The following is a 71496-nucleotide window of genomic DNA, read 5'->3' on the forward strand; positions in this document are numbered from 1 at the left end:
CTTGTGTAAACAATGTGGCTCACACTGAACCTGCTATCCTTCTGGAAATCTAGAACTTGGTGTGTGCTTTTGCACATACATATTCTCTCTCCAAAAGACCAAGGGTCTCTGATGAACTTCCCTAGAATTTTTAAAAATGTGTTTATTTACTTATTTTGAGAGAGCGAGCAAGTTGGGGTAGGACAGAGAGGGAGAGAATCCCAAGCAGTCTGTGCTGTCAGTGCAGAGCCCAATGTGGGGCTTGAACTCAGGAATCGGGAAATCATGACCTGACCGAAATCAAGGGTCAGACGCTTAACCAACGGACCACCCAGGCGTCCCCTAGTAAACTTTTAAAATCATGGTCTTAACTCCTTAACGGAGCTTAAGTTAAATGTGTCCCGTGTGCCTTCCCAGAAACAGGACTCTTGAAGCTTGTCTCTGATGGCCTCTGGCTTTCTCCATTCCTGGTGCCTCTCCTCGACTGCGTTTGCTGTGATAAATCACAGCCTGCCCCGAGTATGACAAAATGTGGAGTCCTGTGAGTCTTGCTAGCAAAACACTAAACAGGATGGTCCTGACGCCCTTAACCACCTGGCCATACAGGCCTGTGCAGTTTCTCTTCAAGAGCCACATGCCACACGCTGTGTCCCCCGCATAAACAGCTCTGTGTGAGCACTCTGGGAGGGACCCGAACTAGAAGACGCACGTATACTGAGGATCTGTAAGGGGGAGAGAAAGGAGAAATGAACAAAGTGGCTGCAAGGTGTCTGACGTGGGCAAGAAGGCAGACGACAGTGACCTTCAGGGAGATGTGGGGCACCTCACGCACACAACCCCAGACCCCAACCCCTGCCCTAGCCGTTGTCTACCTCTGCGCCACCTCAAACCCCTCGTCTGTACTCTCCGCGCAGTTGCAACAGGTTATACGGCCGTTGAAAAGTGAGTGTGGTTTGTCTCCTGTACCGTCACACGAGAAGGTAACTTGCAGACAAACGGCAATGGCCCGCTCTATGGCGCAGTGGTGCACAGACCGGCCTATGGGAGGTGGCGAGGTGCTCAGGGCATGGCTTCTGCAGCAGCCCACCTGGCTCCAATCCCCAGTCCCGTACTTCCTAATCAACTGTGAAGCCTTGGGCAGATGTTTTAACCCTTCTGTGCCTCAGTTTTCTGATCTGTAAAATGGGGAGAACATCACCTACCACGGACCTGTTGCAAAGGCTAAGAGTTGCTGTGTGTCAAACACCGCAAACGATGACTGATACACGGGAACACGCCATGTCTGCTTGCCGTCAGGATCATTATGGGTGCATCCTCGTGGGGACGGTCACGGCCGCCTGACACACGCACACAGGCTCAGTAGGTAGGAATACCGACAAGGTGTGGAACGATGACCAGAAACGTTCAACCTGGAGACAAGGACGTGGGGGAACTCTGTGATCACTGAGAGAAAATGCCTCGGGGGCGGGGGGTTAACTCACTCAGGGATCCCCTCACAAGTGAGAAAGCAATGGCGACGCACGGATCCTGAGAAGCACAACTGTTTAATAGACGGAAGGAGACAAAGGGCCTCTGAAGAAGGGCAGGAAGTCACAGAAACCAGGAAAAGTGCCTTCAGGTCAAAGAGGTGGGCAGCGGTAAAAGGCCCAATAACAGACTGGGGGCGGGGGGGAAGCGTGGGAGCACAAGAGGGAACTCTGTGAGACCTGCTTCAGTCAGGTGCCAGTGGTGGAGGCCAGACAGCGGACAGAACTGTTGCACAGGGTGTGTCTGGGAGAGAGGAGAAGGGCGGAGCTCACCGGGCACGTGGGGCAGGAAGTGTGTGTGTGTGGGGGGGGGGGGGGGGTAAGACCAGAGACTGGAACACAGGCATGGATTAAGAGGACAGAAAGGGATTAAGAGGGAGAAGTTAAAGACCAAGCGGTGAGGGTCTAAATTCGAACAGGTCCTAGACAAGCTGGGGATTGGCGGATGTGTCCAACCACGAAGAGGAAGGGTGACCCTTGGAGAGGAGGGACCCCTTCTCCTCTGGGGCTCTATCTAACAAGGCTTACAGAGCTGGGAAATTTTACACATGAATCTTGGAGACTATAACCCTGAATAATCTGCAGATCTTCAGTTTTAAGATCCATTTTTAGAAATATCTGTGGATAACAGGACTTCCATTTCTCTAGATACTTTAGGCTTTTTATTCCAATACCAAGATAAGCCACCAGAGTACCAGGACTTTGGACTACATAGTTTTGCCTGTTTTATTTCTAAGAGTCATTCTTTGGTATTATAACTAGGCAAGGAATTAGAAAACGTAAAAAAGGAGCCAGTAGAAATTAAACTGGAAAAACACAAAACAACCCCAAAACCCCAACACCACAAAAGCCAAAGCGATAACTCACTGAGTAAGCTCAACAGGAGATGAGATGAGAGACAAAACAATCAGTGAGCTCAAAGATCAACAGAAATTGATAAATCTGAGTAACAGAGAGAATACAGACTAGATAAAAAAAATCTGAGGAACTCATTTAATTCGAGTCCCTGAATGAGATGAGAAAGAGTAGGACTGAAAAACTATGAGAACATAATTACTGAATCCCCAGATTTGGCAAAAGACGTAGGTCTTTAAAAAGTTAAACAAATACCAAACAGGAAAACTCCAAAAATTCTGCGCCAGGACACATTGTAATCAAACTTACAAATACTATAGATAAAAACACCCTTCACGGAAAGGAAAAACTACACACAGGGCAACAATGGGTTGAACGGCAGTAAGTAGGTTTCTCATCTGAAACCATGGAGGACACAAAGAGGTATATGTTTTTCTTGTACTAAAAGAACCGTAAACCTCAAGTCTTTTATCCCATGAGAACATCCTTCAGGAATGAAGGGGACAGAGAAACACTTTTAGATGATGGAAACCAAAATCATTTGTCAACAGCACACCTACCCCAGAAGAAAGACTACAGGAACTTTGCCAAACAGAAGGCAAATGTTAACATAAGGTCTGGAACTTCAAGAAGGGACAAAGAACAATGGAGATGGAATGAGTAAAAGTAGAGATAAACAGACCACTCTTTTCATGAGTTTTGTTTAAAAAAATGTTTGACAGCTGAGGCACAAATTACAACATCCAACATAGTGCTCGGTGTAAGAAGGGAAATACTTAATTAGATTTAAAATGGAAAATGCAAAGGAACCTAATGGAATTAAGGTTTCTATACATCAAAGTGCTTAAAATGCTGATAATATCAGACTGATAAGTTATGTATATACAATGCCTACAGTACAAAAATTAAGACGACACTCAAAACATCATACGTATATCAAATGGAATTCTAAAAATTGTTGGGAGTAACCCACAGGAATGCAAAACAACACAAAACAGAACAGGAAAATAACAAAAACAACCAGAAAACGAGAAACAATGTGAAGGGAATACAGCAAAAAAAAAAAAAAAAAATGGAACACTTAAGCCCTAACACACCAATAATTACTTTCAATTTAAGTGATGTGACTCTACCAATTAAAAGACAGAAAGTAGAAGGGATAAAAAAGCATGACCCAACTATATGCTGTTATAAGAAACCTCTTTCAAATGTAGTGACACAGATAAGGTTCAAAATAAAACTATGGAAAAATATAAACCATGCAAACATTAATCAAAACATGCAATAGGGAGGAACGCCTGGTGGGCTCAGTTGTCTGACTTCGGCTCAGGTCATGATCTCAAGGTTCATGAGTTCCCTGTGTTGGGCTCTCCGCTGTCAGTGCAGAGCCTGCCTGGGATCCTCTGTCTTCTTTCTGCCCCTTCCCCACTCTCTCTTAAAAATAAACATTAAAAAAAAAAATACAGTAGGGACTATATTAATATTACTGAAGTATGCTTCAAAGTCAAGAAAATGAACATGGGCAAAAAGGGACATTAAATAATGAAAGGGTCAATAACCAAGATAACATATCAATACTAAATGTGAATGCACCAAACAACAGAGCTTTAAAATACCTGAAGCAGAAAATAATAGAATTTAAAGATGAACAGACAATAATGCTTCAGGACTTCACCATCCTCCCTGTGCAACTGACAGAAACACTAAACAGAAGGTCAGTAAGGATACAGAAAATTTGACTACTACTACCAACCAAGAGGATTGTGCAGGCATTCACAGAAATTCCACCCAATGACAGAACACATTCAAGTGGCATTTTAGAACATTCAAGAAGACAGACTGGGTCATAAACACACAACAAATTTAAACAGGCCAAATGTGAAACAAACCAGAAATCCAATAACAAAAGATAAAGAAAATACTCTACTAGAAAACTAAACAATAATCCATGAACCCAGTAGTCTCTTAAGGAGCTGAATAAACTGGAATTAAAATTAGCTGTGGTGGGGGATGCCTGAGCAGCTCAGTCAGTTAAGCATCCAACTCTTGATTTCAGCTCAGGTCATAATCTCATGGTTGGTGAGTTCAAGCCCCACATCGGGCTCTGCACTGACAGAATTGGAATGTTCTCTCTCTCTCCCTCTCTCTCTGCCCCTCTCCTGGGCACACATATGTGCGTTCTCTCCCTCACACAAAATAAATAAATAAACTAAAAAATAAACTAAAAAAAAAACACTTGTGGGATGAAGCGGTCACAATGCTATAAGGGAACTTTATAGTACTAAGTGCTTAAATCAGAAAATAAATGAGGAGCAAAAGACAACCAAAGCAAGTAGAAGAAAGGATATAATAAAGATCAGAACAGATGTTAGTGAAATTATATAAACAATACAAACAAATGAAATTAAGTGATGGTTCTTCAAAATGATCATTAAAACTGATAAATACCTAAGAAGATGGACAAAGATAAAGAGAGAGTGGACCTATTTCCAAAATCAGGTATCAAATGGGACAGAAGTATAGATCTTGCTGCCATTAAAATGGTAATAAGGAAATACTACAAGTCTACAAGTTAGAAAATTTAGATAAAACGGAACAATTCCTTGAAAATGCCAATCTTAAAACTATCCAGTGTATCCAATATAAAAACTATTCTGAATTCAAGAAATAAGAGGAAAATTTCCTCAACAAAATATAATCAAATGGAATGTTTTAATACATAATATGTAAAAAAAAAATTATACTCCACAACCAAGTGGGATTTATTCCAAGGATGCAAGACTGGTTCAATATTCAAACCTAATCAGTTAATACACTATATATCCATAAACTATAAAGGAAAAATCAGATAATCACATCAATTGATGGAGACAAAGCATTTGGCAAAATCCAACGCTTATTCATAATTAAAAAAAAAAACAAACAACTCAGTAAATTAGGAATAGATGGAAATTTTCTAAACTTGATAAGAAAACTCCAAAAAGAACTTTTAACATTGTATTTGATGAAAAACTGAAAGTTTCCCGCCTCATTTGAGGAATCAGTCAAGGGCATCCTTTCTTACTACTCCTATCTGATATCACACTGGAAGTACACCTAGAGCAGTAAGAAAATAAAGTCATAGATAAACAGATGGGAAGGAAGAAATAAAACTCTATCTGCAGCTGATGTACCTTTGCAGAAAATCCTAAGGATTCTACCCAGAGAAATGGCTAGAAATAATGTGAGTTTAGCAAGGGTGCAGGTTACCAAAATATCATCCCCCAAACCAATGATCATTCTGCATACTACTGAAGATCATATGGAAAATCAAAGTGTAAAAATCAATGCCATTTACACTCAAAAAACAAAACACCTAGTTACAAATCTTAACAAAAATATACAGAGCCTGTATTGAAAATTATAAAACGGTAATGAAATACCAAGAATTAAATAAGTGAAGTATCATAGCATGTACGATGTTCATGATGCTGCTTTTCAACAAACAGATCTACAAACCAATTCCTATAAAATGCAAACACGATTTTCTGCACCCTAAGATTTATATGAAAAGTCAAAGGAACTAGGAAAACTAAATCAATTTAAGTAATAGAGAGAAATCACTTTTACCTAATTTTGAGGTTTACCGTATAGCGACGGAAACTAAGTAAATAGATGGGATCAAGAAAAAGTCTGGGTGTTTGGGGTTTAAAACCAAATAAAAAAGTTTGTTTTCTAAAACTGTGAAGTCTTAACGTCTTAACTGGTGCGAGACAATGTGCCCATTCTTATGTGTGTATTTACCGCTTTGAATACCTGCCCTCTCGTCTGTCTAACTCTCCTGCCACTGAACAGTAATGAACGTATATACAAGACACACAAAGGGTCAAGGCCCGTGGCCTCTGAAACACCCCCCCTGCCCCAAGTAAACAAAGGAATCCATGACAAAGTGCTTGACAAAGCTTGACAGAGAAGTCTCACAAACTTTTCATTTCATTTGCCCTTCTAATCTCCACCTTCTTTTTATAAAAATTCCTGAGATAACGCTGCAGTGCAAACTAAGAAAAAAGTAGCTGAACATTTTACTTCCTGCATAATCAACACCGGTCTCTCCCGGATGAACTCTCAGATGCACAGTAAGGCTCTGGGCCGGGCCAATCTCTAACTGCATCTCTACGCGACTCCTGACGGCCTGGGGTGGATGATTTTCTCACAGCGAAGATACCTGGGGGGTCTCTCTTTGGTATGTTCGATCAGATGCCATGGTAGAGGTTTTCTCCGGCAAAAGGTTTTCCTCGGTGGTTACATTCAAGAAGTCTTTCCCCAGAAGGAGTTCTCGCAGGGTGACCGAGGACTGCCCGCTCGCGAAGGGTCTCCCCACTTCTGCTGCGCTGCCCCTGACGGGGTGTCTCCCGGTATGAATCCTCTGATGCTGAGTGAGGGAGGAGCTGCGACTGAAGGCCTTGCCACACTCGCTGCACTTATAGGGCTTCTCCCCGGTGTGGATGATGGCGTGCCGGATGAGGTTTGTGCTCCAGCAGAAGCATTTCCCACACTCCATGCACTCATAGGGCTTCTCTCCACTGTGAATCCGCTGGTGCCTCGTGAGCCCCGAGCGGCGGTTGAAGGCCTTCCCGCACTCAGAGCACTCGAAGGGCTTCTCCCCGGTGTGGATGCTGAAGTGTCGGATGAGGTCCTTCCTAGTGCTAAAGGCTTTCCCACATTCTTTGCACTCAAAAGGTTTTTCTCCGGTGTGGGCCCTTTTGTGCAAGATGAAAGTGGAACAGTGGGTGAAGGCCCTTCCACACTCGGTGCACACGAAAGGCTTCTCCCCGGTGTGGATCCTCTGGTGCCTCTTGAGGTAGGACCTGTGGTTGAAGGCCTTCCCGCACTCCAGGCACTCGAAGGGCTTCTCCCCCGTGTGGATGACGTAGTGGTGAATGAGGGCCGCGCTCTCACAGAAGGCCTTCCCGCACTCACTGCACTCGTAGGGCTTCTCCCCAGTGTGAGTCTGCTGGTGCCACATGAGGTAGGACCTGTGTTTGAAGACCTTGCCACACTTGAAGCATTCGTAGGGATTCTCGCCAGTGTGGATGATGTGATGTCGAAGGAAACCCGGCCTGTGTCGAAAGACCTGCCCACACTCTTTGCACACAAAGGATTTCTCACCAGTGTGTCTCCTCTTATGCAGGACAAAATTGGAGCGGTGGGTGAAGGCCTTTCCACACTCGTTGCACTTATAAGGCTTCTCCCCGCTGTGAATCCGCTGGTGCTGTGTAAGGTAGGACTTGCGGTTGAAGGCCTTCCCGCACTCCATGCACTCGTAGGGCCTCTCCCCCGTGTGGATCATGTGGTGCTGGAGGAGGTGTGTGCTCTTAATGAAGGTTTTCCCGCACTCAGTGCATTCATAGGGCTTCACTCCAGAGTGAATCTTTTCGTGTCCAGCAAGAAGGTGCTTCTTATTAAAAGTTTTCCCGCATTCATTGCACTTAAAGGCATTTTCCTCTTCTTGAATCACGGGATCTTTACCCGATCCACATGAGTCACGGTCACGGATGGCACCACCTAGGGGGACCAGGTCCTGTGCAATCCGCGAACACACTCCATCAGCTGTTCCTAAACCACCACGTTCAGGGGTCATTTTCTCCCTCTGGGCTTCGAACCCTGGTCTCGAGTGTCCTTCCTGCATTTCTGACGGTCCACGCTGATCCTTGGTTTGGCCCAGCTGGTAGTTCCCTGGGTCACCACGTCTTAGTTCCTGGAACGAGGCCCCCTCAGGCAGGGCTGGATCACAAGTGGTGGGTTCCATGGTCTTGGGTTTGTCCTTGTCACCTGAAAGAAACCCAATACACAAAAAGCCCTGTGAGTAATGACGACATGGGAAAAATAAAACTAGCGTTTCAGCGAAAGAAACGAAGATGAAAACAGGGCCCATCTCTGTTATGTTTTACTACCTCTGAATCTCAGGATTTTTACCCTTGGATCTTGGACTGTTGACTTCTTGAAAGGGAGACCCAGGAGAAGCCAGGCGAGGGGACAGGAGATCTGAGGGGAAATACTACCACCACAATCCCATTGTGCATGCGTCTGCAGTCTAATTATGGTGCTGTGTGCTTCAAGATACCTCTATGCGTGGACATCCCGCATGGGCACCTAGGAATGTATCCCTTAGTTTGGGAAGGCAGGTAACTCATTAGAGGCCTCCAGTTTGTACTAAAGAGATAACTCGAGGCAAGGTCCAGCCACGTAAGAAAAACCTACCATGAAATTAGAAAGTTGGGACTTTGAGCCACAAGATACCAGCTGGACCTCTGGAAAAGGAAAAAGAGCTAGACACTGAGTCCCACGGAGAGTAACTCAATTGCGCGTATGTAATGAAGGCTCAATAAAAACAGAAATAGTGATGCTCTGGCCAATCTCCCGAGTTGGCCATATCTGTGCACGTTATTGTCATACACGGATGCCAGGAGGGAACAAGTCACTGAAGACATGGAAGTTTTGTGTCTGAACACCTCTGGCCCTGCTTCTAAGCTGTATCCTTAATCTGTAACAAACACTGAAGGCAGGGGCGCCTGGGTGGCTGTCGGTTAAGCTCCCGACTTTGGCTCAGGTCATGATCTCGGTTTGTGAGTTCAAGCCCCGCGTAGGGCTCTGTGCTGACAGCTCAGAGCCAGGAGCCTGCTTTGGATTCTGTCCCCCTCCCTCTCTGCCCCTCCCCTGCTCAAACTCTCTCTCTCTCTCTCTCTCAAAAATAAACTTTAAAAAAATTAAAAAAAAAAACAACAGGCAACAACAGATATTGGCGAGGATGCAGAGAGAGAGAGGATCTCTTTTGCACTGCTGGTGCCAATGCAAACTGGTGCAGCCACTCTGGAAAACAGTATGGTGGTTCCTCAAATAACTAAAAATAGAACTATCCTATGACCCAGCAATTGCACTACTAGGCATTTATCTACGGGATACAGGTGTGCTGTTTCAAAGGGACACATGTAATCCCATGTTTGTAGCAGCACTATCAACAATAGCCAAAGTATGGAAAGAGCCCAAATGTCCATCGATGGATGAATGGATAAAGAAGATGTGGTGAATGTATATGTTATGTGTATGTTTATATATGTGTATATATATATATATATGTATATACATGTGTGTATATGTACACATACACACATATATATAACGGAGTATTACATGGCAATCAAAAAGAATGAAATCTTGCCATGTGCAACTACGTGGATGGAACTCAAGGGTATTATGCTAAGCAAAATTAGTCAGAGAAAGACAAATATCATATGACTTCACTCCTATGAGGACTTTAAGAGACAAAACAGATGAACATAAGGGAAGGGAAACAAAAATATAAGAACAGGGAGGGGGACAAAACAAAGGAGACTCTTAAATGTGGAATATAAACAGAGGGTTGCTGGAGAGGTTGTGGGAGGGAGGATGGGCTAAATGGGTAAGAGGCATTAAGGAATCTACTCCTGAAATCGTTGTTGCACTATATGGTAGCTTAGATGTAAATTAAAACAACAACAAAAACCTAAACAAACAAACAAACAAACAAAAAAACACTGAGGGCAGAGTAAGAACAGATTTTAGGAAGTTTTTCTAGTCTTTCTAACAATGTGTCAAATCTAAGGATAGTTGTGGGAAATCTCTGAACTCCCACTGGTTTCGGATGACCTGGGAAGACTTGGCATTCTCGGGAGTTCTGTGTTCTTCGCCTTGAGCTTGGCTGTGTTCAGAAAGACATCAAGAGAGTTTTCCAGTAGGAGGTGCCCACGATGGGGGTCCCACTGGCAGCACAGGAGTCGCCCCAGAGAGGAAGTACCGAGGGTACAGTAGCCTCAGGGGACAGAATGTACAGGGGACCAAGAGTTTGAGGATGGTGCTGATGAGAATGCAGGGACAGAAAGGAGACAAGGGAACAGGATTCCCAAGGTTCTTGGGGGGGGGGGGGCGGGAGGGGGGCGGGCGGGAAGCGGACAGTGAAGACTCCCAGGACACGGCAGAAAGTGAGCAGGACTGGGCTGCATGTACTGAGTCTGGGGAAGAGACCAGCAAAATACACGTGGATCTAGAGGAGAAAATGATAATACTTTACTTGAAGATATGAAGGAAGAGCTGGGTCAATGAAGAGTACGATGTGGGGGTCAGAAGAGTCAGAGGAAGGTGTGTTGAAAGGGACAAACTTCCAGTTCCAAGGTTAAGGGCTAGGAACGGGACGTACCACACGAGGGCCCTAGCTACTCCTGCCTGCCGTGACAAGGCGCAGAGATGAGAGAGTAAATTGCAACAGTTCTCACCACAAGAAGAAACCTTTTTTCCTTTTTAATTTTCCTCCTTCCTTTACTTATTACACTGACATCAGGACCTGTTTCCACTAACTGAAAGAAATTCAAAGATTTTCACTCGTACGAAAACCACAAAAAGCAAAAATGGTGTTCAGCGTCTGTCGCGTCGAGCCGTCACAGAGGCAGTGGGCCCCCTGGGTGGCAGAGGTGGCCCACCGAGCTCCTTCACCAGAACAGTCCCTGACATTGAGCCGCCACAGCTCTGAACTGTGTCTGTGAGCACCTGTGCTTTCTCTCCACTTATTTTGAGCATCTGTCAGCAAGATGTGTCCTAGGGCATCAGAAAACCCTGAGAGAGATGATTTTTAAGTATAGAAATAGTAAAAAAAAAAAAAAAAAAAAAAAAAAAAAAAAAAAAAAAATTCCATATAAATAAATGCTGTTTTGGCTAATGAAAAGTTTCACAGGAACACTCTACTTTCACATGGTGGGGAAACCCGTACGGTGATGTGGGTCCATTATTACTTGACAAAACCAGGGGAATAAAACTTAATCACATAAAACTGACAATTCTACCCAAATGAGTAAAAAAAAAATTCAATACAATTCCCTATAAAATGCCAACTGGGCCATCAAGGAACTTCACAGTCTGATGGTAGGACTTGTATGAAGGGTCAAACAGGCAACAATAAAGAGAAGGACACCTACCATCTCAGATGACAGTACTGCCACGGAATCACAGGCTCACACACTGTGGTACCAGCACACAGAGAAGACAAACGAGCAATGGAAAAAGAAGAGACTTTGGGAAACACACGCAGGGAGCTTTGGTGGACGGCAGAGAGGGCAGAGAAGCTGGGGGGTTGAAGAAGAGGAAACATAGTAAATGGAGCCAGAAAGACTGGTGTCGCACTGGAAATGCAAAACTGTACTCGTATCTCACAACAGACTCCAGTTCCACCTTGGATCGAAAGGTTAAATGTCAAATGTCTCTCTCTCAAAATAATCAACAAACATTAAAAACATTTTTTCAGGGGCGCCTGGGTGGCTCAGTCGGTTAAGTGTCCGACTTCGGCTCAGGTCATGATCTTGCGGTCCGTGAGTTCGAGCCCCGCGTCGGGCTCTGTGCTGACTGCTCAGAGCCTGGTGCCTGTTTCAGATTCTCCTTCTCTCTGACCCTTCCCCGTTCATGCTCCGTCTCTGTCTCAAAAATAAATAAACGTTAAAAAAAAAAAAATTTTTTTTTTTATAAAAACAAACAAAAAAAAATTTTTAAGTAAAAAAAAGAACACAGTGGCAACTATCCAGTAAAAAACTTGAAAGTTTGCGTAGCCTGGAATCCATCTACCTCACTCCAAGAAAACATCAAAGACGCTGTAACCACATGCAGGATGACCTTCGGGGCGGCTCCGGGCAGCGCCTGCCTGAGCAGTGAGTACGTGAGTGCACGGGGAGCGGATGGGGGCTACCTGAGCCGGGAACTTACTGACCTTCTTTAACCATAAGGAGCTAGATATATGTATTTTTTATGTTTATTTTTGAGAAAGAGACAGAATATGAGCGTGAGCAGGGGAGGGGCAGAGAGAGAGACAGGGAGACACAGAATCTGAAACAGGCTCCAGGCTCCGAGCTGTCAGCACAGAGCCTGATGCGGGGCTTGAACTCATGACCTGTGAGATCATGACCTGAACTGAAGTTGGATACTCAACTGACTGAGCCACCCAAGCGCCCCTTGAGCATATTTTTATGTTGAGTACAAAAAGGATGAAGTTACGCTACACAACAAACAAAACGAAGGAGGAAATAATTCCCCTGAAAAGGTGCTCTGGACTCCGGTTCAGGAAGCGGCCCCGGGGCCAAGGGCAAGACCCCCTCTGCTGGATGGAAGGCGCAGCTGCAGACTCGAGAGCCCGAGTGAGTGTGGAAGGGTGGAGGCTCAAGCAGGGGAGGAGGCGCACTGCACTGTCAACGCCGGGGTCGCACGGAGACACGTCCGTGGCTGGGGAAGTGCCAGCCGTCTGGAACAGAGTCTGAGCACGTGGGGAGGCGCAGGCAGGACCTGGAGCCGAGCCGACCAGAGGCACCACGCAGACGTGGAGAGAGGTGGGGAGGCCAGCGGCTCCCCCAGGGAAGATGATGGGAGTGAGCAGGGAGCATGGGGGCGGGGCTGATGGAGGTGGCGGCATAAGGAACCGAGGCGGGAGATGCACCGGGCGGGACACGGCTGCACAGGACCTGGGGACGCCGGCCAGAGAGAGGCACTGAGGGCGGGGGGAGGCTTGAGCGGCTCTCCGAGGCCGTGTCCGGTCCCCAACTTGCCACCGAAACTTGGCAGGTGGACGGAGGGAGAGACATTACGGGTCCCTGGCCGGGCACGCGGACTCTGGGTCAAAGGGTTCCCGGCTTCCGAACCACCGGAGAGGCCAGAACGAGAAGCTTCCCGGGGAACCAGGGCCCGCGGTCCCCTCCTGGTCTGCAGCCTGCAGGGTCTCCCGCGCGCCCGCATCCTGGCTCCTACCTGGATAGGTGTTCTGGGAGAGGCCTCTCTTCGCCGTCCACGGCTCCTGCCCGCGCTCCAGCTGGCAGATGAGCTCCGGTCTGGGGACGGGACACCCTGGTCACGGAGAAAGAAAGAAGGCACTGGGATTTTTGGGAAAACAAATTAAACCTCTCAATCTAGTGTGGGACTTCTGGATATGGATATGACTTCAGAACGAAGCTGCTCCCATCCACATGAACACTGACTTGTCACCTGGAAACTGGCACAAACACCACTGCTGGGATCCAAAGACTTGAGACAGTAGTTCTGGCTGTGTAGACAGCACCTGTTTCCTTTGACTTCCAGCTCACAGAATCCCAGGGAAGAGGATCCCCTCCTTCCAGAGAGTGTTTTCTCGTTATTCCGAGCACGTGAGTCTCACCCACGTGTGCATCCACACCTCCCGGCACGTCCGCCTCACATCCAACGAACGCAAACCTCTGTAGGCGAGGCCTGGGTATCGGGAGATTTAAAAACCTTCCCAGCAGATTCTGGCATCAAAGGAAGGTCGAAAAACCACTCTCTACCAACCTGCAAGTGGCTATGCCCCATCACCAATCGTTAGAGGAACATAAGTACACAACCTGGTAGGAGCCAGGACGGCTGAGTGGGTGGCATCCTGGGACTTTTATGAGGGAACCTGCCTCAAAGCCCTAGACCAGAGAGGGGGTAAAGAAACACACAGCTGGGCTGTCACTCGCCAAGTGGGGAGCCGGGATCACCTCTGAACTTACGAGACGAGAGAATGAACGTCCCTCAGGGTGAAGACTGAGCTGCTCTGTCATGTAGCTACTCACAGACACAGGGAAAAGACACAGGACTGCAGAGAAGTCAATGGCAGAGGCACCAGGACCCACGGAAGGCTGTGCTGACAGACACAGAGCCACAGCCGGAGAGTATCAGTTGTCACTACGCAAACCTCACTTGCCATCTGCTGCAGGCTCAGCTCGGGTGTCAAAACGGGAGTAAGACTTCCCTTCAGCTCTCAAGAGCCATGCCTCCTGTGACCCCAGGGCCTTTGCATGTGTTGGCCCTACTACCTAGCAGGCTGTTCTCTTCCCACCTTGTGCCTCTAGAGAACTCTAACTCTTCCGGTCTCAGCTCCCATGTTACCCCCCGACAGGACTTCGCTGAAGCATGGCTTCATTAATCTGCCACGTTGTTGTGGAGTTTCTCATCCTAACAATAAATGAAAAACTAGCATTTATAGGGTATAACCATATCCCAGGGACTGCGGCAAGCAATTCAAATACGTTATGGTTTTTTTTTTTTAATTTTTTTTAATGTTTATTTATTTTTGAGACAGAGAGAGACAGAGCATGAGCAGGGAAGGGGCAGAGAGAGAGAGGGAGACTCAGAATCTGAAGAAGGCTCCAGGCTCTGAGCGGTCAGCACAGAGCTCGACACGGGGCTCGAACTCATCAACCGCGAGATCATGACCTGAGCCGAAGTCAGACGCTCAACAGACTCAGCCACCCAGGCGCCCCTCAAATATGTTATGTTTAAAGTGGAAATAAATTTATGGGATAATTTAAAGAAATGACATATTTAAAACACTGACTCTCTCCATTCAAAACAAAGTTTGCATCTTTACTGATCTGAGTCTTTTTTTTTAGATCCTAAGCAGAATCCTTCTGTAGTTTACAGGTGTGATAACCTAGGTCTGCAAGGGCTAATTCCCTAGTTGCCCCTGTATCGGCAAAAACCCATCTCATCCATCTGTTTTTCCATGGTCAAGTCTCTGGGTGGGTGCCCCAGGGACAACTAGGGTTAGTGGCTGTCGTGCAAGGCCAAGGTCCCCCCAGACTACCGTGCTGGGGTGCAGGTATGCCCAGTGAGCCAGCAACACTCAGTGCTGGGCTGCTCAGCTAGGTTCCCCAAGGGACTGATCGCACAGTCCCTTTTTCAAGGCGCATCTGGTGGAGTCCCAGCACTGGTCCCCTGTGTGATATGAGGGATCTACTGGCCACACAGTGTGGGGCGCCCTCCTCAGATGATGTGGCACAAGAGGCTTCAACTGCTTCGAGGGCAAATCCTGCCATTGTTGCCGGCCTTACTGTCGTAGTCTGTCCCCCAACCCAGCAGGGATGGGACACCCCATTCTTGGAGACCCATGGTTCAATGTATAAGGGAGAAAAAAAAGCGTATGGGGTATCTTGTTCCTGCGAGGACACCTCAGGACGCATCTCCCCTTACGCCAGATTGCACAACCAATGTCAGGGCACCGGCCAGTGCATCCGGGCACCCCCGACCGCAGCTGCCCAGCAGCATGCCAGAGTCTCCTCCTTAAAATCACACTGACCCAATCAGAATGCCGATGCCGCCACCATGCTGCCCTAGACGTAAGCCCCGGCCCTCTGCGGCTGTCAGGGCACCCTACAGACGAGACTGCCACTCAACAGGAGCCACCTGGGACTGCCGGGAGCTCATCAGGTAAATACCCAAAGAAAAGGAAAGTGACCAGGGACAGAGAGGTGACAACAAACAATTATGCTGGGGACCAGGGCCATCCCAGGGAGGTGCTGCCCAGAGACCCCATGCCCTCCCCACCCCTCTCACCAGCAGGAGACAAATTCAATATGGGGCTGCAGGCAGCTAAAAGCCCAAGAAAATGAAGCGGGAGTAGGAGGGGTGCTTTAAAACTTATGTACCAAGCGAATACCAGGTTTAGAAAACAACATTCATCCTAAACTAGTGACTGATTTAAAAACAGTAACAAAAAGAAACCCCTAGATACACAGGAAGAAAATAAAAAATAACTAAATGCACAGTGTACAACTAAAACACTGTCTACAGTTTGGTGCGATTAGAAATGCAAAATTTATATGCTAAAAGTTAAGATAACAAATTATAATAATTCTGTATAGCATAATTATTCTGTATAATAATTCTGTATAGCATAACAAAATTTATATTCCAAAAAGATTATATTACCAAAACAAAACCGGGCACGGATTGGTTTTTCTGACTCTACAATATAGGTTCTGAATTAACTTCAGGATTTGCTAAAACGCACCAACTGACAAAACTTCTTAAATTTAACCAATACCGGGGCTCAAATCCTAGTTATACCTGGAGATTCTTCTAAATTTAAACACAGCGCTGCCCAAACTTCAGTAGCTAATACGGGGAAGAACAGGTATGTCTCACTTTAACTGCAGATTTGCCTACAACTCCCTGCGTCCCAGCGCCCACTGTCCTAAATTATGCCCTATGGGCACAGGTGCCCTGACACATCACAGAATTAAAATACATTGCTGGCGCTTACAAACTGGCTCGGGAAAATGGGGCCCGCAGACCCCAATTAAAATAGTTAATACAGCCCAGTGGAGGCTGAAAAGGAGCCTTTTATCACATAAAAGCTGGTCAATAAAGGAATGACCGTCCCACTGCTGCTGCACCTGACAGCCCAGTTGTGTCTGTGCTTGAACCCGGGACAAACGAAGGGCACCTCATGGCGGTGACTACAATCTTACTACTCTGGTCCACCCCTGAGGGTCCCTGCTAGGAACGCAGCGTGTCCTCCCCTCAGTGTCATTATGCCCAAATTCCCAATGTGATCGTATCTGGAAGACAGGATCTTTAAGGAGGGAATTAAGGTTAAATGAGGTCAGGGGATGGGCCCCAATCTGGTAGGACTGGTGTCCTTGAAAGAAGAGGAAGAGACAGCCTTTCTGAGCCAGAGGAAAGGAGCCGTGAGGACACAGCATGAAGTGGCAGCTGGGAAGAGATCGCCATCAGACACCTCTCTGCCGGCACCTCGGGTCTGGAACGTCCAGCCTCCAGAATGATGTGGAAACAAAGCTGTTGTTTCAGCCACACAGTGTGGCAGCCAGAGCGGACTCACACGATCCACACACCCAACATCCGACAGAGATCAAGGACATCATTCAATCCACACCCCGCTGATTCTGGGCTGAGAGCTCTGGCTAACCGTGCTGCCCGGTGCCTGCTCCGCCCCTCCTCTGCCAGCCTGCCTTTCCCCCGCAGGGAAACCCTTCTCTCCTGGGCTGCCGGGGAGGGTGGCTCAACAACTCCGACCCACACCCATCTCTGCAGACGAGATTTTAAGTGCCCCCACTTTCTCCCGGAGCACACGTGTGACGGTACATCGAGGACGACCTTGACCACAGAAGGTCATCTGACACACTCGGTTATGGATACATAAACACAACCCAACATCTTTTAGTCCCTTTGTGGGATTAGTTATCTTATATTATAGTTTATTTATGTAACTATGAAGAGAGAGAGCACGCACACACGTGCACACAAGCACAGGTAAGTGGGAGAGGGGTAGAGAGAAAATCCCAAGCAGGTTCTGAGCTGTCAGCTCGGAGCCCAACGTGGTGCTCAAACCCACACAAACTGTGAGATCATGACCCGAGCTGAAATCAAGAGTCTGACACTCAAACGACTGAGCCATCCAGGCGCCCCTGGGGGATTAGTTTTAGATAATAACACTACTTAGCATTATCTGGGGTCTGGTTACTACATTCTTCATTTACACATTTTATTTAACCTCACCGGTGTTGACAGTTACAGGTCAGCCCACCTTAAATGAGGCTTCCTCCAACCAAGACTCCAAGACCTGTTCACAATACTGTTAACAGACGCTCCGGTGGGTGCCCTCAGAGACCCCTTCACTACAGAGGCTTTGGACAACCTCTTTCTCCTCAAGCCTCCTGGAGTCTCTGAATGACCAACGATGGCCACAAGGGCTTCTGATGGGACAACCGTCCCCAGTTCCAGCCTTGAGCAATACACTGTTAAAACCACAGTGACTGACCACACACTAGGCCCTCCCGAAAACAGCCGCTCTCACAGACAGGAGCCTGCAACCTCCACGCCCAGCTGCCCACCGTGCCCTGGGTCACAGAAACAGCATGGCACAAGCTTGGCACCGCCACCGACGACTCCCTGAGACAGTCTGGAGCCCAGCCTGGGCCCCGTGGCACCCTCCCCTCGTGGGAGGTGGCGGCTTCTCCTGTCTGCAGTTCCCAGCCACATGTTCTGCTGCTGAAGGAGGTCACCTGTCCCCAGGCCCCCAGAAAACCCCTGGGAGTAACGGAGGGAATAGTTAGGGGAGTTTGGGGATTGTAAACGAGAGACTGTTTTCCATCACACCCGAGGGGGCTCAATGGAGTGTTGCTGCTTTCTAGCCCTTAGCCAGAACGTTCTAAATAAAACTGGACCTAAGAAACATCGCTTGGCCAAACTTCAGGGGGTTATTTTCACACCAGATGCCCTGATCAACAAACGGTCCCATCTCCACATTCATTATAAACTGCTGGGCCACTGCCCAAAAATGGACTCCTTCAGGGGAAAGAACTCGAAGACCCTCCCGTCTCACAGACACCCCCAAAATAAGTCAAAACCACGCATCTCTACACATACAAGGGCCACGATACAAGGCATGGCCAGGCATTCCTCGTTCCCTTCAGAGCTGCAGGCGATACTACTAATGGACACACACCTCACTTCTCCAATTACACAATGCTGGGCTCTGGGAAGAGAGAGACATTCAAGAGCTTTCGCGGCCCAAACATGCCCAAAATTGCTGGCTTAAGTAGAAGACATAACTCCTTTTCAAATCCCAGCGTGACAAAGAAACCCGAGGGGGTCTCTAGCTTGCCTTACAAAAGGCCTCTTGGCCTAACACCCCACACTAACACCACTGTTTCAACCAAACGTGGCAAACACAGGAGGCGCCCAGCAACTTGAGCGGCCATTCACTCGCAAAGGATACCCCAGTCCCACACGTGGACAACACCGACCCAGACCAACACTCCAACGATGACAACTCCACGCCAACACTAAAACCTTCACCCCAGCACGTGTCCAGACTGCCTCTCCTAAGACCGAAATTAGACACAGAACCTTTTTGCTTTCTTCCATTAGGAATTCTATTATGTTCTTGAGGTGACTTTTTGGAACACTCTAAGGAGGGGCCAGGGGAACCAAACACATGCTTATAGCACTGGAATGTTCAGTTCCATCCCCCAACCTCTGGGCAGGCAACAGGGGCTGGAGATGGAGTTCAATCACCAACGGCCAGTGATTTCCTCCATGATGCCGATGTCATGAAGCTTTCGTCAGCAGCCCTAACTAACGTGGTTCAGTGAGTTTCCAGGCTGGTGAACACATCGAGGTGCAGGAAGGGTGGCAAGCCGAGACAGGGGGCATGGGAGCTCAGTGGCCTGTCCTGCACACCTCGTCCTCTGCGTCTCTTCCATCTGGCTGTTCCTGAATTCGATCCTTTACAATAACTGGGTAATATTAAATAAGGTGCTTTCCTAAGTTCTGTGAGCCACCCTAGCAAATGATCAAACCTGAGGAGGGGGTCATACCTGATTTATAGCCAGGTGACCCAGACAGGTGACGACCTGGACTCGTGACTGGCATCTGAAGTGGATGTGTGGGAGGGGGAGGGGCTGTCCTAAGAGACCGAGCCCGTTTTAACCTGCGGGATCTGTGCGAACTCCAGTTAGTGTGTGGCAGAATTGCGTGGGGTCGAAAACAAGATTTTCATGTCAGAAGTGTTACTGAGTAGAGGAAAAAGAGATTCTTTTCGTTTACACACAACTAGCACACACATGGGCATGTATGTACAGACGTGCACAGGTGTGTACATATGTATGTAAATGCACACATAGAAACATGTAAAATACATGACAGCATTAACCTCTCTACATCATCTGTCACTAAGTCACCTCTATGAATGCAAATCTTGCAGGTGCAAATTCATACGGGGGGGGATGCTGTGACAATTTACATGAGTGGAGCATGAATAAGCTGAACAGTCCACACAGTCAGTGCTCAGGGGATCTGTGATTGTTAACTGCTTTTGAACATGACCCATTTTTTTTTAATGTTTTATTTATTTTTGAGACAGAGAGACAGAGCATGACCAGGGGAGGGGCAGAGAGAGAGGGAGACACAGAATCCGAAGCAGGCTCTGGGCTCTGAGATATCAGCACAGAGCCCGACGTGGGACTCGAACTCACGGACCGTGAGATCATGATCTGAGCCGAAGTCAGACGCTCAACCGATGGAGCCACCCAGGCGCCCCAAACATGACCCATTTTGAATTTTTCTTATTTTCTTCAAAGAAAGAATCCTGCATCATTCTGGTAAATGAGAAACCTAGAGTCTAGCCTTAGTGGAAGATCACCACAAAAACTCAGCAATGCCATCAAAATGCTGTTAAGTCCCAGTAAGCTCATGCTGCCTATTCATGGCTGTGGGCTCAAGGCTCCTTCTGTTTTAAAGGGAAAAGTGCCAGGGGCACCTGGGTGGCGCAGTAGGTTAAGCGTCCGACTTCAGCCAGGTCACGATCTCACGGTCCGTGAGTTCGAGCCCCGCGTCAGGGCTCTGGGCTGATGGCTCGGAGCCTGGAGCCTGTTTCCGATTCTGTGTCTCCCTCTCTCTCTGTCCCTCCCCCGTTCATGCTCTGTCTCTCTCTGTCCCAAAAATAAAATAAACGTTGAAAAAAAAAAAATTAAAAAAAAAAAAAATAAATAAAAAATAAAGGGAAAAGTGCCAACAACTGCAGAGTGGGGGTAGTAAAGAAGATGTATTAAGGTTCAGCACTAGGGGCACCTGGGTGGCTCAGTGGGTCAAGCATCCGACTCTTGGTTTCAGCTCAAGCCATCATCCTGGGGTTCATGGGGTTGAGCCCAGGATGGGCTCTGTGCTGACAGGGGGAAGCCTGCTTGGGATTCTCTCTCCCTCTTTCTTTGCCCCTCCCCTGCTTGTATTCTTTCTCTCTCCTCCTCTATTTCTACCCCGCCCTCTCAAGATAAATGAATAAACACTTGAGAAGAAAAAAAAAAAAAGATTCAGCACTAAATCCAGACTTGCCATCAAAAGCAATCAGAGGCAGGAAAAGAGAAGAAATAACGCAATCATCATATCAGGGTGTCTCTCAGTGCCAGTTCATGTTCCTACACTCTCTGAAATAAGGTTTCTCAACCTGACATAATTATGTGGGTTACGGGCATGATTATTTAGGTCAAGACACTTCTTTGCAGGGAAGACAGGGAGGAAACTGTCCTGTGCGTTACAAGAATGTTTGGCAGCACTCCAGGTCTCCACCCACCAGGTGCCTGTCTCAGCCCCATCCCAGGGCGACAACCAAAATGTCTACAAACACTGCCCAGTGTCCCTCGGGGACGACATCGTCCCTGCTTGAGACCGCTAACCTGGAAGGCCGCAACGGGGATGATGAGAGAAAGCGACAGGGATCGGGGAGGGCCCTGCATAAGATCTGGTGGTCAGGACACTGCTGGCGAGGAGGCGGGGACCGCGCACAGAAGGGTCACCGTCTGAGAGGCTGAAATGTCCACGAACACTCACCAGGCAGACACAACAGCAAGCTGAGGCCCGAGCCAGGTGTGTGCGCAGGAAACCACCAGACGCCCCGCACAGCCAGAGCAGGGGGAGCTCAGGGAGAGCACGGAAGGGGAGAGAAGAGCTCAGCAGGGCCAAAATGCACTTTCTATTTGTAAACGTTTTGTTACAAAATATTTAATCCGTCAAACTTCTCTAATTTTGTTTTTGCCTCTTCTCACTGAGACCTAACTCCAGTTCTCCAAAAATCGGCACGTCTTCCCCTAAGCTCTGGGGTCTCAGATCCAATGGCCTCGTGGTGACTAACCTCAAGCAGAGAAACATCTAAGCTGGCGTTTCTCAACTGGGCGCCCTGGATTCTGCAGGCGGGATAATTCTTGTTGAGGGGCCCGTCGTGTCCATCGAAGGAGGTCTCCAGCATCTCCGGACTCTAACCACCAGATGCCAGTTCCACCCACACCCAAGGCGCGACAACCCAGAGTGCCCGCAGACGTTGCCAAATGGCTCCTGGGGGCAAAACTGCCACCCGCCGAGAAGCGCTACTCTAACCGCCTCTCTCCTCCCGGCAGACGATCCCGGCCCTGGAAACAAGTGACAACCATGAGGGCACGTGAGCACAGAGAAGCCCCGTCACTGGGATCACCTCGTTTACAACAGTACCTGTCAGTGCTGAAGGCAAAGGCCTCCGGGGGGCCTGACTCCCTCCCTTCCCGGAGAACTTCCCATCACTCCCTGCCCTGCTGGCCCTGCTGGCCCTGCTGAGGACACTTGAGCCAACCAGGCTCAGCCTGTCAGCTCCCCCTCTGGAATGTGAAATGAGGACCTCAGATGGGAGACCAGTCTGTCCCGGGCACTGGGGTGAGAGGTCCAGAGGAGCTCGGGCTCAGGTGGCCATTTCCGCCTCAAGGACGCCCCACACAGCCCCGCAGCAGAGTAAGGAAGAGAAACAACAGAAACAGGCAAAGACGCAGAGGTGCGGAATCTGGGGGCCACGCCTGGAGACAGAAGGTCCTCTGACAACGAGGTGGCAGGTCCCCCCCTAGGGTGGAGTGGGGAGCACTTACCCAGAGACACCAGAAGTCCACAGTTTTCCAGCATCACCTCCTGGTACAGGGTCTTCTGGGCCGGGTCCAGCTGCCCCCACTCCTCCTGGGTAAAAGTCACGGCCACATCGTCGAAGGTCACAGATACCTGGATGTCAAACAGAGGTAGCAGCGTGTTGGTGTTGGGGTGCTGGATGGGATCGGGCCTCATCCCTACATCCCTGATAAAGGTACACAGTGATCAAGGCTCGAATCGCCAAGAACCTCGTGAGCGCCAAGCTCCGTGCTGGGCTCAAGGTGGGGGTGGACACAGCAGTGTAAGGGAGAAGCCTCCTCCACGGGAGCCACCGGAAGGTCACACAAGACAATGGAAGTGACGGGTGGACTGGGAGATGCGGACACCATGGGCCCCAGGACGTCAGAGGAATGAGTGAATAATGACAATAACAGCATTGGTGACAACGGCAGTACCTGAGCCTCACTGGTCCTGCTCGCTGCCTGCCCCATGCTGAGGGGCACATCCTGGTTAAAGCGACTACAAGTCCCCAGTCCGTAAGTCAGTCTCCTGTGGCTGGAATCCAAACTCTTGAAAGCCGACACTTGCCAGCTGTGTTAACCTTGAAGACATCACTTCATTTCTCTGAGCGTCTGTTTCTGGATCAATACAATAATAGTTCCCGCTTCACTGGTCGCAGCCGTGAGACTTACATAGAGATGACTCAGCTCAGCTTCTTTGGGTTCTCCTTTCTCCCACAGCAACCCCCCCCCCGGCGGGGGGGAGGGGGGAGACATCTCATCACCTCCAACCAGTCCCCGAAAGGCTAAGGGAGTTCCCCCAATTCACCCGAAGCCTTGCCTCTCACAAACCAGAGCCAACATGTCAACCGCTGCTTACTCTTGCACAGGGAGGAAGAGAGGGCATCGGGAATTCCTCCGTAATCACAGTGATTACGATGTACTGACATTGGGAAGCATGTGCCCCAACTTTTGTCGTTAAATACATTTCCATCAATCCTGAAACTATTTTCGTGAACGTGGGCAGAGGAGCAGAACCCTCAGCACTGACCTCACAAGAACGGCACCTGGAGGGTTGGCGCCTCCCTGGGTAACCGGCAGGGACCGGACCTGCGCCGCCCGCTCCCCACCTCACTCCCGGGGAGACTCCACCAGGAACCATGAGCCTCCTTCCTGAGCTCTGACAGCACTTGCCCCGAGGCCAGGACACTTCGGGACCAGGGAGCACAAATGGCTACGGAGAACACAGGCTTCGGCCACGGGAAGAAGGGCCTCTGACTGGCCGCCAAGTCGGTGCTGGCGGAGGAGGGGTGGAGCATCCCGCCCCCCGCCCCAGCAGCTGGGACCACCGCAACCTCACTGCCCCTCCCGGGCCCCCTGAACTTGTCTCTGCCCGGAAAGCGGGCCCCCTCCGCCCGACGCCCAAGGTCATCTGTTAGAAGAGGGCAGGTGGGGCAGCGTGGGTCCTCCCAGGTCCCGTTGGGGGCGGGATTTACCCTAAGACTGACGGGAGTCCCAGGCGGAAGCATCATTCGTTCTGTCCACAACTTACAGGCGAGCCCGAGACCAAGCACTCCACGGAACCGGGGGTCAGTTAAGCCGCAAGCCGGCCCCACCCTCCACACCCCGCGAGTGCGGAGATCGGTCCAGCGGACGTCGGGGCTCCCGGCCCACGGGGGGCCCGTCTCCGCCCTCGCACAGACGCAGCAACTCCGACGCCAACGTCCACTGACCTGGGTCGGGCCGGTCGGCGGCGCCGCCATCGTGGGCCCCGCGGGTCGAGCAAGGCGAAAAGAGGCGAGAGCCCGGGCGGCCTCGGCGTAAAAGACACCACGACTCGGGGCGCCGCCCTCGGCGACCGAGGGGATGAGGGCGGCCGAGAGGCCGCGGCCGGGCGAGCGGCCAGGGGGGCACACCCGCTGCAGGGAGTCGCGGCCCCTGCGAAGCGCGAAGGTGAAGCCTAGCCTCCTTCCCTGTTTGGTCCCCACGAAAGGCCTAAGGAGCGGCGCTGGCACCGCCCGCGGCAGGTCAAGGCCGTCCCAGGGCAAACGGCTGAGGCAAATGGCGGCGGCAGTGAAAACCCCGGAAGCCCCGCCCACGTACGTGAGCCGCAGGAAGCGCCCCTGTTCTTGGCAGGCATTGGCCTCCGATGCCTTCTGGGTAATGTGGTTTCCCTCCTCTGAATCCAACCGGGCAGGATGGACTTAACCAGGCGTCTTCCTCCGAGGGGAAGGAGCACAAGCAAGCGAGCAACCGATCTGCCTTTTTATTTTATTTTATTTATTATTATTATTTTAACGTTTTATTTATTTTTGAGACAGAGAGAGAGCATGAACAGGGGAGGAGCAGAGAGAGAGGGAGACACAGAATCGGAAGCAGGCTCCAGGCTCTGAGCTGTCAGCACAGAGCCCGACGCGGGGCTTGAACTCACAGTCCGTGAGATCATGACCTGATCCGAAGTCGGACGCTTAACCGACCAAGCCACCCAGGCGCCCCTCGATCTGCCTTTTTAAGTGGCCACAACTCGGAGGACCAAGGGGCAGGGGTGAAGCCTCCATTCTGTGCCTGGGAAGTTGAGGCTCCGGAGACAGACATTTGTCAGGGTGGAGGCATATGAAAAGGCAAAGAACTGGCCTTCTGCCCCAGCTGGCCTGGTGACTTCCTTTTTTCAGTACCACCTTCCTCGATCCTCTTCTAGGGAAAGAGACCAAAAAGTAGCTTAAAAATCCTCCCAAGGAGGGAGCGCCTGATCAGCTCAGTTGGTTAACCATCTGACTCTTGATGTAGGCTCAGGTGATGATTTCACACTCTGCCGAGAGTGTAGAGCCTGCTTAGGATTTTCCCTTGCTCTTTGCCCAGTCCCCACTCGTGCTGTCTCAAAAAAAGAAAAAACCACCACCACAAAACCTCCCAAGGAGGACACTGAAAGTCCCCTTTCACAAGTTGCACACTCTCCAGGGACTTATTTAGCCTAGGGCTTTTTTGATAAGATGAATGAACTTCTGAGTCGTATAGTTGGCCCAGATTACGGAAGAATGGATTTGGCATCCTGTGAGGTGGGGAGGAGCAGACACAGGAGGCTTAGAGGGAAACTTAGGACTCCAGTTTCCAGCATGGTCAATTTGAAATGTCCATGAGACCACGAGGCATGTGTTACATAGACAGTTCAATGACAACATTGGAAAAGAGTTCAGCTTTGATAAAGGAAATTTTCAGCTTTTCACGTTTGTGGGCCTTGCTCTTGGGCTTCTGGGGAAATTATACTTTAACATTTACCAAGGTCAAAATGGCTTGGCATGGGCTCTGTTTCTGCCCCAAGCACATGTTGTACATCTGCTTCACTGAAAATAAAAATAAAAATAACAGGGGCACCTGGGTGGCTCAATCGGTTAAGCACCTGACTCTTGATTTCAGCTCAGGTCAAGATCTCATGGTTCGTGGGTTTGAGTCCCACATCCAGCTCTGCACTAACAGTGCAGAGCCTGTTTGGGAATTCTCTCTCCCTCCCTCTCTCTCTCTGCCTCTTGCCCACTCGTGTTCTCTCTCTCTCTCTCGTTCTCTCAAGATAAATAAATAAACTTAGAAAAGAAAAAGAACGAGAATGTAGCATTCCAAACATAAATATAAGAAAAAGAAAAAAACCTCCCTGGTTCCCCTAAGATTAGTCATATGTATTTGCACATACTAAAAACATAAGACAAAGTCTGAATTTTTGGAATGTCCTGGGTCATAATGTTAATTAAAAAAGAGTTACAATTCATTGTGTGTGTGTGTGTGTGTGTGTGTGTGTAGCACTGAACCAACCGTTCCTTCCCCAGAGCACCCTCTTCTTTGCTTTGTGAAGACTGTGTATCCTAGGTAGCTGTCTTAACATGAGCTCAAATAAAACCCTCTTCCTTTCTCTTTAAAATTTTAAAAAAGGTTTGTTCATTTTTGTGGACACTCCCGTGTATTTGAGAGTCGTTAGCTTACACTGCTATTCCAAGTCATGACACTAGGTAAGACCAACAGAGGAATGAGTGTAGATTGGAGAAGAGAATGGACAGAGCATGAACCCTGGGCCAACCTGACTTTGTTAAGTTGTTGATGTCAAGAAACCAACAAACTCACATTAGGGGTTCTGATGTCCACCTAGAGGTACGTTAAGCAATCTAAGAAGTCACCATTGGTGACTTTTTTTTCTTAACTGTGGAGCTGAGAGAATCAAATGCATCTTTGATGATTTGAGGATGGGTACAGATTCAGAACTGGAATCAGAGAGTATAGAAATGCCCTTCAGATTTAATATTTCTAAGATGAGAAAAGCATAGCAATAAGTTAATTAGGTCAAGGAATGAAGAACGTACGAAGAGTTCTATGGAGAACTAGTAAGATATGTTTTATAAATATTGACATGTATACATCTTTTATAACTATGTGTATGGTGTATATGTGTGTATCACATATACATATGTAGTTGTAATATGTATATATGAGATTTATTTCAAGAAATTTGCTTATGTGATTGTGGGGCACAGCAAGTTTCAAATCCAGAGGGCAGAGGGTAGGCTAGTGAGTGGCCTGGAAACTCTCCAGCCAGAGCTAACGCTGCAGTCTTGAGGCTAATTTCTTTCCTTTAAAAATTTTTTCATATTTATTTATTTATTTTGAGAGAGAACGAGAGAGCACTTATGCACACATGAGAGCAGGGTAGGGGCCCAGCGAGGGAGAGAGAGAATCTCAAGCAGGCTCCACACCCAGTGCAGAGCCAGCAGCAGGGCTCCATCCCATGACCCTCGGACCACGACCTGAGCTGAAATCAAGAGTTGGATGCTTAACCCACTGAGCCACCTAGGCTCCCGGAGGCTGAACTTCTTCCTCAGGGAACTCTTACTTAAATCCTTAAGGCCTTTTCACTGATCGGGTAAGACCCACCCACATTATGAAAATAAAATCCTTTGCTTAAATAAGCCAATTGGTTGTAGATGTTAAGCACATCTATAAAATACCTTTACAGCAACACCAAATTAGTGTTTGATCCAATAATGACTGGCTAGTATAGCCTAGCTAAGTTTACACATAAAACTAGCCATCAGATTCTACTTCTTGTCAACTTGGCACTCAGATGCCTCTCCTTAAACCATAATTTCCAAATAAAAATGGTGAAAAAAAAAAGACATACTTCTGTCTAACTAGATCAAATCTGGTATTGGTCCATTGGATTTTATATGATGAATGTAATATGATCTAAATTAATCTATTGATCTAATTTGTGTGTTTGTGTATATGAGAGGTAGGGGGGAGAGAAAGCATGAGCAGGGGACAGAGGGAGAGAGGACAGGGGGGGAGAGAGGTAGAATCTTAAGCAGGCTCCACACTCAGTGTGGAGCCCAATATGGGGCTCGAACCCACAACCCGGGACAATGACCTGAATCAGAATCAAAGAGTCAGACGCTCAACCAACTGAGCCACCCAGGTACCCCTGTATTGATCTAATGTTAACTTCTCTGACATTAGAAATTGTCTTCTGATTGTGTAAGATAATATCTTTGTTCTCAGAAAATACAAATATGAGACATGAAGTTCTCAAATGGTTCAGAAAATTATAAATTGATGGATAGCGGGCAGGGAAAAGGATGAATGATAAACCAAATGTGACAAAAGTGGGAATTGCTAATTTCTGTGTGAAGAGTATACAGAGTTTCTTCATGCTACTCTTGCAACTTTTCTGTAATTTTGAAATTATTTACGAATAAAAGTATATATGTTTCTGTGTGTGTCACTGATTAACTTCTGATACTTTGTTTATTTTAACTATTGTTTATTTCCTATTTTTCCATCTAGCTGTTGCTCCATGAGTGCAAAGGTCTTCCTTTTATTCACTGCTCACTGCTGTATCCCCTCCCCCAACTTCTAAAAATGTCTAGCACAAAGCAGACACATCATAGACATTTCAGTAAGATATAATGGAACATTGAATCATAATCTTGAAAAGTTATGTTTTTTATTTTTTTTCAACGTTTTTTGTTTTTTTTTTAATTTTTTTTGGGACAGAGACAGAGCATGAACGGGGGAGGGGCAGAGAGAGAGGGAGACACAGAATCGGAAACAGGCTCCAGGCTCCGAGCCATCAGCCCAGAGCCTGACGCGGGGCTCGAACTCACGGACCGCGAGATCGTGACCTGGCTGAAGTCGGACGCTTAACCGACTGCGCCACCCAGGCGCCCCGAAAAGTTATGTTTTTTAAAGCAATGCAGTTGATTTTTTAAACTACAATTTGTTTTTGAATAGGAAATGGATGCATATGGCACAAAACCAAAATGATAGGACAAGATTAGCAGTGAGAAGCTTTATTCCTACCTATTCCTTGATTCACAGGTAAGCAATTGAATGGCTTTGCTTTAAACAAAGACAAATGTACATCAGAGTTTTCCCCATTTTTTAGCCAAAGGGTAGCATGACATATTCAGTCTTGGGCTTTATGTATTTTTGCCTAACACTATATCCCAGAGATAGTTCCATACCAGTATATGAAGGGTGTCTACATTGTTCTTAAAAGCTATAAGCCCTTTAAACTTCTGCAGAAGGAGTCTGCAAGATAAGAAGCAGACAATATTCTCTGGTTTCCCGCAGCTGCAAGGGAAGCAGATGTAGTCATAGCTAACTTTGTAGAAGCAAATGTCTAGAAAAGAGTTACATATGAACTGGAAAAATAATGCCTGACCTCTGAAAAGTCTGTTGTTCTGATTGATTTCTCTATTTAACATGCATGGCTATGGTAACAGTATTTAATTGTTTTTCTTTTCTCATAGGTATAAAGCCCTAACACATTGGGGTGCCTGGATGGCTCAGTCGGTAAAGAGACTGGCTTTGGCTCAGGTCACAATCTCACAGTTTGTGGGTTTGAGCCCCACATCAGGCTCTGAGCTGAACGCTTGCTCAGAGCCTGGGGCCTGCTTCAGATTCTGTGTCTCCTCTCTCTGCCCCTCCCCCACTGGTGCTCTGTCTCACTCTGTCTCTCAAAAATAAATAAATGTAAAAAAAACTTATATAAAAAACCCAAAGCCTTAATAAATCTGTTAGCAGAAGTGCATCCAGGGAGTTCTACCTGTACACAGCCACTATGAAAAAGGACTCTAAAGACTGCTCAAGTAAACAAAGACCATGACCATTATTGTTCATTTAAGTGAACAGCAAATATCTTTTGGGTTTTACAATTTGCCATGATCTTTCTTTTTGCTAGACTTTCAATTCCTTTTTTAAAAAAATTAGCCAAATTGGTTTTTTTAGAGCAATGTTGGGTTCACAGCATGAATGGAAAGTAATATTCCCATGTACCCCATCCCCACACGTTCAAAACCTCTCCCACTAACATACCCACACCACGGTGGTACAGGTTATAACTGAAGATTATACATCATATCATTATCATCCAAAGTCCACAGCTTACAACAGGGTTTACTCTTGGTGTACATTCCATGGGTTTAATAAATGTTTAATAACATGTATCCACCATTATATCATACAGAATAGTTACACTGCCCTAAAAAAAAAAAAAAAAAACCCCTCTGTGTTCTACCTATTATTCATGCCTCTCTCCCCTTAATGCCTGGTCTGACTTACTGCTGCCATAGCCAAGCCCACTTCAGCCTGGAGAGACTAACTCTGAATAATGAGCACCAAAATGATGACAGAAATGGATTATAACACATTAGATAAAACATGGATTCTTGAGTCCATGTGTCATCCAAGTGAATTAACTAATTTCAAAAGGGTAGGGTGGGAAAAGTTCTTTACAAAAGAGCGCCAACTCAGAAATGTGCAATGGAGTGGAATGACAGAAATAGAATGTTCACATCATACTAATTGTAGATTCAGGCAAGAATCTATAATTCAGTGGAGGCTGAAGCCAGTAGTTGAAGTGTGGTGGGGGAACTGGGTATTATTGAGCTATCTCAAAGAATGGCTCCACATTAATTGCAGAGAGGAAAAGGTGGAGAGATCCGGCAGGTACCTCTTCAACCCAGCAAAGTTCAGAGTCTCCAAATGTGAAGAACTGATATTCAGGTGCCTCCTGATAGGAAGACACCACATCACTGCTATGGGGCTTCTGCCAAACTGTGTAACCAGAATCAAATGAGAAAACATCAGACAATCCAAAATTGAGAGACATACAAACACACACAGATAAGAGATTAAAAATTAAATGTGGCAAAATCTAAATAATAAATCTAAATAATAATAATCCAAATAATAATGATTCTGGGGGAAAATTAATGTGTGTTCCCTGAGCTGTTGTTGAAACTCTAGAATAGGTATAAAGTTTGTTAAATTCAAAACATGCCCCCCCCAACTCCAATTTATTGACTGTCTGACCTTGTGCAAATTACCTATCTTTCTGGGTCTGTTTCCTAAAACGTTAAAAATCTGGGAATAATACTAGTACCTGCCCTACTCAGTTGTAACGAATACAAAATGAGAATATACAGTTAATAACTTAGTTCAGTTCCGAAGTTATAATCAGGGCTCAATAAATGTTAGCTATTACAAACCCACGACAATTTACCTGCAATTCCAAAGGAAGAATGGTGCGAGAGCTGAAAGTTTCCTCATAAATTTGGAATAAAGCGTTTTGGTAGAATGAACTAACCAGAAGCTACATAAGGTCTCTCTTCACCTGGCTAGCATGAAGCTACAAAGGCCTGAGGAAAACACTAACATGTTTGATCACAGGATATTTTTCATGCCACGGTTTTGGATAAGAGTCTGGATGTGTATTTCATTATTATCCTGGCCACATTGACAGAGGGAGGGGGACAAGGAGGAATTAGACATGGGAGGGTGAATGTGTAAAGGGGAAAGCTGGCCCAGTGATGGAGGGGGTTCAGATAATTTTCTTAGCTGTGGCTGTTGCCTCTTCTTTTTCCTGGAAGGACCAGGGCTCATTACCTTCTCCAGTCCTGCGTTATCCTTACTCGGCCCAACCAACATTTGGGTCAAATCCCCCCATCCTTACACAGTCGCTCATGCTCTCAGGAGGTGGAGACATCACTGAAGTCTTCCTGTGTTTGGGCACCAGGGTCATGGACAGATTCTGGCCCAGAGAATTACCCTGCGATCCTTCCTGGGGCACCAGGGTCCACCCAGATGACCCACTGAGGGGCCTAAGATTGGAGCTCTGTGATTCATTGGGAAGAGACGCGGAGAAAAAGTGAAGGCGTGAGAAAGGCACGGAACCAGACCCAGGAGGCCGGCGCCCTCCTCCGCATCAACATCGGGAGACCACCAGGAGACGACCACGCGGCCCGGGGCCACCTGGGACCCGCCTATGCCCGCCCTGCCGGCCAGTTTCAGGCCATGCCGCACAAACGGGTCACAGCCACGGGAGGAGGTCCCCGACGTCCGTGGCCCCCCAACCCGAGCACCAGCTTGCCCCTTAAGCATCTCGGACGCGTTCCCCCCCGCCCAGGACACCCACGGGGAACGCGGGCCTTCGGAAAGGCCCTGCCCAGGCGTCTGCCTCGTACACCCTACTGTGCACGCGCCGCCGCGCCCGCTCCAAGGCCGGATCCGCCCCGGCGAGCGCTGAAGTTTGCAAAACGGGGGCTACGGCGGCGCAGAACGCGTGCGCAGAGGAGGCTGCGCTCTGAGTGTCTGGAGACGGCCGCGCGGGGGCCCCCGAGGGGCCTGGAGAAGAGGCGGGAAAGAGGGCAAAGACCGCGGAAAACCGTCTGTGTTGAAAAGTTGAAAGCGAGAAAACGGAATCCCGCTAGTCATTAAGAGGAAGCATAAAATAAATAAATAAATAAATAAATAAATCCCGGGGCGGGGAACACCGGCAGAGTTTGTTTGTATCCTTGACTTGTCCAACACAGGTATATTCATGAATTGTACAAATGTCAGAAAATGGATAGCAGGAATTTAAAAATGTATTACTTCTGATTGCTGCCTCTGGAGGTGACCACTTTTCACGTGCTACGCCGTTCCTCACGGCTTAATCCACATTTTTTTTAATGCTTATTTTTTTATTTTTGAGAAAGAGAGAGAGACAGAGCACGAGGGGAGAGAAGGGCAGAGAGAGAGAGAGGGAGACACAGAATCCAAACAGGATCCAGGCTCTGAGCTGTCAGCACAGTGCCCGACATGGGTCCTGAATCCATGAAACATGAGATCAAGACCTGAGCAGAAGTCGGACGCTCAACTGACTGCGCCACCCAGGCGCCCCACGACTGAATCCACATTTTTAGGTATAAGTATTAAGAATTCCCAATATATAGTGGAAAATGGGATCATAACGGTGTTTCTTGATTAAAACTCATTGCATCTTATAAATAAATAAAACAAAACTCATTGCATCTTCTTCTCCATTTTCAAAAATTATACTTCTTCCTTGTCATTAACCAGCATCAATACCTTGACCATGACCAGTACCTTGACCAGTTAGAAAATTAAATTGGAAAAAGAACCAATTGAGAACAGTATATAGATATAAAACAAAAGGATTAGTTTAAAGTAATGAATTCAGAAAATGTACTTGCAAGACATAGGACAAATGTAGCTTAATGTACAAGTTATTAAGAAAAAATGTTGTACCTAAGACGCAAAGGAGCTCAGAACAGCCCCCTCCCCCCCCCCCCCCACCATATGCCACTTTGGCATAAGGATTGTTTTGAGATAAAGGGACAAGAAAGGCCCACTGACGTCCCCTTTTACTCCCGGAAAATAGAAGGTAAAACTCCCATATGAAAAGGGCACCTGGGGGGCTCAGTCAGTTAACCAACCAACTTCAGCTCAGGTCATGATCTTTCAGTTCGTGGGTTCGAGCCCCATGTGGGGCTCTGTGCTGACAGCTCAGAGCCTGGAGCCTGCTTTGGATTCTGTGTCTCCCTCTCTCTCTCTCTGCCCCTCCCCCACTCACACTCTATCTCTCTCTGAAAATAATAAACTTAAAAAAAAAAAAATCTCCCATATCAAAGATGCCCTTTCTACACTAGGAGGAAAGAAACATTCTTATCACCGGAGATGAGGAGCCAAAACTAAGAAAAAATTCTGTGCAAGCAAACCTTGTTAAGATAACTTTTGTCTTCCTTTAGTTTCCACATGTATTTTAGTTACTTTTCTAAAATCACCTCTCTTCGTTCAATCTAACATATAAGCACTTAGGTTTTGCTACTTTTTTGGGTCTTCATTTCCTTATGAAGCTTCGTGTATCAGGTAAAACTTACATTAAATAAATTTATAAACTTCTATCCTGGTAATCTGTTTTATATCAATTTAATTCTCAAGCCCAGCCAGAGCTCCTAAGAGGGTAAAGGTAAAATTTTGCCTCTTCTGCATAAACCAAGAATCTGAAAAGATCATCAAGGAAAAAAAAGAAAAATATGGCCAATTTATAAAAATTTATTAAAAATAGAGCCAAAACATTTAGTTAAAAGTGTTCAAACACACTAGTTCTCAAACAAGTTACAAATAAAGCAATGAGATACTATTGTTTCCAACTCTAAGATTTACAGTGATTGAAAGACTGATAACGTAGTGTGTGAGCAGGTATGAGAAAAAGAGAAAATATGAACAAAATGGAAGTTGCATATTACATTTTTCCTGAAATTAAATGGGAAAATTTTAAATTAAAATCTAAAAACAATGAATATGACAATTTGTTGAAAGAAAAATATACTGATCTGGGGCCAGGTGATAGGGTGGTTCAGTTTGTAAAAATTTATCAAGCTTTGTACTCACACTATGTGTACTTTTCAACATTTACATTATACTTCAATAAAAAGTTAAAATACTGGCAAAGAGGCATTCTATGAGAATGCAAGAAAGAAATCCTTATAAGCGGTAATAATATTATGCTTTTAATATAGCCACAGGGACATAGAATTTGATTAATCATAATCATTGATTATGTATCTGATTGATACATGATACACTGAGTACAGAGCCTGCCTGGGATTCTCTCTCTCTGACCCTTGCCTGCTCTCTCTCTCTCTCTCAAAATAAATCAACATGTTTTTAAAATAAAAAAAATAAAATAAGTGTTTTTTAAAAATATACTGAGCACCTGGGTGGCTCAATGCATTAAGCGTCCGACTTCGGCTCAGTCATGATCTCAAGGTTTGTGAGTTCGAGCCCCGCTTCGGGCTCTGTGCCGACGGCTCAGGGCCTGGAGCCTGTTTCAGATTCTCTGTCTCCCTCTCTCTACCTCTCTCTCTCCCTCTCAAAATAATAAATAAACATTAAAAAAATTTTAAATGCATTCAAATTGACCATTCAATCAGTGATGCTTTTCAGAAGGCTATCAGAAAAGTTCAGTAATTTTTCCAAAGTCATACAGAACTTAAGTAGTAAAGCTAATATTCAGAACCATGTGTCTGGCTCCAGGATCTATATTCATAACCACTTTACTATATTGTCTCCCTAGCGTTACAAATATTTTCCCATAATTATAAAATATTTTATTTTTATCTTTAAATTCTAAGGATTTAAAAAACTTTATTACTGATATGGATGGGATCTGTTTTTATGTGATATATTGTGAGCTAGTTTTATGAGAGAGCTATTAATATTGTAGAAATACGTATATATTATTGTAAGAAAGCTATTAATATTGTACATATATTTATTGATAATAAGAGTGTTCAATATATTGATATATGAAAAATAGCTTAGCAAACTATATACCTATCTAGTGAGAACTACAGAATTCCCAGCAAACAAACCCCTGCACCAAGAGACTTGACCAAACTCTTAGCATAGCTTCTGGTAGATAAGACCTGTGTCCTCAGCATGATCCCAGTTCCCCCCTTAAAATGCCTGCCTGGCAAAGGTCAACACTCCTAGAACTTACTAGCCAATACCTGAGACAGGTCCCTGACCTCCCTTTCTTTGAATATTTACTAAAAAGGGCTTATAATTTTGAATTCTTCCTCTGTCCCTTTGAGATGTGTATGCATCTCCTACAATTCTGGGGTGTCTTTCTTTTTTTTTTTTTAATTTTTTTAACATTTATTTATTTTTTGAGAGACAGAGACAGAGCACAAGTGGGGGAGGGGCAGAGAGAGAAGGAGACACAGAATCTGAAGCAGCTCCAGGCTCCAAGCTGGTCAGCACAGAGCCTGATGTGGGGCTCGAACCCACGAACCGTGAGATCATGACCTGAACTGAAGTCGGCTGCTTAACCGACTGAGCCACCCAGGCGCCCCTAGGGTGTCTTTCTTAAGGATCTAAAAGCCATTTCTTGGGGCACCTGGGTGGCTCAGTTGGTTAATTGTCTGACTTCAGCTCAGGTCATGATCTCACAGTTTGTGGGTTCGAGCCCCTCTTTGGACCCTGTGCTGACAGCTCAGAGCCTGGAGTCTGCTTTGGATTCTGTGTCTCCCTCTTTCTCTGCCCCTCCCCTGCTTGTGCTCGCTCTCTCTCTCTATCAAAAATAAATTACTAAACATTAAAAAAAAAAGAAAAAAGTAATGATATTGACATATCAAAAGAAATAAAATAAAAGCCATTTCTTTGAAATGTCATCTTCAGGAAGCTTAGGGCCTCTGTCTTCCAGTCTCTGTGGAAGGACAGAATTCTAACTTTGATAACTGCCAGCTATCAGACACAGCTGGCCTGACAAATTGTTGTAATTTTTCACTTCCCTGCTCTACTTGAGCCCTTCCTGCTCCTCCCGGCTCGGCTTGGCCCCTGCCACCCCAAGATCCAATTACTCTCCTTGCATTTAAGTTTTCCAATTGAGTGGCTACAGTTCCCCCTGTAAGGTGTGGCCGACAGAGAAGAACGATCATGGAGCCCTTCAAGGATACTGGGGCCTCTCTTACAACTGTATTTCCCAAAGTATTGGTGAAAGGTTATCTTACGGCCCCTCTGCCTAGTGTGGGTAAATAGATCTTAAATGACAAACACTCTCTAACATCCAAATCTCCCTAAGCTTTTGAATCCCTTGCTCTACAGTAAACCATGGGAAGTTGGGCTTTCCCAGTTCTTTCCCGGTAGGCCACCTTTTGGTCCATGGTTCAGCCACCAACCAACCAACCAACCAACCAAATTGTTAGAGGGCTAACTCCTTGAGTTACAGATGCAACTCAGAAGCAATTAGATGTAGAATCTGTTTTATGGGCCCATATCTAAAAATTCTACCTGACACAAATTTATGATCCCTCCACCATTATTCCACACCCTTAGTTTCCATTCCCACACACGTTCCCTTGATTTCCGCTTGTGTAATTTAGAAAACTCAAGCGGTTCTCTTGGAATGTAGTACACCTCCTCTTGGGTGACATTTTGTCATCTTACCTTTAGGAGCCTGCTGACATTTGAGTCTAATTATGAGTCTAAAAGCAGAGAGGTGGGTCCAGAGGAGAGTCAGTGTTGTCTTGCATGGCGACGGCCTCAGGGAAGGCCATCACCATTTCCTTAGGCAATGCTGTTAATTCCCTCAGAGGTGGATACCACTGGGGGTGGAGATGCCACTGCCCCTGCCACTTCCTCTAGAGGAGAAAAGACCTCTACCACTGGCAAAGAAGACTCATCCGAATTTAGGATCCCAGTGATAGCATTTTCATCAAGGTCTTCCCACACATCCCATCCCAACTTACAGGATCCCATTCTTTCCCTCTCAGTGCCCTCAGTTTGACAGAAGACGCCCTGTGAGGCTGGGAGTTTGATTTGTGTTGTAACTCAGCCAATCACAGGATGAGGTTTTGTATTTTTTGGCAACTTTAGCCCTGTATCTACAGGAGATAAGGGTCTCCCACAGGGCGCACATGGAAGTCTTGGGTCATTTATGTGATGTGTGAGCTGGGAAATCAAATTCCTGAGCTCCCCCTTTTCTCTCACCACTTTGTCAAGCAACATTAGGAACAACCAACCAACATCACCATGGCCCTTAATTTTCCAAAAATGTTTGGAAGTATCATAGGCAGGATCACTTAGCTCCTTGCTTCCTCTAGGTGATTGAGTACCAGCAACCAATGTTTTGCATATCTACTAAACCGTGCACCCCATAGACTCTCTGCTCCCTTTACTACTGGAAATACAGTCCTTAGTGAATTTAAATCTAATCGTACCCAGGTACCCCCCCTCCTTAAAAATCTTTTAAGATCACACAAACATATATGGGTAACAAAACAAAACTTTCCTAGGGGCGCCTGAGTGGCTCAGTCGGTTAAGCATCTGACTTCGGCTCAGGTCATGATCTCACAGTTCGTAGGTTTGAGCCCCACGTAGGCCTCTGTGCTGACAGCTCGGAGTGTGGAGCCTGCTTCGGATTCTGTGTCTCCCTCTCTCTCTGTTCCTCCCCCGCTTCTTCTCTCTCTCTTTCTCTCTCTCTGTCAAAAATAAAGATTAAAAAAAAGCTTTAAAAAAGCAGTAAAACTTTCACTTTTATCCTGTAGTACTGTGGATTACAGCTGTGAAAATTGAAAGAATCTGTCGACTTCCATCAAGGCTGATTAATGACCCGGAGAGGAAATTGCCAGGGAGAGACCCCGAGAGTCACTGCACGTGGAACGTCACCTGAAACTGCTCCTGCCAGTGTGGGGCAGGATCTTGTTTTTAGTTACATTTTTGTATCTTATAAATGTGGACTTTTTGCAGTTAATTTTTATTTGTTTAAACATTGCATTCAAATATTATTTATTTTGATCACCGCAGTTTTTGCACCCCCTTAAATAGCTCCCGTGGTGAGAGCTACATCTTCCTCACCCTAATCCTGGAACTAATTAAAAAGAACTCTTTTGATTTTTGTTTGGTTTTGTTTGTTTGTTGTTTAAAGTAAGCTCTACGCCCAACATGGGGCTTGAACTCACAACACCGAAGAGTCTCACGCTCTACCGACTGAGCCAGCCAGGTGCTTCCCAAGAACCCTTTTAATATAAGTAAAGGTCACCACTTCAAAAGATTAAGTGTAGAGCATTAAAAAAAAAGCATAAAAAAATTATGTGTTAAAAAAATACATAGGTATAGAATAAACACTGAAAACAAGAAGATGTGTGAATACAGTAGCACTCAGAAGAGCTCTTGTGATGGTTTTGCGGTAGAGATTAGTAGAAATTACTAAATCTATCAATGGAAGAATGGGCGGCTTATCTAGCCCTTCCTAGATTAAGAGGGTCTGTTTGTAAGAAGTGATGTAATTGGTAAAGATAAAACTTCAGAACCACGAAAGATTAAACAAACAGGTGGGGCCATCCAGGCTGATGATATAAAACCGTCCTTGAGGCGGACTGTCTCCCGATCTAACCCTAAGACCTCAGGACTCCACCAACATGGCTCAAGATAATTCTCCAAACAGTAAGTTCCCCGCACACTTGACTGAGGTTTCTGTTTCGTTGGTTTGGGAGGAAATTGACTACAAACTTATGGGCTTGTCACAACTTGTGGGAGTTCCATTTTAAACCTTTTTTTTTTTAACGTTTTTTTTAAGAGGGGGGTGGAGGAGAGAGAATCCCAAGCAGGCTTCAGGCTGCCAGCACAGAGCCCAACTTGGGGTTCAATCTTACTAATTGTGAGATCATGACCTGAGCCGAAATCAGGAGTCGGATGCTTGTCTGACTGAGCCCCATTTTTAAGCTTTAAAATAACTGTACTAGGATTGGGAAAAACTTTCTCTCATATGATATGAAAATATGCTGTTTTCTGTGTATTGTGCATTGGGAATTTCAGAAAGATACAGGCAATCATGAATTAAACAAAATAGAAGATTTTTGCTTCAGGAAGGAGAGGGAGAGAGATACATTTAAAGAAACTGTGGTGGGGCGCCTGGGTGGCTCAGTCGGTTAAGCGTCCGACTTCAGCTCAGGTCACGATCTCGCGGTCGGTGAGTTTGAGCCCCGCATCGGGCTCTGGGCTGATGGCTCGGAGCCTGGAGCCTGCTTCCGGTTCTGTGTCTCCCTCTCTCTGCCCCTCCCCCGTTCATGCTCTGTCTCTCTCTGTCTCAAAAATAAATGTTAAAAAAAAAAAATTTAAAAAAAATAAAACTGTGGTAAAAAAAAAAAAAAAGAGGGGGGCACCTGAGTGGTTCAGTTGGTTAAGCATCTGATTCTTGATTTCAGCTCAGGTCATGATCTCACAGTAAGTGAGTTTGAGCCCCACATCGAGCACCAAGCTGCTAGTACAGAGCCTGCTTGGGATTCACTCTCCTTCTCTGCCCCTCCTTCGCGTGCTTTCTCTCTCTTTTATTTTTTTATTTTTTATTTTCTTTTAACGTTTATTTATTTTTGAGACAGAGAGAGACAGAGCATGAATGGGGGAGGGTCAGAGAGAGGGAGACACAGAATCTGAAATAGGCTCCGGGCTCTGAGCTGTCAGCACAGAGCCCGACTCGGGGCTTGAACTCACGGACCGTGAGATCGTGACCTGAGCTGAAGTCGGCCGCTTAACCGACTGAGCCACCCAGGCGCCCCGCTTTCTCTCTCAAAATAAATAAATAACCTTAAAAAACAACAACAACAACAAATGGGGCCCCTGGGTGGTTTAGTCGGTTAAGTGTCTGACTTCGGCTCGGGTCATGATCTCACGGTTCGTGGGTTCGAGCTCCATGTCGGGCTCTGTGCTGATGGCTCAGAGCCTGGAGCCTGCTTCTGATTCTGTGTCTCCCTCTCTCTCTGCCTCTCCCCTGCTCCAAAATGAATAAACATTTAAAAAAATTGTTGTTTTTTTTTTTTTTCAACGTTTTTTATTTATTTTTGGGACAGAGAGAGACAGAGCATGAACGGGGGAGGGGCAGAGAGAGAGGGAGACACAGAATCGGAAACAGGCTCCAGGCTCCGAGCCATCAACCCAGAGCCCGACGCGGGGCTCGAACTCACGGATCGCAAGATCGTGACCTGGCTGAAGTCGGACGCTTAACCGACTGCGCCACCCAGGCGCCCCTAAAAAAATTGTTTAAAAAAAAAAAACAATGGGAGGCATGAGAGATTTCATAGACCAGAATATCTTTGGAATCAAAGAAACTTCCAGACTTCTTTCTCAAGACTGAACTTTACTCTTGAACTCTGGATTCATCGGTCTCACTTGTTTGTCTAACAAGTGTCCCAAACTCAGCGTGTCCCAAACTGGACTCCATGTTTACACCCAAACTCTCCCCCACAGAGTTTATCCTCACTGAGGACATGTCAGCTGTTCATGCTAAAAACTCTAGGGAACATCCTTGACCTACTTTTCTCTCATGACCTATATCTAATCAGCCTGGCAGTTCTGTTGATTTTAACTTTAAAATATTTTAGGAATCTGACCATTTCTTGGTCCATCCCCACACGGCCCTGCAAGGCCCTATACAATCTGTCTTCTACCCCCGCCACCAAGGTCTAGGACCTCACCTGTTTCTGCTTTGTTCCAGACTGTGTAGCCCTCTGCTCTCTCTTAAAGAGGCCAGGCAGGCTCCTACTGCCATCCCCAGTCCCTGCAAGGTGGTTCTCCACATGTCAGCATGGGTCCCTCTCTCATTTGCTTCAAGTCTTTGCTTAAGTCATTTGTTTTCTTCCTTTCAACATTTTCAATGTTTTGTTTATTTTTGAGACAGTGCACGGGGGGTGGGTGGGTCAGAGACAGGGGGACAGTGGATCCAAAGCCGGCTCTGTGCTGACAGGCTGACAGAGAGAGCCCAATGCAGGGCTGGAACTCACGAACTGCAAGAACGTGACCTGAACTGAAAACCAAGAGTCAGAAGCGCCACCGACTGAACCACCCAGGTGCCCCGAATCAAGTCATTTTCTAAGTGAAGTCTTCCCTAATTACTTCGCTTAAAATTGTGACTTCACCCCATGCATTCTTTCTTTTCTCTCCTCCTTTATTAAAAAAAAAAAAATTACGTTTAGGGGCGCCTAGGTGGCTCAGTCGGTTAAGCATCGACTTCGGCTCAGGTCATGATCTCGGTTCATGAGTTCGAGCCCCGCGTCGGGCTCTGTGCTGTCAGCTCGGAGCCTGGAGCCTGCTTCGGATTCTGTGTCTCCCTCTCTCTCTGCCTTTCCCTCCCTCACACTCTGTCTCTGTCTCAAATATAAATAAAAAACATTAATTAAAAAAATTAAAAAGAAATTTTTATGTTTATGTATTTTTGAGAGAGAGAGCCCACGCGCACGCAAGTGGGGGAGGGACAGAGAGGGAGGCAGACACAGAATCCGAAGCAGGCTCCAGGCTCTGAGCTGAGCTGTTAGCACAGAGCCCCTTCGGATTCTCTGTCTCCCTCTCTTCTCTGCCTCTCCCCCACTGCTGCCCTCTCTCTCAAAAAGAAATAAACATTTTTTAAAAAGTTTAGGGGCGCCTGGGTGGCTTGGTCGGTTGAGCGTCCGACTTCGGCTCAGGTCATGATCTCACGGTCTGTGAGTTCGAGCCCCGCGTCGGGCTCTGTGCTGACAGCTCAGAGCCTGGAGCCTGTTTCGGATTCTGTGTCTCCCTCTCTCTCTGCTCCTCCCCTGTTCATGTCTGTCTCTCTCTGTCTCAAAAATAAATAAACGTTAAAAAAAAAAATAAAAAATAAATAAAAATAAAAAATAAAAAGTTTAAAAAATCCAGTTGACATATGTATCTTAGTATAATACAGCATACAACACAGTTCACTGAAATGGTTTCAGACTCCTCGTGGCAGCTAATATCTAAGAAAGTTTATGCCACTTGTTATAGTGGGTTTTTAATTTGGTGGAGTTTTAATGATCTGAAAGGCTATTAAAGTACAACTCTGTGCCCAACTATATACACCTGTCTGAGGCTGTATATGTCATGATTGAGCTAAAAAGAACATCACAAGAGATCAGATGCAGCTGTAAGAATCCAGCTCTCTTCTATATGGCTAAGTATAGACATCAAAGTAATTTCCATAAATGTAAAGCAATGCCACTTACCTCAGTAATCATTTTTATTCCAAGGTGATAATTTTTTTAATAAAAATGTTATTTTTGTTAAAATGTAATGGGTTTGTTGACATTTGAAAATGGATTAATCAAGGGGTGCCTGGGTGGCTCAGTCGGTTAAGCATCTGACTTCAGCTCAGGTCATGATCTTGGGGTTTGTGGGTTTGAACCCCATGTCAGGCTCTGTGCTGACAGCTCAGCTCAGAGCCTGGAGCCTGCTTCAGAATGTGTGTCTCCCTCTCTCTCTGCCCCTCCCCTGCTCACACTCTATCTCTCGCTCTCAAAAATAAATAAACAAAAAAAGTTAAATAAAATGGATTAACCAATGTTCTCACTTTTACTTTTTAATAAGGTAAAACAAACGGTCTTTGGATATTCAGTTTTAAAAGTGCAAATGGGTCCTGAAGCCAAAAACACTGGGATTTAGTGATCTAGGAATACTTTCTAGAGAAAAAAAATTGTGCAATAATTTTCAAGTTTTTTTTTTTCTTTTTCTTGTCTTCTTAGTAACGCACAATTGATAGGTTACTGCTCCTCAGCAACACACACTTGCTTCCCCTCCCCGTGCACAGCCGTCCATCTGTTGCATCCAGTGCATTTCATGCCATTTAGAGATAGGTGTCTTGTGATATGTGTGTATCCTTCACAAATACACAACATTGTTTTGGTGGAATGTAACTTATTTAGATTAGTTGATCTTCACTGGAATCACTTGTTTCTCTCCAGCTTTTTATTGAAGTACAACTGCACATGGTAAAATGCAAATCATAAGTGTACAATTTGATTTAATTTACGTGTACACCTATGTAGGTATATACATAATTGCTACATAGAAATATTATTGCTCTGTATAAACTCCATTTTGTGCCTTCCTTTCTTGACTTAATTCTGTGCCTTTGAGACCTATCGATCTTGTTTCCCTTGTCATTTTTTTTTTCTCATTATTTTGGTCTTAAGGCATAAAATTCCATCACGGGGATATTAGCACATTTTACTTACCCATTCGTGTAGTCATGGGCATTTAGTTTGCTCCAACTGTTAATATGAACAGCATTCTGAAAAATATGTCATGGAGATTTGAGTGGGAAATAAATGACGGCATTACAATTACTGCACATAATTTAAGCAAGCAGAGCCCAATTGCCCCACCGACTATCTAGAATAAAGTACATTCCAACCAGTTCTCCAGAAGGGTTTCCATCTCCCCACCCCACCCCCATCATTGCAAGCATCTGACTTTATCTGATTTTCTAACTTTTGAACTGCTGTTTTCAGTTATGTCTTTGGTTCCAGAAATTTTTCCCATTGTGTTTTGGGAAGATTAAATAACTTATTGAACTCTTTTCTATCTCAATGGGACACGGGTTCTTTCGTACATGATTTTCCATTTATTTTTACATTTCACAGGTCTTTAATTTGGCATTTTGAAATATACTGTGTATCATGACTCAACTTCATTTTTCTTCATACAGCAAACCATTTTCTTTACCCAACACTACCCTTTCCCGCTGATTTTGGAGGCTCTGGCTGTCCCAAATTCTATATAGAACAGGCTTTCTGTTCCTCGGCTTTCTGTTGGGTTCCATTTGTCTACTGGTCTGTTTCTGCATGAGTACTGTAAGAAAAAGCTTTTACTACTCTATTTTATCTGGATAATTAAATGCATCATCTTTATCCTTTTTAAACATAATGTATAATCTACTTTGTGGGCTTGTATTCTCCCCGTATGTTTTAGGTGGCCCTCAAAATCCTGTTTGGTCTCTTCTCAGAAAACAGCCATGTTCTCATCATGAGAAAAACATCAGATAAACTCCAATGAGGTTCTACAAAACACTTGCTCAGTACTCCTTAGAACTGTCTATATCATGAAAAACTAAAGTCTAAGAAACTGTCAGGGCCAAAGGGAGCCTAAGGAGATCTGAGGACCCATTGTAATATGGCACCTAGATAGCATCTGAGAACAGAAAAAGGATATTAGATAAAAACTTTTAGATAAAAACTTGGAAAATATGAATAAAGTATGGACTTTGCTTACCAACAATGTATCGGTATCAATTCCTTCATTGTGAGAAATGTACTGTGGTAATATGTTAATAATAGGGGAGGGGTACCTAGTTGGCTCAGTTGGGAGAGCATGTGACTTTTTTTTTTTTCTGAGAACTGGGGAGAGGGGCTGAGGGATAGAGAGAAAGGGGGAGATTGAGCAATCTTAAGCAGGCTCCGTGCTCCATGCCCCACTCCCCCTTGGCGGGGGCACGGAGCCCTCTGTAGGGCTCAATCCCATGACCCTATGATCATGACCTGAACTGAAATCAAGAGTACAATGCTCAACCAACTGAGCCACCCAGGCGCCCCTGAGTACGTGGCTCTTTTTTTTTTTTTTTAAGCTTATTTATTTTGAGAGAGAGAGAGAGAGTGAGCACAAGTGGGGAGGGGCAGAGAGTGGGAAAAAGACAGAATCCTAAGCAGGCTCTACACTGTCTGTGCAGAGCCTGATGTGGGGCTCGAATTCAGCAACTGTGAGATCATGACCTGAGCTGAAAGGTGGATGCTTAACTGACTGAGCCACCCAGGTGCCCCAAGCATGTGATTCCTGATCTCTGGGTCATGAGCTCGAGCCCCACATTGGGTGTAGAGATTACCTAGAAAAAAGTACAATGAAAAATAGGGGAAACTGGGAATGGAAGATATGGGAACTCCTCATACCAGCTTTGTAACTTCTCTGTAAATCTGAACATCCTAAAATAAGGTTTACTTCAAATATCCTGTTGGTATTTTTGTTTGGAAATGCAATTCCCTGTTAATAAAATGTTAACTACTACCAACAAAATGGCAGTGAATATCCATGTGTGTTACCCAGACGTACACGTGTCCGTTCCTCTAGGATAGAGACTCAGGAAGGGAATTACCAAGCTGTAACGGTCTGGAGCTTTGTGCCCCCCAGAGTCAGAGATGAACCATCTTGATACTGATCTCTAGGAACCGTTAGCTTATTGGGCTATAACATGCTCCTAGGTTGATAAAAGAGATCTTCCTCAGATTTTTCTCTTTGCTTTCCTCCTTTCTTATCCTTCATCTTACTTTAGCTCTTTATCTCCTGTTCCTCCCTGCCCACCCTCTACCTGTCAGTGTAGGAATTAGGCAGGAGGCCCTAATTTGCTTATCCCCACCCCCCATTCCCTAGGGAGTTGATCTGGGTTAGTTAGAAGTTCCTCTATATCTACTTCAGGGCTTAAGCTTTCCTTTGAGCTTTTCACTGTAAAGGAATTTTCCTTTTAAGAATGTATACAGCCAAGGACCTGTGCACAGAGAAGAACCTACTTGAAGGTATAAGATGGGTGGGGTCCTGTGAGGGCTTTTTAACCTAAGGCCAACCTCAGAGAAGATTACTTTGCCATCAGAAAAATTCAATCACGACTATTTGGAGCACAGAGTGTGGGCCTTAGACTGGAGGGTCAGGGAAGGACTCTGAGAAGGTGGTGCTCAAGCTGGAACCTGTCACAAAGGAGCAAGCTAGTCCCTCATCACATGAAGGGCATCGCAGGAAGAGAAGAACAAGTACCAAGTTCTGGAGTAGAAGGAAGTTGGCCTGGTTGTGGGACAGAAAGTTGGTGGTAGTGGCTGGAGAACATATTTATTCCAAGGTATAAGGTCAAGGAAGTCGTTATATGTGACTAGCTCAAAAATATTGGTGAGGGCCTGATCAACACGGTAAGATTCAAGAGGACTTGAGAATGATAGTAAAGTTAACCTTCTCCTTTCAGGGTGCCTGGCTCTCTCAGTTGGTAGATTATGTGACTCTTGACCTCAGGGTTGTAAGCTGGCCTCCAAGTTGGGTGTAGACATTACTTAAAAAAAATTTAGAACTCTAGGGACACCTGGGTGGCTCAGTCAGTCAAGCTTCTGGCTTTGGCTCAGGTCATAATCTCACAGTTTGTGAGTTTGAGCCTCGCGTCGGGCTTGCTGTTGTCAGCACAGAGCCCGCTTTAGATCCTCTGTCTCTGTCTCTCTGTCCCTGTGCTGCTCAGGCACATACACACACTCTCTCTTTCTCTCTCTCAAAAATAAACATTAAAAAAATACAAAAATTTAGAAATAAAATAAAAATAAATAAATAAATAAATAAATAAACAAACAAACAAATAAATAAATAAATAAAATTTTAGCCTTCTTTCAATGAAGTACAACAGACCAGGAGGTAGTAGACTGGTATGCAAATGAAGATTTAAACTTGTAGGAGGGACAAACATTCAAGGATCAAACAAAAAAAAGCATCCCTGTGGTCTGGGAATCCCAATGAATTCTTTATTTTGCCGTAGTTAAGAGTTTTGACTGGATTTTTTTTTTTTTGCATAAATGTGGAGTTTGACTTTTTTGAGTCTTGTTGTTTCCTTAGTTGTTAATTTTAGTCACTCTGACCTGTGTGAGGCGGTATCTCAATGTGGTTTTGATTTGTATTTCCCTGATGATGAGTGATGCTGAGCATCTTTTCATGTGTCTGTTGGCCATCTGGATGTCTTCTTTGGAAAAGTATCTATTCATGTCTTTTTGCCCATTTCTTCACTGGATTATTTGTCTTTTGGGTGTTGAGTTTGATAAGTTCTTTATGTATTTTGGATACTAACCCTTTATCTGATATGTTACTTGCAAATATCTTCTCCCATTCTGTCGGTTGCCTTTTAGTTTTGTTGATTGTTTCCTTCGTTGTGCAGACACTTTTTTATTTTGATGAGGTCCCAATAGTTCATTCTTGCTTTTGTTTCTCTTGCCTCCGGAGACATGTCTAGTAAGAAGTTGCTGCAGCCACAGTCAAAGAGGTTATTGCCTGTTTTCTCCTCTAGGATTTTGATGGTTTCCTGTCTTATGTTTAGGTCTTTCATCCACTTTGAGTATTTTTGCGTATGGTGTAAGAAAGTGGTCCAGGTTCATTCTTCTGCATGTTGCTGTAAGAACCAAATGATCCTCCCCATAGTGTTTTTAAAAACATTTTGGAAAGTGATCCTATTTATCTGCTATTGAGGGCAATGGACTTTACCCGGAAATTAAACCAGAAACACTGAAAGGGACTTAATGGTACTTCATTTGCTCTTCATTTCTATGGTTTCGAGTATTCATGATTGTAATGACCTATTATTACATGCCTTTTCTTGACTCATTCTTCTTAATCCATATGAACAGAACACATAAATTTTTCATGGTTTTTGAAAAATAGAAGACCTTGACTCTCAGTCATGGCATTCAGATAAAATAGAGAAGTTCAAGAATCACCTTTGTGTGGGGCGCCTGGGTGGCTCAGTCGGTTAAGCGTCCAACTTCGGCTCAGGCCATGATCTCGTGGTCCATGAGTTCGAGCCCCATGTCAGGCTCTGTGCTGATAGCTCAGAACCTGGAGCCTGTTTCAGATTCTGTGTCTCCCTTTCTCTCTGCCCCTCCCCCATTCATGCTCTGTCTCTCTCTGTCTCAAAAATAAATAAACGTGGGTGCCTGGGTGGCTCAGTCGGTTAAGCGGCCGACTTCGGCTCAGGTCATGATCTCACGGTCCGTGAGTTCGAGCCCCACGTCAGGCTCTGGGCTGATGGCTCAGAGCCTGGAGCCTGTTTCAGATTCTGTGTCTCCTTCTCTCTGACCCTCCCCCGTTCATGCTCTGTCTTTCTCTGTCTCAAAAATAAATAAACGTTAAAAAATAAATAAATAAATAAATAAATAAACGTTTAAAAAAAAAAAAAGAATCACCCTTGTGTATTTAAGGGATTTATAATTGTGTCAGAGTTCTTTACTACTGGTTTCTGGTGGATTACAAAGGAAAAGAGGAAATCAAAGACTAGCTTGAGGCTGAAGTTTGAAATTTATAAGCTGGCCTATTAAATGCTTCGTCTTTCCTAATCTTTCCACAGAGACCACACCAGTGAATCACAGACGCAGCCGCACCAAATTCACACAAGATCAATTGAAAATCCTCATCAAAGCATTTGATAAAAACCCTTACCCAGGTTATGCTACCAAACAAAAACTTGCTTTAGAAGCCAATACTGAAGAGTCTCGAATCCAGGTAAGTTACAAATTCTGTACCTCCAAGACTAAAAGTAGACAAGGAGGCAAGGAAACTGTTAATCGAGCACATCATGTGCCAGTGTGCTAAGGGCTTTGCGTGAAGTAACTTGACACCCAGAATGAAGTCACAAGGATGCTGCTCTTTGTCTCACTCCACAAATGTGAGTACTGAGGGTGAAAGAGTGTCTAGGAGTGGCAACGGCATGTGCAGGTGCTTCTTCAGAGAAGAGGAAATACTTGAGCCGGTTGATAAATGCATAATAATTGCAGCATCTATTTCTTAACTTAAAAAGATTACTATAGTCATGTTGGGAACAGATTGTGAAGATGCTAAATGCCAAACCTTGACCCAAGACTCAGTCGGATGTGACAGGTATCCGTAACAGTACTGAGCTTAGACCTATAAGAATCACACCCTTTGAAGACAGGCAGTAATAGGGTGAGATGACCTAGACATACTAAATTCTCTCATTTTCTTTTCCTCACTCAAGATTTGGTTTCAGAATCGAAGAGCTAGGCACCAGAAGAAATCAGAACCCGATGAGGACTTAGAATCAAGCCAAGACCAAGATCACCTTGAAGAGGAGATTCAAAGTAAATAGTCTGTTGCAGTCCTTCCACAACAGAGCTTCTTGGGTACACAAGGTCCTCTCTACTTGGAGCTAACTACTACTCTGAGTGGGAGAGGAATGTTCTTTCTCTCAGGGCCTCCTGTTCAAGGTCTTCTGGTAGCAATGGGTCCAATATGGCCCCTGGAAATTCTTTCCTGCATCGTTCATGGACCTTTTGAGACTTTGCTCTGCTTACCTTCTTTCCACTGGAAAGAACCAGCAACCTAGCCACATACTGTGTCTCTTCTAGAACCTTCTGCCTGGAATAAGCCAGGGCAAGGCCCTCTTAAGGAGATGCAATGTATTAGATGGAGACAATGTAGGACAGGTTTGGGTTCCTTGTTTGGGAATATGTCAACTGACCTCTGAAATGTTCCGTGACCCTCAGTCTTACACCTATCCTAGGTAGAGAAGACAGACGGAGTCGTACCAACTATACGTCCTTGCAATTACACGCCCTCATTGAGGCATTTTCGAACAATCCTTATCCTGGCTTTGATTCCAGAGAGCAACTTGCTAAAGAAATTGGTGTTCCCGAGTCAAGAGTCCAAGTAAGTGATAAAGAATTTGCCCCATCTCCCAGGATGGAGATGTAGGAGATGGGGAGCCCCGTGGATGGACATGTGAGGCACATTCCCACCCCAGGGCCTCTCATGAGCTATTCTCTCCATCTAGTAGGTTCTTGAGGCTTATTTATTTAGAGAGAGAGTGAACACGAGTAGAGGAGAGGCAGAGAGAGAGAGGGAGAGAGAATCCCAAGCAGGCTCCCTGCAGACAGCACAGAGCCTGATGTGGGCCTTGATCCCACAAACCATGAGATCATGACCTGAGCTGAAACCGAGAGTCAGACGCGTAACCACCTGAGCCACCCAGGCGCCCCTCCATCTGGTTGCCCTAGGGCCAGCTATCTCACCCCCTTCAGTTCTTTCTTGCTGTAACCAGTGTTTTATTTTTTGTTTTCTTTCTTTCTTTATTTTCACTGCATTTATTACTGATATTAAAAATATTTTTAAAAATTCTTTCTCAGTTCTGCAATGGCCCTCTTCCCTCCTTCTTGCCCACACTCCTGATGCATTTCCTCAGGACAGGTTGAAAACCGAACCTGTCTGCTGTTATTTTCACAGAAAGCAACCAGTGCCAGGGATGTCAGGGAAGAAGGTTGGAAGAAGGCAACAGTACTGCCCAGGTTCCATCCTAAGGTTGGCTGGGTGGAGATTCACAGAATTCAGTCAAAAAGTCTGGTGGCCTTGCAGTGACTTAGTCTAAGTAAAGTGGGCTGGAGAGGAGAATAGGGTAGCCCACCAGAGGCTTTAGAGAACACCTCAAAATCTTGTGTCAAACCCAGAAGAACTGACACCAGGAGAAGAATGGGGAGGACCAGGGAGTCAGTCTTGTGGAAAGTTCTACAATTCTCCCATGTTGAGAGGTTACAGGAAGTCTAGAGGTCACCAAGAGCCTCACTCATTTTGGCAGAAAAGCTCAACTCTAGCATTAGGACGTCAAAAAGAGACCAACCACATTGAAAAAGGCTACAAAGGGATGCACAGTTTCATAAGCACAGGGATCACAGACCAGAGTGGTGGGGATCATGCTGCTGACACACAGAAACTGCAAAATCCAAAAGCAAGGAGAATGGCCTTTCACTGGTAACTCCACCTGTCATTCAGACTTGACCCCAGGTCACACAACCTGGTGAATTTCGCAGAGCCGCTGGCAACACTGGGGGCAGAGGGTGTCACGTAAAAAGGACATAAAACAAGCAGCTGGAAGGAGGGAATGATAGAAAACTGCTCCTGGGAATCGAGGGCAGTACTGGGGGCTGGGTGGACAGGTGCCCAAGCAACAGCGCCAAAGAGGTTTCCTGTAGAGCAGCCGGCTGGCACAGGGGACGATGACCCAGGAGGCAGATGAAGGGAACAAAGATGGGGTCCTGAACATGAGTCTCTGGAGGCTGGATCAGAAGAAAGACCACATACTGGGCACCAGTGATGACACACAACTCTGGACCAAAAGGGGGGGGTGGGTGTCACTGACTGAGGGTGGTGGGTGGAACAGCTTCAAAGTAGCCGTCACAGAGCCACAGGGGACTATGTGGCCTTCAGGTCACAGGCGGCTCCTCCCCGCCTGGATGGGAAGATACAGTCTCACAGGGTGGTCTGTTGATACCTGGGTGATAGAAGACACAGAGGTCCTCATATTGACACTGGCCCTTTTTGGCAAAGTGTCTGCATACAGGGCAGTTGGGTTTGTCTTCCATAACCTGGAGTCCATCCTTGGGCAGGGAGGTATTCTTGATAAGAGACCAGCTTCTGAGCTTCAAGAGTTTCTCTGCTCTTTGTTGGAAGCCTCCCCTGGAGGGACTCCCACGGCCTGGTCTGGGAGAACAAGGTTCAGCATTGCCCACGCCCTCCCCCAACCAACCACAACGATTTGGGCCTCATCTGGGGCCTGGGCCTCCCCGAATTGGGCCTCTGCCCAGGGGAGGAGGTGGGGCACTCAGCATTGTGGAGTCATTGGTCTTCTTGATTCCGGAGGACCTCCATGAGGAGCTGATTGGGGTCATCAAGCTTTCCATTGGCCAGAAGGCCAGGTGGTCTAATGGGACTCCCGTCCTTCTCATTTCTGGTTTCTTTCCTCCTGCTCTGGCAGGGGGAGCTGTTGCTTGGGGTTCTGCATCTTGCGCTTTCGCATTATGGCCAAATGGCTGCAGTGGGATTTGGAGAGCAGCGACTGAGGAAGGGATTGTTTTCTACTCTTTGTCTTCTGCATAGCGCCTGCCACAAGGAGTAATAATTTGTTGAATGAAGGCAGGAATGTTTCTTTAGATGCAATACGAGCCAGGCATTTATTTGCCTAAAGTCTTTATATCTATCACAGTTTTCAGCCTTTCTAATTATCCCATGAGGTTGGAATTATTATGTCTAATTTAGAGATTTAACATTTAACCCAGAGAAATGTAGGATCCAGATGGAATAGAATTCTGTCAGACTGGTGTGCTCTGTGTGTGTATTTAGACCAGTGCTCCTTGGGTGCCTGGGTGGCTCAGTCAGTTAAGCATCTGAGTCTTGATTTTGCCTTGGGTCATGAGATCGAGCCCAGGTTGACTCTGCTGACAGCAAGGAACCTGCTTGGGATTCTCTCTCTCCCTCTGCCCCTCCCCCACTCATTCTCTTTCTCTCTCAAAATAAATAAATACTAAAAAAAAAATACAGTGTTCTTTCCAGTAATCTGATAATTCCAATAGTATGATTAAATGTCACACAAATTTACCTCCTAGACAAATAGGAGCAAACAATGTGTTTGGTGTTTGGTCAGAAACAGTTTCACGGAGGAAAACTTGATCTGGGGCTTGCAAAGCAGAGAGAGATCCTATGGGGGAAGACCAGAAGAGAGGGGGTTCATAAGGGCAGCAGTTGTGGTAGACTGGATTCCTAGCAGCAGTCCTGTGGCTTCCAGAACATTGTGAACTGTCTATGGGCTGGTGAACTAGGGTGACATAAATATACTTAAGGAGGCCTCAAGTCTAGACCAGTTGTGACCGGTTGATTAAGCTGTTGTGTTCGGGTTTTGTGGACACCATCTTCCGTTAGCCTGTGAGCTGTGATAGGGGGCCCACCTCTGATTAACCCCCGTATGCTGAGCAGAGCTCAAAAGTCTTGAAGTGGATTAGACACTTGGAAATACTTGCTATAAGAGTTTATATTTTATCGTTTGTGTGGTAGAGACATGCTCAAAGAATTAAGACAGAGGAGAAAGCATGCTCTAGTTACAGTTTGAAATAGCTCCTCTTCTTCCAGTGAAGAATGGACTCCACTATGGAAACAGGACGTAAGTTTGACAATCAGTGAAAAGTCAAGGAGGCTGAGACATGCAAATGAGTGCTGTGTGAGAAACAGCACGGACACAGACTGATAGCAATGCATAGATGGGGTGTGGAGGACAGGGGTGGCGTGGAGAGGGAAAGAGATGAGATAACGAGGAAGACGCGGTGGGTCTAGCTTGGATGGATGGCTAATCTTGGTGTTATCCAGCAGGAGGATTGGGTTCTAGAGGAGGATGTGCCTCGGTGAGGGTTGGGAGATTCTATGGAGAAGATGGATATAAATGGAAGACTGATTTTTTTGAGTAAATGGTTTGGTGTGATTCTGAAGGAGCGTGTGGGTTGGGAGAGAAGAAAACAGAAGCTGGTGATGAAGTACGAAGCTAATCTTGTCCTAATGTGGCCATTCCAATATTCTTTGGGCTAGTTTTCTCCTCAGAATTCAAAGCTGAATATATTTTTCCTTAAATTCCAGATATTGTGGGGCACCTGGGTGCCTCAGTCAGCTAAGTGTCCGACTCTTGATTTTGGCTCAGGTCATGATCTCGTGGTTTGTGAGATCAAGCCCCGTGTAGGGCTCTGCACTGACAGAGGGGCACCTGCTTAGGATTTTCTCTCTCCCTCTCTCTCTGCCCCTCCCCTGCTCTCTCTCTCTCAAAATAAACATTTAAAAAAATAGATCTTGGTAGGTGCAGAAATAATGAGAAATCTCTGAGTGACTTTATCAACAGGGCACTGGTTCTCATAGGTACCACAAGCAAGGCAGATGGAGAAAATTTATGATTCAGGTGTAGAAACCGAACACGGGGTTGCATATGTGCAGTTCCTCCAAAACAATCATTCACCTGCAGAGCGGTCTATACCTTCAGGAAGGACATGAAAGTTTTCATGGTATTACGTGACTTTTCCAAAGCCTGGTTTTTGGACTCCAGATCTGTGCCTATTCTATTTGCAACCTCTGTGAAAACCAAAAGCAGTAGTTGTGGAATGTGAGTGTGTGTGTGTGTGTGTGTGCGTAGTATATAAATACATATACGTTTTTCTAAAGTTATTATAAATAATATATACATATACTTGAGATATATATATATAATGTGCATGTATGTGTGTAACTTATGGGCAGAGGCAAGGGGTAACAATTATGTCTTGTGGGATGAAAAATATCTCCCTAGACAGACAATATACTATCCTGGGTCATGGAAGAAACATAAGCCTTTTGAAGAGGAAGGAAAAAAAAGATGGGAAAAGAATTCCAGGCAGAGGGAAGAGTGTCAGTATAGGCATGGCACTTTAGGGAAAACCAGCACTGGTAATGAGGCGACCGTGGGGACTTAAGGATTTGAAACCTATCATGAAGGCACTAGGTGTGAGGTTCTGAATTTTGGGCTTTATCTTCAGACTTGATAGACCGTCCTAGCTGTCATATGGAAGGCTGGTGATTTTGGAATTAGGCCTAGAACCAACCCCCTCTCTCTTCCTTTTGCCTGGTGAAAGCAATGGTGAAGCTTGCATGACATCATTTGATTGAATTAATTCTTGATGTTTTACCCACTTAGATTTGGTTTCAAAATCGGAGATCCAGATTCCATGCCCAGAGAAAAAGCGAACCTGATGATGGAGACTTAGAACAGAGACAAGACCAGGAACAGGATCTCTGAGATGAGAGAGTTCAAGGTAATCACCCTGTTGTTCTCATGTTGGCTCACCGAGCAGAGCCTCCTGAGTGCCCAGTCCTTCCACATGATGGAGTCAACTCCAACCATCTCTTGGGATACCTCCTACTCAAGTGCCTTATCAGACTCCATGGAGTAAGGGGATTAGTTATAGTTCCTGAAGACTCTTCCCGAGTCAGTGGTCCCCCAAAAGAATTCCACTGGCCACTTTCTAGCTGGAGCCCATAAACCCCGTTAGAATGTGAATTTGGGGGGGGTGTCTGAGTGGCTCAGTTGAGCCTCCAACTCTTGAACCCAGCTCAGGTCTTGATCTCAGGGTCATGAGTTCAAGCCCCACATTGGGTTCTGTGCTGGGCATGAAGACTACTCGAACAAAACACATTCTCTCTCTCTTTTTAATCGATGTCTTCCCGGTACCTGGTACATAGTAAACAATCTGTTGACTTTGTGGAAGGTATGGTTGAAATAATGGAGGAATCAGTCCTTAGGTTTGTTCTGCCAAAGGCCGGCTAGCGCATGGCTTTCCCAGGAGGTAGTAAGTTCCACACCGGACTAGAAAGGCGGGAACGAGTTTACTTCCATGTTTGAATGTACAAACTGGCTTCTTCCATTTTTCTTTCCTCCTTAGGCATAGAAGCTACACAAAATGGCCCCAGTCTTTCTATCAGCTGTCTTATTTTTCCAGAGCCAGAGCAAGATAGACAGAGACATTCAGTGTATTTGATATCTTCAGCCTGGGCTCTACATTTCTCTCACTTGTCTTGGAAACATGTTTTCCTAAATATACCTCAGCTTTTCCAGAGCTGAGCCTGCCGGAGACACTCAACAGGACTTTAGGAGGCGGAGACAGACACATGGTGCCACACCCTATCGGCCGATCCTGGATCCAGAGTTCAGTGGATCTTGAAGACAACGAGAATAAACTTATTAATATCATTTTTCAAGCATCATAGTCATTGTGATTTTTAAGAAAGATTTTGTTTTTAAGTAATCTCTACACTCAACATGGGGCTTGAACTCACAACTCTGAGATCAAGAGTCACACGCTCCACTAATGGAACCAGCTGGGCGTCCCAGTTGTGCTTTTTAATAAGAGACATTTACTTTGTCTTCATCCCCCTTCCCAGCACAGAGCTTCTGAAACTTTTGGAGTTTCCTGTGATGACAGAAATTAGAGGATTGGCATTTTCAATCCTCCTGAACCTCTAAGAAGGAGAGAGGGGATGAAAGTTGAGTCAATTGCCAATGGCCAATGATTTATTTATTTTTTAATTCCATTATAGTTAACATACAGTGTTATTAGTTTCAGGGGTACAATTCAGCGATTCATCAATTCTTTACATTATTCAGTGCTCATAAGAAGTGTGCTCTTAATCCCCTTCCCCTATTTCATCCCCCCCGCCCCCGCTGCCTCCCCTCTGGTAATAAACAGTTTGTTCCCTGTATTTAAGAGTCTGTTGTTTCTTGGCTTGCCTTTTTCCCTTTGTTCATTTGTTTTGTTTCTTAAATTCTACGTGTGAGTGAAATCATGGGATTTGTCTTTCTCTGCTTGATTTTTTACTTATTTTTAATTTTTTTAATGTTTATTTTTGGGAGCAAGAGAGACACAGCAAGAGTGGGGGAGGGACAGAGAGAGAGAGGGAGACACAGAATCTGAAGCAGGCTCCAGGCTCTGAGCTGTCAGCACAGAGCCCGACGCCGGGCTCGAACTCACGGCCCGTGAGATCATGACCTGAGCCGAAGTCGGATGTTTAACCGACTGAGCCACCCAGGCACCCGAGTGTGGTAATTTTAAATATTCTAAAATTTCATGCCTAGTTAATAGTTGCATTCCATAAAAATTAAAAGTAAAGAACTTATATACTAGATGGAAAACCTTTAACTGATGTATACACATACACATGAAGATGTTGGCTGTACTTTATTTGTAAATAAGTTCACGTTCTAGGTCAGTACAATCCAATAGAAATTTCTGCACTGATGGAAATATTCTACATTGGTGTTGTCCAATATAACAGCCGCGGGCCACAGCTGACTACTGAGTAGTAGAAATATGGTATGGCCAGTACGACAGAGGAACTGCATTAAAAAAATTTTTTTTAATGTTTACTTATTTTTGAGACAGAGACAGAGCACGAGTGGGGGAGGGGTAGAGAGAGAGACACACACACAGAATCCGAAGGAATCTCCAGGCTCTGAGCTGTCAGCGCAGAGCCCGATGTGGGGCTCGAACCCACGGACCTGTGAGATCATGACCTGAGCTGAAGTCAGACGCCCAACCGATTGAGCCACCCAGGTGCCCCAGAGGAACTGCCTTTTAAATTTAACTTATTTTAATTCAAATGTATATAGTCGCATGTGGCTAGCAGTTACCCTATTGAATGGTGCAGATCTACAAAGTGTTTTGTTACCTATTTCACTCAACATGACATTGGTAGCATCTTGTCAACTTTAAAGATGTGCTCCTCCAAAAGTAGCATCTATTTATTCGACGGTATTGTAGGTTAGAAAGTATAATAATGTAAACCTGTCTTTATCACAGCAAAACTGAAACCATGCCCCATGGGTTAATGAGGCTAAAACTAGAAGAAAGTATTAATCTTGGTTTTTAGGGAACGTCCCCCCGCCCAGTCAGCTATTGAGCCTTTTCAGACCCCGCTCACAAATCACTAGTTGTTTCTACAGAAGCCTGGGCTCAGGGTCAACTGATATGGATCTAGCCTGGGAAAAAGCAAGGCCCTGCTTCCTCACTCAAGAAAACGAGCCCAAAGTCCCATCCAGTTTATGCCAGCTCCTGGAGCATCACAGCTGCCTCCCCTTATCCTAAGATACACCTGACATCACGTGCTGGGTTTTGCTTCGTTCCGGTGTTAAGTCTTTACTACGAAATGAACATGGGATGTATGTGCTGTATATGTTTGCTCGGTACACACACTCCATCTTTCCTCATGAAAAGTCATGTTTCCCCACCCTTTCCATCAATATGTATGTAACCTCACCCCGTGATTATAAAAAAAACTTGTTCTCCCCCTTGTGGGAGGCAGATTTGAGGCTTGCCCTCTTGCCTCCTTGTCTCATCTTACTGTGTCTGGAATAAACCCTTTCCTTGCTGCCTGGTGTCTTGCCTTGCTTCCAAGCCTGGTGTCTCAGTAACTTGCTGCACGCCAGGCAGACAGACTCGGGTTCAGTTACAGAACCCAAACTATAAGGATACATTTTAAGAAAATGTACTCTATGACCCAGCAATTGCACTGCTAGGTATTTAGCCAAGGGATACAGGTATGCTTCTTTGAAGGGGCACATGCACCCCAATGTTTACAGCAGCACTATCAACAATAGCCAAAGCATGGAAAGAGCCCAAAAGTCCATCGATGGATGAATGGATAAAGAAGATGTGGTTTAGGGGTGCCTGGGTGGCTCAGTCGGTTAAGCGTCCGACTTTGGCTCAGGTCATGATCTCACAGTCCATGAGTTCGAGCCCCATGTCGGGCTCTGTGCTGACAGCTCAGAGCCTGGAGCCTGCTTCAGATTCTGTGTCTCCCTCTCTCTCTGCCCCTCCCCGGATCACACTCTGTCTCTCTCTCTCTCAAAAATAAATAAACATTAAAAAAAAAAAAAAAAAGAGGTGGTATATATATACAGTGGAGTATTACTCAGCAATCAAAAAGAATGAAACCTTGCCATTTGCAGCTACATGGATAGAACTAAAGGGTACTATGCTAAGTGAAATTGGTCAGTCAGAGAAAGACAAATATCATATGACTTCACTCATACGGGGACTTTAAGACACAAAACAGATGAACAGAAGAGAAGGGAAGCAAAGATAATATAAAAACAGGAGGGGAGCAAAAACATAAGAGACTCTTAAGTGTGGAGAACGACAGAGGGTTACTGGAGAGGTTGTGGGACAGGGGATGGGCTAAGGGGCATTAAGGAATCTACTCCTGAAATCATCGTTGCACTATATGCCAACTAACTTGGATATAAATTAAAAAAATAAATTAAATAAAAAATTTTAAAAACCTATGGGATTACAAGGTGAAAAAAATAAAATAAAATAAAATGTACATGACCCAAATGAAAAAAAAAAAAAAAAACTAAAATATTTCACTAAGGCACCTAAAAAGAGGACATGAATATTAGGAACGGTGGGGCTGGCATAGAACCCAGAAGTCAGAAAACGAACTAACTAAATAAAGCAAAAGCATAAACAATAAAGATAAAGCAACCCGGGTAGTTTGGGGGCAGGGCCTCCTTAAAATAATTGAGTGGGAAAACACTCCTGGTGAGGTGATATTTTGAGCCAACATTTATGGGAGGAGAATGCAGGGATTCTGTGAGGGTCTAGAGGAGAAGATTCCAAGACAAAGCAGTTCAAGAGTTCTGAAGTGAGAAAGAAACAAAGTGTCCAAGGGCCGGGAGAGAGGCTGTCTGATAAGACGCTGCTGAGGAAGGCGGTGCTCAGCGAGGTGGGGGAAAGAAAGGGGAAACAGTGAGCCATCCAAGGGTTTCCAGTCGGCCTTGGGTTTAAAAGGGCATTGATCTGGAGAACAGATAGCGCCAATAAGTGTTGAGAGGCTCATGAAAGAGAAGTGGGGCCGTGTGTTAGGGGATAACACAGTCCTGGACGCTACAGGGTTATGACGAGTGTGGAATTTCCCCTCCCTCGTTCGCTGTGCAACCCCTGAGCTGGGGGGACAGCAACTTCCTAAACAAAGATAATACGCAGTTACTTTGTGCTGGGCGCCCTGCTGCGTTCTTTCCGTGTCTTAGACCATCTAGTCCTCACGACGTTGCGACTCCCTTCACTGCGACCATGGTAGGTGATACGAGGCAGCTGAGGCCTGGGGTGATCGTGTCATTCGTTGGTGGCCTCACGGCTGGTACAAGGTGGAGCAGAAGCGTGGCACCAGAGTTCGCTCGCTTAGCCACTTAACCCAGCTCCTCCCGGCCTGGTGGAGTTTTTCTGAGTAGGCAGCCTTTAGTTCAGAGAAACGCTCGGTGCTGGAGGGGCAGCAGCCCGAGGACCGTGAGCTTACACATGGCATGGGAAGGACACGCAGGGGCACGCTCCTCAGTCACGACTCTAAAGTGTTAGGATATAATTACTTTTCCATTGTTTTTATTTAAGAAAGATGCTTTGAGGGGCGCCTGGGTGGCTCAGTCAGTTAAGCGGCCGACTTCGGCTCAGGTCATGATCTCGCGGTCCGTGGGTTCGAGCCCCGCGTCGGGCTCTGTGCTGACCGCTCAGAGCCTGGAGCCTGTTTCGGATTCTGTGTCTCCCTCTCTCTGACCCTCCCCCGTTCATGCTTTGTCTCTCTCTGTCTCACAAATAAAAACGTTAAAAAAAATTTTTTTTTTTTTAAATAAAAAAAGAAAGATGCTTTGATTACGGCACCCGGGTGGCTCAGGCAGTTGAGCCTCCCACTCTTGACTTCAGCTCAGGTCATGATCCCAGGGTTGTGGGATTGAGCCCCACGAGCACAAGACATCACGGTCGCTTTTAGGGAGCGGATTGGGGTTAGCAGAGATATTTTCGAGTGAATTTCCATGCAGACAGTAAACCAGCATTTGACGCTTCTGCATGAGGGGGACCAGTTCAACTATATCACCACTGTTACCATTTAAATCAATCTGAAATTCCTGTTCTTGCCATGTGGGAATAACAAGGATGCTGTTGAATTAGATCTCCAGGCTCTAAACTCCACATTGGGATATTTCTGCAGCCTCCACCCCCATTTACTTTTCAAACCATTGTCTTAAGAAACGCTGCCCGCTAACACGAACACTGAACCCACATCCTAACACTTGTGAAGGATGACAGAGCAACGTTCCCGTGCCAATGCTCACCTTTGCCATAGTTACGGGGCAGGGGAGGGGGGGAAGTGATGTTAATGGTACCTTTCATTTCACCCCCCAAATCAGGGCTGATAGTGGAATCAATTCATGTTTTAGAAAGACAATTTTTTTTTACGGTTTGGTAACATTTCCCTTTTTTTAATTTAAAATTTAGTTTATCGGCTAAAATGAACAACACAGAAAAAAACAGGCGAAGATGTGGAGAAAGGGGAACCCTCTTGCACTGTTGGTGGGAATGCAAACTGGTGCAGCCACTCTGAAGAATAGGGAGGTTCCTCAAAAAACTAAAAATATTGGGGCGCCTGGGTGGCTTGGTCAGTTAAGCGTCTGACTTCGGCTCAGGTCATGATCTCACGGTCCGTGAGTTCGAGCCCTGCGTCGGGCTCTGTGCTGACAGCTCGGAGCCTGGAGCCTGTTTCGGATTCTGTGTCTCCCTCTCTCTCTGCCCCTCCCCTGTTCATGCTCTGTCTCTCTCTGTCTCAAAAATAAAGAAATGTTAAAAAAAAAATTAAAAAAAAATAAAAAAACTAAAAATAAAGCTACCCTACGACCCAGCAATTGCACTACTAGGTATTTACCCAAAGGATCCAAAAATACAGATTCAAAAGGGCACATGCACTCCAATGTTTATAGCAGTACTATGAACAATAGCCAAACTATGGAGAGAACTCACATGTCCATCGACTGATAAATGGATATAGAAAGATGATTTTTTAAGGTAAGTTTTAGATTCACAGCAAAACTGGTAGAGAGGTACAGAGGGTTCCCATATACCCCAATCCCCCCCCCCCAACATACCCTTCCTCCATTATCAATATGCCCCACCAGAGCAGTACATTCATTGCAATTGATGAGTCTACATTGACCGATCATTGTCACCCAAAGACCATCACTTACATTAAGGTTTGTCCTTGGTGTTGTACATTCTCTAGGCTTGGGCCAGAGGGATGGGACAAATGCTTTCCACCCATATAGCATCATACAGGGTTTTTTTCATTGCCCTAAAGGTCTTCTGTGCTCTGCCTCTTTATCCCTCCCCTTCACAGTCAAGATGGTTTTACAAATAGCCATCTTCGGGTATGTTTGGGAGGATATCAAGTCTCTTGAAGCCTAGCTCATAAAATCTGCTGCGATCTTTCAGAATTCAGTTGGCAAGTTGCTATGTGTCTAGGCAGGGGTTACATAACAAGGATTTAAATTCAAGACCCAGACTATAGTGTAATCAGTTGATATCTTGGTTTCATTTTGAGAGCATCAGGACAGCTGGAGAGCCCTTGCTAGGAGCACGTACCTTCCGTAAGGGCGGAGGACACTCCTTTTTTCTTTATCTGTGGCCCAACTTCACCCCAGGGCTGTCATCTGCTCTCTTCTGCTCCTCTTTTCACAACACAGTTTGTTGTGTTCACAACACAGTTGTGACGTAATGTTGAGAAGGTTCATTTTCACAACACAGTTGACGTAATGTTGAGAAGGTTCAAAAATATAACTTCTTGTAAGGTTTTTTTGTTGCTGTTTTATTTCATGGGGTCTTCAGGTATTTTTTTTAGGCTTATTTATTTTGAGAGAGAGAATGAGTGGGGAAGGAGCAGAGAGAGAGAGGGGGAGAGAGAGAGAGCGTGAGCAGGAAAGGAGCAGAGAGGCAGACAGAGAGAATCTCAAGCAGGCTCCATACTGTCAGCACAGAGCCCAACTTGGGGCTCGAACTCACAAACCGTGAGATCATGACCTGAGCTGAAGTTGGACACCCAACCGACTGAGCCACCCAGGTGCTTCTCAATAACTTTGTTTTTAAATTTTGCTTTGCAACACCCTCCTTTTCAACTCCAGAGAAAAATGAAAGATGAAAATAAACCATCTTCAGAAATCGAAGTTACTAAGGCGAAGGGTATTTTTTTAATGTTTATTTATTTTTGAGAGAGAGAGAGAGAGAGAGAGAGAGAGAGAGAATGAATCTCAATCAGGCTCTGAGCTGTTAGTGCAGAGCCTGACTCAGGGCTGGAACTCATGAACTGTAAGATCATGACCTGAGCTGAAATCAAGAGTCCGTCACTTAACCGTGAGCCACCTGGTGCTCCAAAGGATATTTGTTGTTCTCACCCAGGCTCCATTTGTCTGGATTCTTGCCACCCTTGTGAACCCAGCCTCTGTAGGTGACTGTGTTTCAAGTACCTGTTTCCTGCGTGTTGCTTCTGTAGCTGGGAGAAGACTGGTTTGGGAGACTTTTGGAACAGCTCAAAGTAACACAGGGACCATGCCTTTCCTGATGAGGCAGGAATTTCAGGAAGACACCATCTCAGAACAGTTCCTTCTTGAGTCTCCCCTGAGCCCGAGTTTGGGTTCTGAGAGCGTGTGGCTTCCCATCCCACCCACACCGGCAAGTTTACAAGGACAAGTGGGAATCAGTCAGGCTGAATTTTCACTGAGAGACAACTGTGCCTTTGACACACATGTAAGAAGCACACGAAGCAGATTCCTGGAGCGATTTGCATGTGGTTGACATTTTGATCCCCCTTGAACCCTAATTTCCTTAGGTGACCATTTATCATTGCACATGTTGCTTTCAGTTGTGAGATGGGAAAATGAGTTGATAATGAAATGTCTTGTACTTGACTTTTTTTTTTTTTTTTTTACACTTTGGTAATTATTTTTTTTAATTTTTTTTTTTTAATTTATTTTTGAGACAGAGAGAGACAGAGCATGAACGGGGGAGGGTCAGAGAGAGGCAGACACAGAATCATAAGCAGGCTCCAGGCTCTGAGCCCTCAGCACAGAGCCCGACGCGGGGCTCGAACTCACGGACCTCGAGATCATGACCTGAGCCGAAGTCGGATGCTCAACCGACAGAGCCACCCAGGCGCCCCATACACTTTGGTAATTATTTAAGGCAAATTGTGAGAAGTAGAATTGCAGGATCCGAGAGCTGCAGGCATTATGAAGAGTCGTGGGAACCCCATACCTGTGTAGCACTGCATGGAACACAGGGACATGGGCAGTAAAGTCAGCATCTGTTCAGATAGGGACCACCGAGGTAGAAGTGTGGTCTCTTGGGTAAATTGAGTGCACGAACTGTCTATGCTGGATGACCAGGCAGCTCCAGAGAAATTACGCTTTTTCATGGCTCTTTTCCATTTCCCCTCAGACCTTCCTTCCCAAGACTGTCTTGGCTCGAAATGGACAGGAAATGAACGATTTCCAGGTGTGTTTGGTAAAAAAATTAAAATCATCATAACAAACAAAATATGTCACCCATATTCCCATCACTTAGAATTAACCTCTGCTAACATTTTGCCATATTCTCCTCCTACATGCCTTCCTTCCATACTTTTATTAAAAGGTACGACACACTCTGATTTTTTTCCTTTCCTATCAAAACCAAAACATTTCAAGGAAAGCGAAAACATCTCTGCACAGAGCCTGATGGGGGGCTCGAACTCACAAACTGCAAGATGACTACCTGAGCCGAAGTCAGATGCTCAACCAACCGCACCACCCAGGAGCCTGCACATGTGCTAAATTTACGGAGCCCTCAGCGTCAGGGTTGTGTACACACTGCACAAATTTTTAAATTTTACTGGGGGGGGGGGGCCCTCCCTCCATCCTAATCTTGGCTCTGGTTTCTTGAAAAGCTTGATCCTTTAAGGAAAAAAAAGCATTTCTTTGTTGAGTTTGGATTGACTGCTCTGGGCGATCCTGGAAGCTGGGTATTCCCCATTCACCCTTCCGGCAGGGGCGTATACGCACACTTCCACACACGACACTCATAAACACACACACATTCGCAGGGATATCCACACACGAATACAGAAACACACAAATACCCACACGCAACAGTCACACTCACATGTGCAAACACACACAGCTCTCGCCGACATCAAGCTCCATGGTGGTTTCCACGAACGGGAGGAGAAGAAACCCTCAAACACGATGTCATCTTGAGATTGGAGATAGGAGAGGAGCCACGGATGGCGGAAGGAGTGGTGCTGAGGAGCTCAAATCCAGGTACATGACCGGGAGAGTGTGGGTGGCCCAAAGTCGCATGGAAGCCAGTAAGTTATATATATAAATTACATAAAATAAAAATAATTATATATATATAATTATATTATAATTATATAATATATTATATATTATAAATTAATATATATAATATATATTATATATAATATAATATAAATATATTATAAATATATTATAATTATATATTATATTATTATATTATTATTATATATATTATTTTATATTTATATTTATATTTATATTTATATTTATTTATATTTATTTATATTTATATTTATTTATATTTATATTTTATATTTTTATTTTATATTTTTATTTATATATTAATAATATATTATTTAATATATTATTAATATATTATTATATAATTATATATATTGTTATATTATATAATATATAATATATATTATATTATATAATAATATATAATATAATATTATAGAGTTTTCTATTTTTAACCTGAATTTCCCTTTCCAGATTAACTCTATTTCTTCTCTCTCTCACTAGTGTCCTGGGGCTCTCACCTGCTCCAGGGGTGCGTGTACTAGATTTGCTTCTCGAGCAGTCTTCCAAAAGCATTGGCTCGTTTCTTTCAGTTACCCTTTCTCCTCATGGTAAGAGATCTGACGTCCCCAGTCTCGCCCCAGAGCCTCTCCGTTATCCTGGCCATGAAACTGGCCAAGAGCAGCCGGCCTGGACGTGATAACTGGCCATGGGTGCGGATAGGTTGAGGTGGCTTGAAGTTCTAAGACCCTTTATCAGAACATGCACGCACTCGAGTTTTAGGAAATTTAATGTCGCTTCAGGATATGGGGAGCCAACCTGAAGGGAAAGCGTCAATAAGGGATGGCTAAGGATCATTCCACGCGTGTCAGCATGAACCCTTTATTTTTTTTTAAGTTTATTTATGTATTTTGAGAGAGAAAACGTAAGTGTGGGAGGGGCAGAGAGAATCCCAGGCAGGCTCTGCACTGTCAGCATGGAGCCCACTGTGGGGCTGGATTTTCCCAACCACGAGATCATGAGCTGAGCCCAAATCAAGAGTCAGACGCTCAACCGACTGAGCCACCCGGGTGCCCCACAAACACTTTAACTCTGAGGTGCAGTGAAACCTAATCTGATTGGTGATAAGGTCGCATACCATTACTGTCTGTTCACGTAGAACTCTTCTCCTGTCCATTTCATACGCTCTTCTTTAATTCCTTTGACACTTGCTTCTTGTTGATTTTCTTTTTTCTATTCTTTTCTTTTTTTTTTTAATTTTCTTTTCTAAAATGTATTTTTGTAGTTTTTGGTCACTTGTACCCATACATGTAAGCTTCCAGCCCACAATTTCTTCAGAAATAGTTTGACTCTCATAGCCCCTGGCCCTGGGATTTCTTTTATATTTCGATAGCTTGAAGAAACAAGAAATGGAGACCCAAAGGAACATGCCAGTTCATAAATATAGAATTAGCTACATTATTTAGGGGAAAACAAAAACCCAGAATACACACACTGTAGGTAACCTCCAAATGACTATACATCTACAGTGGATGTTAAGCCTTGTTGATCTGAGATTAAACCTACAGTTGTTGGGGCGCCTGGGTGGCGCAGTCGGTTAAGCGTCCGACTTCAGCCAGGTCACGATCTCGCGGTCCGTGAGTTCGAGCCCCGCGTCAGGCTCTGGGCTGATGGCTCGGAGCCTGGAGCCTGTTTCCGATTCTGTGTCTCCCTCTCTCTCTGCCCCTCCCCCGTTCATGCTCTGTCTCTCTCTGTCCCAAAAATAAATAAAAAACGTTGAAAAAAAAAAAAAAAAAAAAAAAAACCTACAGTTGTTACACAGCATCGTATTTTTAGTAAGTATTTTATCTTAAGCTCATTCTGGCATCCTGTTTTCGATCATTCTTGATCAATACCACATGAAATGGCTTCTATTCCTTCAGTATCACTCAATAAGGTTAGGTTACGTTCAGTTACCCATAGAATGATCACTGCAGTGGATTATTTCTGACATTTCATTTCAATTATGTGAGTGGGATAATTCATGCAGGACATTTCTTCATGTTCTGCTTTAGAAAAAGACTGGGACATTGGAGAGCGGATTTGGAGATTCTAGCATGTGGGGCAGAGTCTCAAGAGGGGCGTTGCATCAACCAACAAGGAAATCTTGACGAAGCAAAAAAGCGTTGAATGGGACAAATTTAAAGAAATATTTCTACTGAGTACAGACAATGTTCCTTTAAGACTCAGACTCCTTGGGTCACCTGGGTGCCTCAGTCAGTTAAGCGTCCAATTTCAGCTCAGGTCATGATTTCATGATCCATGAATTCAAGCCCTGCATCGGGCTTAGTGCTGACAGCTCAGAGCCCGGAGCCTGCCTCAGACTCTGCGTCTCCCTCTGTCTCTGCTCCTCCCCTGCTCACATTCTGTCTGTCTGTCTCTCTCTCTCAAAAATAAACAAACATTGGGGCGCCTGGGTGGCTCAGTCGGTTGAGCGCCGACTTCGGCTCAGGTCATGATCTCACGGTCCGTGAGTTTGAGCCCCGCGTCGGGCTCTGTGCTCACAGCTCAGAGCCCGGAGCCTGTTTCAGATTCTGTGTCTCCCTCTCTCTGACCCTCCCCCATTCATGCTCTGTCTCCCTCTGTCTCAAAAATAAATAAACGTTAAAAAAAAATAAATAAACAAACATTAAATTTTTTTTTAAAAAGACTCAGACTCCTTGAATGGGACCCATTTGGAAAAGATTTGAACATAGTTTATGAAAAGCTAAAAAAAAAATCATTCTTATATACAGAAAATTAGTTGGCTATAATGCACCCAAATTTATGCAAAAATGATTTGAAGGTAATGCCTCTTGAAAGTTATTCAGTCCAAAAATAAAAAAATAAAAAAATAAATAAAAACTCTTACACTTTAACTGACAAAAAAAAAAAAAAAAAAAAAGGAAAGTTATTCAGTCCAAAGTCATGGTTTCAGTGTTACTTAAGAATGTACACTGGTGGGAAATCCTTTGAACATGATAAATGTGGAAGAGAATCCAAGGATGAGTTGAGGATCAATAAATGTCAGAAAACTGATAAAGAAAATCCTATAAATGTGATAAATGTAGAAAAGTCTACAAGCAGAAGCCAAATCCCATTCAACTTCAGAAAACTCATACTGAAGAGGAATCCCAGGAACGTAAAACATATGAAAAAGCCTTTTCCAGGAAATCATCCCATATTAATCATGAGAAAATCCATGATGTAGAGAAAGCCTGTGAATGTACTGAATGTGGGCGATCGTTCAAACAGAACTCAGTCCTCATTCAACGTAAAAAAAACTTCACTCCAGACAAAACCCCTCTAGCCTGCTTCGGATTCTGTCTCCCTCTCTCTCTGCCCTTCCCCTGCTCGTGCTCTGTTTTTTTCTCTCTCAAAAATAAACATTAAAAAAAATTTTAAAAATATGGGGATCCCTTCACTTATAGGTTAGCCTGCAATGGTCACCCAGGAATTCATACAAAAGGGCCTGTAATTTGAAACCTGTAGCTGAGGGCATGAGGTCTTAATATATGGAGTTTCCTTTGAAGGTTGATTTGGCTTCTTCGGAAAATATTTATTAAACGCCGTTTATATACCAGGAACATTTTTTTTTCTTTTTAAGGTTTTACTTTTAAGTAATCTCTACACCCAACGTGGGGCTCAAACTTACAACCCTGAGATCAAGAGTCATAGGCTCCACTGACTGAGCCAGCCAGGCACCCCACGAATGTTTTTAAACATTGGAGACGTAGCCAGAAACCAAACGTGCCAAAAGGAGCAGAAGGTATTTGTTGGGAATAAGAATGTTTAAGGGGCGCCTGGGTGGCTCAGTCGGTTAAGTGTCGGGCTCTTGATTTCATCTCGGGTCATGATCTCACAGTTGTGGGATCAAGCCCCTAGTCAGGCTCCGTGCTGGGCTCTGCCCCTTCCCGGCTTGCACACATATTCTCTCTCTCTCTCAAATATAAAAAGGAAAATAAAAGAATGTGTCAGCTTACGTGTATGGTGTGGACCCAGGTGACAGGAGACTGGGTTGCCAGGCCACTGTCTCTGGCCTTTATCTCTCATATTTGCCGCGTTGGCCTGAACTAGAGGAATGGTGGGTTTGAGCTGGAGAGAGAAATTATCGCTTTGTACGTGGTCGACAGCAAGAGAAAATAGAAGTATGAGAAACTTTGAAGTCTAGAACTGAGATTCTGGTCTTTAATGTTCTCCCAGTTAAAGGAAGCCAGATGTGGGAACCAGTAAGTAAAAAATATTGTTAGGAGTGGGGCAAGTTGTATGGGGCAAAAGAAGAGTATAGACCCACCAAAGACAGTATGTCAGAAAGTTTCATTTCACAGCATACTGGTTGGTGGGAAGATTCACAAGTGATGAATTCTGATTTCCACTTTGGGATGTGACAGGGTGGTGCAAACAAAATAGAGCTCACCAAGAAAATAAGGAGAGGCATTTGAATCAAGAGAACTTCATCGATGATAAAACACCGACTAAGCAGAAAGGCTATGCATATGAAGCTTTTGCAAACATATTTAATCTCCACTCAAACGTTATTCTATCAAGTCAAAAACTATGAGCACGTTTTAAGTGGAAAGAGTTTGAAAAATAACTCAGATTTATTTAATTGTAGAAGAAATCTATGAACTTAATGGAGATGAAAAAATCATTCAGTTATGATTAATTTCCAGTGAAGCATGAGAAAACTCATACAGGTAAGAATACCCAGGAATATGATGTATGTAGCTGTGTGCTGTCTAAAGTCACACCTGACTGGGGGCGCCTGGGTGGCTCAGTCGGTTAAGTGCCCGACTTCGGCTCAGGTCATGATCTCATGGTCCGTGAGTTCAAGCCCCGCGTCGGGCTCTGGGCTGACAGCTCAGAGCCTGAAGCCTGCTTCAGATTCTGTGTCTCCCTCTCTCTCGGACCCTCCCCGGTTCATGCTCTATCTCTCTCTGTCTCAAAAATAAATAAACATTAAAAAAAAAAAAACTTAAAGTCACACCTGACTGGACACCAGAGAGTACATTCTAGAGCGAAACCCTATGGATGGAATGGGTATGGGAAAGCCTTTACTGATCCGTTGCTCATCCCTTACTAAACATCTGAGATCTCACACAGGTGAAAGACCCATTGATGCTTATAAATTCTGCCAGAAAGCCTTTAGGAGAATTCACAACCGTGAGAAACCCTCTAAATATAACGAACGTGGGAAGCTAGCCAGAGGGTGGCATTTCATTATGTAACACCAACAGGCTAAGACATTTTCATTTCAGATAATCTTCAAATCATCAAAACACTTGGGCAAGAGGAATTCTGAGACTTTTCCTCTTTTCTAGATTTGCATCAGTTAGGACTCCTCGTGTTGGAAGTGACAGAATATTAAAAACCAGCTTCAGCAATAAAACAGAGTTCATTGGTGCATATCACTGAACAGTCCAGGATACCTCCTGGAAGGGAAGAGAAAGAGACAAGGTTTGGTGATTGAATCACTATTTAGAAAACCAAAGAGAGGGGCGCCTGGGTGGCTCAGTCGGTTAAGCGGCCAACTTCGGCTCGGGTCATGATCTTGCAGTCCGTGAGTTCAAGCCGAGTTCAAGCCCCGCGTCAGGCACTGTGCTGACAGCTCAGAGCCTGGAGCCTGTTTCGGATTCTGTGTCTCCCTCTCTCTGGCCCTCCCCTGTTCATGCTCTGTCTCTCTCTGTCTCAAAAATAAATAAACGTTAAAAAAATTTAAAAATAAATAAAAATAATAAAAAAAAGAAAACCAAAGATAAACAAACAAACAAACAAACAAACAAACAAAAAATGAACTCAGTAAGATGATCGAATGCACAAGAAAGATCTTTTTTAAAACCAGTGACATTGGGGCGCCTGGGTGGCTCAGTCGGTGGGGTGGCTCAGTTGGTTGGGCGGCCGACTTCGGCTCAGGTCATGATCTCATAGTCTGTGAGTTCGAGCCCCGCATCGGGCTCCGTGCTGACAGCTCAGAGCCTGGAGCCTGTTTCGGATTCTGTGTCTCCCTCTCTCTCTGACCCTCCCCTGTTCGTGCTCTGTCTCTCTCTGTCTCAAAAATAAATAAACGTTAATAAAAAAAAAATTAAAAAAAAAATAAAACCAGTGACATTGCAAATGGCCTCCAGGAGTTGATTAAAATAAAAATGGGCAAGTATTCTATTCAGAATAATGTTTATATAAAATACTTAGAAGTGAGTGCAACCAAAAATAAAGTGTCTTTATTACTGGACAGAGCAAAACTGACAGTAAATACTTCAGTGTCCTGGGTTCAAATAATGTTAGAAATAAGTGAATAAGAACCTGAAGAAAAAGAGGCTCACAAAAACGCTATAGAGATGATGGGGGGAAACCCCCATCATTTTAACACTAACAGGTTTCTATCAAATACCACTGAAATTAAAGTCTGGTTCTTTCCTGTTTGCACGGCCGATTAATGACCTGGTTTACACACACGTTGATGAAAACCAAGCAGCATGACTGTTATCACCAAGGAAGGCTGAGAACAGGGTTTCCCCAGGCACGGGAATTGGTGGGAGACAGACATCCAGATCTCATCTGAATGTGGACATTGGAGGGTCTCGCAGCCACCCGGAAGTGATCGAGCAACCCCAGGTGGGTCCTGGGAGACACAGGAGTCAGAAGGAGGAACAGAGAAGATCTTGATTTACGATGGACGCGTTAATCAATGCACGTGGTTACTGAAACTCCTGGGTACTGTCCCCCCTCCCCAGCTCCCCACGAGGTGGTCGGTCCGTGTAAACAGTAAGGATGAATATTTACATCGTTCTCAGCTTATTCTAAGTACTTTCCACAGACTGAATTAGTTCATTGAATCACTGCAAGACCCCACGAAAGAGATTTCATGCCTAAGCCCTTTTCCAGATAAGGAGGTTAAGTAATTTACCCCAGGTCACACCCGAGCTGAGAGACAACGCCCAGATTTGAACCCTGGCGATCTGGTCTGGTGTCCTAGCTCATCTATTCTGGCTGGTCATGAGGTTCGGGGTCTGGGGAGTTCACTCATCAGGGC

At 45.2% G+C, this 71496-nt stretch overlaps 2 protein-coding genes and 1 pseudogene across 5 annotated transcripts; 1 reads left to right on the top strand and 2 right to left on the bottom strand.

Moving 5' to 3' along the window:
- Positions 1 to 280: 280 nt before the first annotated feature.
- LOC102971764 (zinc finger protein 264) lies at positions 281 to 24655 on the bottom strand. Of its 4 annotated transcripts, XR_006212160.1 has the most exons (6): positions 23039 to 23892; positions 22589 to 22715; positions 13155 to 13250; positions 6565 to 8171; positions 1189 to 1388; positions 281 to 701 (listed from the first exon to the last, which is right to left on the bottom strand). XR_006212160.1 is itself a non-coding variant. In XM_042970664.1 (5 exons), exons 1-5 carry the CDS (start codon positions 24343 to 24345, stop codon positions 1281 to 1283), a joined length of 1968 nt encoding a protein of 655 aa, XP_042826598.1. In that variant the 5' UTR covers positions 24346 to 24655; the 3' UTR covers positions 281 to 1280. The 4 variants fall into 4 exon arrangements, 3 of the variants coding, with proteins under 3 accessions (XP_042826598.1, XP_042826597.1, XP_042826599.1); XM_042970664.1 differs by lacking the exon at positions 23039 to 23892 and adding an exon at positions 24316 to 24655 and having other exon boundaries at positions 281 to 1388; XM_042970663.1 differs by having other exon boundaries at positions 281 to 1388.
- On the top strand, positions 24449 to 54554 carry DUXA (double homeobox A). The gene is made up of 6 exons (XM_042969985.1): positions 24449 to 24535; positions 24610 to 24742; positions 48309 to 48463; positions 48957 to 49059; positions 49482 to 49627; positions 54453 to 54554. The coding sequence occupies exons 1-6, from the start codon at positions 24449 to 24451 to the stop codon at positions 54552 to 54554; spliced, it is 726 nt and encodes a 241-aa protein (XP_042825919.1).
- LOC122234227 lies at positions 51175 to 51767 on the bottom strand (annotated as a pseudogene).
- Positions 54555 to 71496: the final 16942 nt, after the last annotated feature.

The sequence above is a fragment of the Panthera tigris genome, chromosome E2 (genome assembly GCF_018350195.1).
Source record: "Panthera tigris isolate Pti1 chromosome E2, P.tigris_Pti1_mat1.1, whole genome shotgun sequence".
NCBI classification, from domain to species: Eukaryota; Metazoa; Chordata; class Mammalia; order Carnivora; family Felidae; genus Panthera; species Panthera tigris.

Coding starts and splice junctions, on each gene's coding strand:
- LOC102971764 (XM_042970663.1), bottom strand. CDS start 23,074: ATGGGGCAGGCAGCGAGCAGGACCAGTGAGGCTCAG. Junction 13,251..22,588: donor TGGACTTCTGGTGTCTCTGG/GTAAGTGCTCCC, acceptor CTCCGTGACCAG/GGTGTCCCGTCCCCAGACCG. Junction 8,172..13,154: donor CTCCCAGAACACCTATCCAG/GTAGGAGCCAGG, acceptor GGTTTCTTTCAG/GTGACAAGGACAAACCCAAG.
- DUXA (XM_042969985.1), top strand. CDS start 24,449: ATGAGGGCGGCCGAGAGGCCGCGGCCGGGCGAGCGGCCAGGGGGGCAC. Junction 48,464..48,956: donor CTGAAGAGTCTCGAATCCAG/GTAAGTTACAAA, acceptor TCCTCACTCAAG/ATTTGGTTTCAGAATCGAAG. Junction 49,060..49,481: donor CCTTGAAGAGGAGATTCAAA/GTAAATAGTCTG, acceptor CACCTATCCTAG/GTAGAGAAGACAGACGGAGT.